This window comes from Oryza glaberrima, chromosome 10 (genome assembly GCF_000147395.1).
Source record: "Oryza glaberrima chromosome 10, OglaRS2, whole genome shotgun sequence".
NCBI classification, from domain to species: Eukaryota; Viridiplantae; Streptophyta; class Magnoliopsida; order Poales; family Poaceae; genus Oryza; species Oryza glaberrima.
The window spans coordinates 19,410,198-19,471,695 of record NC_068335.1 but is presented as its reverse complement, the minus strand read 5'-3'; the positions used below and the strand labels follow the sequence as shown (position 1 = coordinate 19,471,695).

At 43.1% G+C, this 61,498-nt stretch overlaps 7 protein-coding genes across 8 annotated transcripts; 4 read left to right on the top strand and 3 right to left on the bottom strand.

The window, feature by feature from the left end:
* The first annotated feature begins 2,758 nt into the window (after window positions 1–2,758).
* On the top strand, window positions 2,759–4,794 carry LOC127785713 (AAA-ATPase At2g46620-like). Its single transcript, XM_052313112.1, has one exon. It carries the CDS (start codon window positions 2,977–2,979, stop codon window positions 4,576–4,578), a length of 1,602 nt encoding a protein of 533 aa, XP_052169072.1. The 5' UTR covers window positions 2,759–2,976; the 3' UTR covers window positions 4,579–4,794.
* A 7,552-nt stretch (window positions 4,795–12,346) lies between these two features.
* On the top strand, window positions 12,347–15,855 carry LOC127786285 (DNA excision repair protein ERCC-1). The gene is made up of 9 exons (XM_052313628.1): window positions 12,347–12,744; window positions 12,822–12,885; window positions 12,998–13,101; window positions 13,450–13,549; window positions 13,655–13,731; window positions 14,100–14,199; window positions 14,423–14,494; window positions 14,648–14,716; window positions 14,929–15,855. Exons 1-9 carry the CDS (start codon window positions 12,347–12,349, stop codon window positions 15,235–15,237), a joined length of 1,293 nt encoding a protein of 430 aa, XP_052169588.1. The 3' UTR covers window positions 15,238–15,855.
* A 249-nt stretch (window positions 15,856–16,104) lies between these two features.
* Window positions 16,105–25,771, bottom strand: LOC127786284 (uncharacterized). Of its 2 annotated transcripts, none has more exons than XM_052313627.1 (22): window positions 25,304–25,771; window positions 23,973–24,227; window positions 23,766–23,890; window positions 23,629–23,673; window positions 22,787–22,868; window positions 22,319–22,387; window positions 22,040–22,210; window positions 21,891–21,956; window positions 21,010–21,078; window positions 20,848–20,916; window positions 20,245–20,303; window positions 19,728–20,009; window positions 19,064–19,197; window positions 18,502–18,596; window positions 18,356–18,400; window positions 18,174–18,233; window positions 17,899–18,000; window positions 17,580–17,631; window positions 17,449–17,498; window positions 17,281–17,345; window positions 16,853–16,904; window positions 16,105–16,703 (listed from the first exon to the last, which is right to left on the bottom strand). In XM_052313627.1, the coding sequence occupies exons 1-22, from the start codon at window positions 25,499–25,501 to the stop codon at window positions 16,626–16,628; spliced, it is 2,223 nt and encodes a 740-aa protein (XP_052169587.1). In that variant the 5' UTR covers window positions 25,502–25,771; the 3' UTR covers window positions 16,105–16,625. The 2 variants fall into 2 exon arrangements, with proteins under 2 accessions (XP_052169587.1, XP_052169586.1); XM_052313626.1 differs by having other exon boundaries at window positions 17,449–17,501; window positions 25,304–25,769.
* A 16,440-nt stretch (window positions 25,772–42,211) lies between these two features.
* On the bottom strand, window positions 42,212–47,834 carry LOC127753071 (protein HLB1-like). Its single transcript, XM_052278528.1, has 14 exons — window positions 47,410–47,834; window positions 46,709–46,831; window positions 46,530–46,599; window positions 46,303–46,413; window positions 45,952–46,035; window positions 45,003–45,053; window positions 44,385–44,414; window positions 44,193–44,255; window positions 44,028–44,093; window positions 43,772–43,888; window positions 43,644–43,679; window positions 43,200–43,319; window positions 42,899–43,069; window positions 42,212–42,679 (listed from the first exon to the last, which is right to left on the bottom strand). The coding sequence occupies exons 1-14, from the start codon at window positions 47,667–47,669 to the stop codon at window positions 42,569–42,571; spliced, it is 1,413 nt and encodes a 470-aa protein (XP_052134488.1). The 5' UTR covers window positions 47,670–47,834; the 3' UTR covers window positions 42,212–42,568.
* A 318-nt stretch (window positions 47,835–48,152) lies between these two features.
* Window positions 48,153–50,732, top strand: LOC127753073 (cytochrome b5). The gene is made up of 4 exons (XM_052278530.1): window positions 48,153–48,293; window positions 48,428–48,544; window positions 50,067–50,133; window positions 50,245–50,732. Exons 2-4 carry the CDS (start codon window positions 48,458–48,460, stop codon window positions 50,493–50,495), a joined length of 405 nt encoding a protein of 134 aa, XP_052134490.1. The 5' UTR covers window positions 48,153–48,293; window positions 48,428–48,457; the 3' UTR covers window positions 50,496–50,732.
* Window positions 50,733–51,259: 527 nt separating this feature from the next.
* Window positions 51,260–54,483, bottom strand: LOC127753070 (rab GTPase-activating protein 22-like). The gene is made up of 5 exons (XM_052278527.1): window positions 54,177–54,483; window positions 53,936–54,071; window positions 53,631–53,680; window positions 52,955–53,008; window positions 51,260–52,721 (listed from the first exon to the last, which is right to left on the bottom strand). Exons 1-5 carry the CDS (start codon window positions 54,329–54,331, stop codon window positions 51,356–51,358), a joined length of 1,761 nt encoding a protein of 586 aa, XP_052134487.1. The 5' UTR covers window positions 54,332–54,483; the 3' UTR covers window positions 51,260–51,355.
* Window positions 54,484–56,019: 1,536 nt separating this feature from the next.
* Window positions 56,020–56,868, top strand: LOC127753072 (uncharacterized). The gene has a single exon (XM_052278529.1). It carries the CDS (start codon window positions 56,118–56,120, stop codon window positions 56,676–56,678), a length of 561 nt encoding a protein of 186 aa, XP_052134489.1. The 5' UTR covers window positions 56,020–56,117; the 3' UTR covers window positions 56,679–56,868.
* Window positions 56,869–61,498: the final 4,630 nt, after the last annotated feature.

Here is a 61,498-nt window from a genome sequence, read left to right as displayed (position 1 = left end):
GGTGAATCACCGGATCGATCAGCCGTTCGCCCGCGGTCGCTTCCTCCTCTCCTCTGGGATTATTGCGTTGCGTCCGCGCCGCGGCTTCCGGCTTCCTCGCTCGCTCGCACGGCTTAGTTTAGGCGTTTCGTCATCTTCCCTTCCGAGAGGCGGCCGGTTGTCCCACGCATCGGCAAACCTGAGCACGCAACAGCGCGACACTGCTACGGCGCATCATCAATCGGATAAAATCTTAATCACATGGATAATCTGAGATTTAAAAACCTGAACTGACCCATCTAGCTAGCACCAACCTAACAAACGACCAGCCGACGCGTGACCACTTCAACGCCCAAGCTGCATCTGCATGTATGCAGAAGAAGTAACGCCATGTCTCAGTTCTCAGGAGGAGACACACGTCGGGCACAGTGCAAACGTTGTCCAATTCAGGCAGCAAATGAACGCCGGTTTCGTCAATAAGTGTCACTCTGACTCACAGCTGTTCGTAACATTCATACATGCGACTACTGTAGTGCTGTTAGGTAATCAAAAGTTCACCTACCGACCTTGGCCGTTCAGAACTCATTAAAACACTTGGTATAAACAACCGACTCATCGTCAAAGGAACGGTCTCTGCCTAAAAAAAAAAAAACCACGTGCTTTGCCACGTCTTCTCCTATTACTTTCCGAGATGCAGGTACGGTAATTCTACTTGCTTTCGGCTGACAAAAACGAGTCGAAAAATAGTACAATACACATTTTTCGCTAAAATTGCGTCAAAATCTTCGTAGCAGAGTCGACGACGCGACGGCAATTTCGATGTGTTCATTGGGCTGTCAAAAAAGTTGACATATGCTCTCGACTTCTAGACCGTCAACAGCTAATGAAACAAAATCAGTTTGCCGAGGCACACTTGATTTTCATTTTATATGTCTCTCTAATGCTGACATTATGCCCATTGTTTGATTAGGAGAACGACGTGATCATCACAAAGAAAACCATGCAGGGAAAGAAAATAACTAGTATAGCTGCTGACCAGGCAGACATGTTTGAAGCTTCGACATGTGCGTTCATTTTCGTTGTCAAGCATATGCTAGTGACACAGATTAATCTGACAAAAGAGTAATATGCTTTTCCGAAAAAAAAAAAGTGGAGTACCTCAAAGGATACAATCTTAACTATGTACTAGACATATTCTTATCCAGGTGCATGCATAAGCTATAAATTTTTACAGAGGTAGTAATGTATTTTGGCTAGAATTATTTGTTTTTTAAAAAAGATGAATTGCGTTTTGATTCACATTTTATTACCTAAGTTTCATTTTGGACCACTCTTATTTTTTTTAGAATAGACTAGGTAAAATTACCTTTATTGTACTATGTATCTCAAAAGTTTCTTCTTTAGATGTAATTACACTCTCATATAACAAATAAAAGTCTATGCGTTAGTCGAGATGATTGCTGGTATACAACTAGCGATGTGCTTAAAGTTATTGGTGTGCTTGAGAAAAGATTTATGTGTGGTAAGTGAAACTTGGATAATAAAAAATGATCCAAAAGCGCATTTCACTTGTGAAAAGGTTAACACAAACCAAATGGGAAAAGGGTCAAAATGGATAAAATGATCCACGCGATGAACATGCTTTCCATGCATGCACCGTTTGCAGTGAACAAGGACGCGGATCACATTAGCCACTTAAAAAGGTTAACAACGTGAATAAATTTTAATTGACAAGGCAGTGGATATACTCATATACTAATTGCCAATGGTAAGTGATCCCAGAATCAATTAGCCAAAAAAATTTAGATGAAGATTAATTAGCCAAAATAAACCACAGTAGATATACACTAGTGTCTCAGTCCAAATTAGGCGACAACCTAACGTTGAAACTAAACACGCTGTTAAGCTAAACTCAGACGCGGTGCGTACGCGGCCTAAATAATCGAAAAGAACATCCAGGACAGAGTATCGAACCTTCCGAGTTGGTTGTTGCTAGAATCCTATCATATCCAAATCGAGAGATTATATTGGCCATTAATTGCGACATCCTTGTCCACAGCAGAAACAAAGGCATATGGTTGATTTAGGTATTTACCTTATATAAATGGTACTCCCTCCGTCCCACTTATATCCCACAATATAAGGGATTTTGAGTTTTTGCTTGTAACGTTTAACCACTTATCTTATTTAATTTTTTTTACAAATATAAAAAATGAAAAATTGTGCGTAAAGTAAAATTTTGAATAAGACGAGCGATCAAACGTTACAAGTAAAAACTTAAAATCCCTTATATTATAGGACGGATGGAGTAAGATGTTATTTCAGGGATTTTGCATTGGGATCTTTCTACTACCTTATTCAACTGTTCGGTTGCCACTTCGATAGATACAGTTTTAACTCGTCCCCCCAAAAAATACAATTTCGTGATGTGTACAGGCCACACACCTCAATCTTCAAATTCGTACTACTACACAGCCAACCAAACGATAATAAACTTCTGGCACACCAACCAAATAACGAATGAATTTCAATTACATGGGCATGTAAATAATGCAGGAATTCGTCAACCACTTACCCATCCCGATCACCCTCCACCACATCAATACACAATCACCAGAGAAGTCCAAACAGTTTCAAACCACCACAAAAAGAAAGAAGATCAAAAGAGACGATACAAAACGAAAGAAATCCTTTTGTCCGGCTACGCCTTGCGTCGCGCCCGCGCGGCCATCTTTGACCCGCGCGGGGCGCGCCGCGCACCACACCACATCACACCGCACACCACACCGATCCCGACCAAATCCCCCGCACGCCGTCTCATCTCGTCTCGTCGCCCCCCCATAAAAACCTCGCGATTTCTCTCCCTCTCTCTCTCTCTCTCTCTCTCTCTCTCCCGTCTCGCGGAAGCGAACAAACCGACGCGACCGAATCAAAACGCACAACCGCACGAGTCCACACCCACCTAGGGGGGAGGGGAGAGGAGGGGAGAGGGGGGCGATGACGCCGCGGGAGGGCGGCGGCGGTGGCGGAGGCGGCGTGGTGGGGTTGGTAGCGTACGCGGCGCTGGCGGTGGTGGCGCTGCGGGTGGTGCTGTCGTACAAGTCGGTGGCGCACGCGGTGCGGAGGATGTGGCGGTGGGCGGACGAGTGGGCGCAGGCGTACCAGTACTACGAGGTGCCGCGGTTCGGCGGCGGCGGCGGCGAGGGGGTGGAGAATCCGCTGTTCAGGAAGGCGGCGGCGTACGTGGCGGCGCTGCCGTCGCTGGAGGACGCGGACGCGGCGTGCGTGCTGTCGTCGGCGTGCAAGACCAACGACTTCTCGCTGCAGCTCGGGCCGGGGCACACGGCGCACGACGCGTTCCTCGGCGCCCGCCTCGCGTGGACCAACGCCGGGCCGGCGGGCGACGGCGGCGGCGGCCGCGAGCGCCTGGTGTTGCGTGTGCGTCGACATGACAGGACGCGTGTGCTGCGCCCGTACCTGCAGCATGTCGAGTCGGTCGCCGACGAGATGGAGCTCCGCCGGCGCGAGCTGAGGCTGTACGCGAACACCGGCGGCGATGGCGCCCCCTCGCCGAAGTGGACGTCGGCGCCGTTCACCCACCCGGCCACGCTGGAGACGGTGGCCATGGACCCGGAGCTCAAGGCCCGCGTCCGCGCCGACCTGGAGAGCTTCCTCAAGGGCAGGGCGTACTACCATCGGCTCGGTCGCGCGTGGCGCCGGAGCTACCTGCTCTACGGCCCGTCCGGCACCGGGAAGTCCACGTTCGCCGCGGCGATGGCGAGGTTCTTGGGGTACGACGTCTACGACATCGACATGTCCCGCGGCGGCTGCGACGACCTCCGCGCGCTGCTCCTGGAGACCACCCCGCGGTCGCTCATCCTCGTGGAGGACCTGGACCGGTATCTCCGCGGCGGCGGCGATGGGGAGACGTCCGCCGCGAGGACGTCGAGGATGCTCAGCTTCATGGACGGGCTCTCGTCGTGCTGCGGCGAGGAGCGCGTCATGGTGTTCACCATGAGCGGCGACAAGGACGGCGTGGACCCGGCCATCCTGCGGCCGGGGAGGCTGGACGTGCACATCCACTTCACCATGTGCGACTTCGAGGGGTTCAAGACTCTGGCCAGCAACTACCTCGGCCTCAAGGACCACAAGCTGTACCCGCAGGTGGAGGAGGGCTTCCACGCCGCCGGCGCGCGCCTCAGCCCCGCCGAGCTCGGCGAGATCATGCTCGCCAACCGCGGGTCCCCGAGCCGCGCGCTCCGCACGGTCATCAACGCGCTGCAGCACGTGGCGCCGGCCCCGGCGCCGCCGCAGCAGCAGCCCCGGGCGAGCTCCGCGTCGCGGCCGCCGCCCAGGCTGACCGCGAGATGGTCCGGTCACCTCGACGAGGCAAGCGCGGCGGACGCAAGCGCGGCCAACCAATCGCCGGGCGGCGGCGGCGGCGGGGGATTCGGGAAGGACGCGCCGATGAGGGAGTTCAAGAAGCTCTACGGGCTGATCAAGATCAGGAGCCGCAAGGACGGCGGCGTCGTTCCCGTCGACGACACGGCGTCGGCGAACGGCCGGGGCAGTGACGTCAGCGCCGATAAGGACCGGTGATAAATTAAAGAAAAACATTTTGCACTTGCCCTCTTCTTCTTCTTGTGTATCTTCGCACTTGATCACGGTTGTTTTAAATTTGTTGTTCTTCTCATTTGTAATTTGGGGGCTGTACATTGTAGTGTAGTAGCCAATTGCGAAAGGATGGCTCAAACTCAAATTCAATGCACTTGGAGTGGCAAAAACAAATCAAAAACATTCGAAACTACTGCTTGCCTGCCTGTTCCGCATATGAAGTTAGAACACACAGATAGTCCACATGCGGAATTGCACGTTTGGCGTCCAAATTACACCTGAGTTTATGTTGACATTTGGCAGCATCGTAACAGTATATCTCAATTACTAGTCAATTAGTACTACTGTATGCTCGGTAGCTCACCAATCAGCATAGCCAGTGTTTGAACTATCTGTCAGGTGTCGAGCAATGCTCATGCTCTTACAGCGATCACTGATGAAAATGGAGTAGCGAGTGCTGTAGTACTGCTGGAGTGCTGGTCCTAGGATTGATCGTTAGCACGGTAGCTGCTGTCTAACCACGAAATGCACTATGTCCAGCGCAGTTTTGCACTATGCATCAGCATCAGTACCAACCATTTTTTTTTTGTCAGGTTTGCTGCTAATCTGGACCACCACCACTGGTCCCGGCCGTCGCCGGCCGGCCGGCGGCAACCCTCGAGACTTTCGCCGGCGATCGCGTTTGGGCAGGCTATGTGTGCCTCTGAATGTGGGCCATTCCGTTCGTGTTTTCCTTTGTTTCATCTAACTCCTATGATTGATTGATCCTACACAAAGGAAAGCAAGTACAGGCTCCAACTAATTGTCCATTGTGGTTGCAACTTTCCAATCAGTCTTGCTTTCAGGTGTTAAACTTGTGTTCGTTTGCAGCTTAATCTAAACCAAAAATAAAATTTATAGGATATCTGTTTTGAACAGGGGAATTTAAAATGAAGGGTTCGACAATATATTGCTCGCACTTTTCTTCAGAAATTCATGTGTACTAGAGGTTAAAGTTCAGTGCATTAACTGGAAAAGTTTGTGTTAGTGCATAGCTGGGAAGAGCTTGCAATTAGTGTTAAACAATGTGATCAAAGAATGATTCATCAGGCACTTCTGTTTAGCATCTAGTGATGATGATGATGATTAGCCGATTAGGGGTATAGTTTTATGCAACCTAATGATGGATTAAGCTCACTGCCGTTTGGGAACTAACCTAAGCTCCCGATCTGATGATTGAGTCGGGCGCGGCGGTGCTGCTTTTATTAACAAGTTTATTTTTAACAAAATTTGTCTAGTTGGATACATCAGCTAGTTTTTTTTTAACAACTTTATTGAGGAATTTATTTATGTCGTTCACAAGCTTGTGCACGGCACAGCTAGCGCCTGGTGTGTACATTGTGAGTTAGGACCAGCCAGCCACTGCACAGGTGTCCTTCTGTTGTTCCAGCCTTTTTTGCTGGTAAGGAATTTGTTTCATGTTTGATGAACTGTGTGGAGGTTGGAAAAGGGATGACAGGCTCACACGATGCATGCACAAAGACACACCATCCATCGGTGTATCCGTGAGATTTGGAATGTGCTAACTTTATGCCGGTTTTAAACTTCAGCATTGGTAGAGTTTAGCAGATTTAAAGGAGATTAAAAGGACAATATTTTACTAAAGTACGCTTTTATGTGATCTAGTATCCATTATCTTTCAAAATTGTGGTGTGACAAGTCCAAGGAGGACTAAAATTTACTTAACTCCGTTTATTTTATATTATAAGTTATTTTGATTTTTTTTCTAGCCAAACCCCTTTTAAGTTTAATCAAATTCATAAAAGAATATAACAATATTTTCAACACAAAACAAATATATTATCAAAATTTAATTTGTATTTACTAAAACTAATTTGACGTACTAGATGTTGCTAAATTTTTTTTATAAATTTGATCAAACATAAAAAGTTTGACTATGAAAACTTAAAACGACTTATAATATTACATGGTATATGAAACGGATGGAGTATTTACCAGGGTTTACGATTTAGACAATCCCTTCCATTTTGGGCACCGGCGGAATTCGGAATTTCATCCGGTGGAAAACTGGTAAATTTTGAACAAATTTCATAAACCAAAATTTGAATACAAATACCATGAGTTTACTGACAAGTTCTCGAAAACCGGTCGGTTTTGGTGAAATTCCTATCGAAATCATCGAAATTTCGATAAGTAAGTGTTTTCCTTTTTTTAATTCCGGTCGGTTTTGGCCCATGTAAGTGTTTTACTTTTTTTAATTCTTTATTCTTTTCTTTACTAATGTAAGTTTCAGTAAATACACACAATACATCATTTTTTTCGAAAATTTATATCCCAATAGATTCTATGAATATCATAGTATTTATAAGATTTTATTTGATTTTTTCTTTTTTATCAATTCAAATTTGAATTTGGATGAAACTTCTCGAAATCTCATATGGTTTCTACTTTCGAGCCTCGTCGAAACGTCGAAATTTCGCGAAATCCGGTCTGATTTTGTCGAAATCATAAACCCTGATATTTACACCCCAAATCGTAACCTCATACGCATGCCTTAAGGTTTTTTTAACATGGGTTTTTGTGCTGCTTTTTAAGGAAAAAAATGCTTCTTAAGAACTCATCGCTTCATTAGTTGTGTGCCTTATGGTAGAGGCAGGAAAGTAAAATATTTAAATTATCTAAAAGAATAAAAAATACAAGATTTCCCATAAAATTCTTTCATTATGAAACAGGTCTAATATTACTAATCGCAGCTGTGTCAAAGCCGTTTTTTTTTTTTGAGGGAATCAAAGCCGGTTTGTTGCCGTGAAACGCAAGAGTTGTTGGCGGAAGGGTTTTATCTTGAAGGAAGAAGAAAAGATCACTCAGCTCGTTGCTAGCCTTTCGGGGAACCTTTGCCATGATGAGCAAACAAAGTCTCCTGTCCTAACTCGAAGTCCGTGATTTGATGGCTACTTCTGCTTGCTAAAGATGCCAACAATGTGGCTTAGCGGCGGGACAGCGTGCTCCGGTTTGTGTCACGTTTTGTTAGGCTTTTGGTTTAAGCTCATCACTATCTTCTCCTCCCTGTTGCTTCGGTGTTCCCATGTCGGAGAAGGATTAATTTTGGGCTCGCTTGGAAAGTGAAAGGCAGATATTATGAGATTTTTCTATGTGATTCATGAAAGTATACGTGTTCTTGTTTTGATGAAATACTAAACCATCAAAGGTAGTAAATGAGAAAGTTTTTCCTATTTCGCACATAAATAGTCGAGACAATTATGTATAGTTGTTTTTTCCCTAATATACTACTACTACTAGAAATTTAGGCCTCATCATTTCGCTTATGTTTATACTTATTAGCTCAAATTTAAATTTTCAACTTTAAATGTAAAATTAATTTAGAGGTTTTTCAACGAAATTTATTTTTCAGTTTTTATTTTTAGATTGCTAAGAACATGTATATAAAGTTTTATTAACAAGTTATTTTTCATTTATAAATATACCGTTTGACTTATTCCATAAAAATACTAAAAGATGAGGCCGATAAATTGGTTGTTGTACGCTCTGCAATGCAGATGAGCGTATTTAAGCCTGGTCTTTGTTGACTCTGCTTACTTTCAAGATGTTCAATCTCTGTGCACGGTCCGCACTGTACTATTGACTGCAGAGATCAGCAATGTACGGGCGTGTGTACCTACAGTTCCCTCTGCTCTGGTCGCCGCAGCTTTGTTCGGAGATGAGATGATGGCTGTGAGCAGCAGGAGGCCACAGACACAGGGCCCCGGCTCGCATCATTGCATTCCTCGGCTGCCTCAAACTGCGTGGGCAGCCGGGCATTGCAAGTGCAACCCCCACTGGAGCGGTTGAAATTATAAGCACATAATAATTTAATTTATTCTATAAATAAATTATAACATTGCAGATGTAAACTAGATTGAACACATCATTAGATCTACACATGTAAACTAAGCAGTAAAATATGAACAGATCAAATATGCGCAACATGTCGAACACGTACCGAGGTGGCGGAAAGACCGGTTGCTCGACAAGAACTACTCACGGTTGCGAGCGTCGACGAAGGCGCGAAGCACGCGAGCGGAGAGGAAGGCGAGCCGTCGCGGACGAACAGGGAGCAATCGCGCGAAGCGCTTCTCAAAAACCTTATTGCCGCCTTCTCCCGGTGCAGGATGTCGAAGGCAGAGGTTCCGGAGACCTGCTCTCCCGATCGTCGGTGCACGCCGGCGAGCGGGATGGAGTAGTCTACGAGCGACGGCGCAGCACAGAGTAGGAGACAAACCCTAGATTGATTTCGCATGTGTTGCGTGAAGGCGACGGCTCAGTTTATATAGAGATAGGTCGCTTGATCAGGGCGCCCGCACGATCTCAACTCCGTGTAACTGAATCGGATAAGTCGCGCGTAACCTATCCGGACTCCATGCCGTTTTCACGCACCGGATTTTGCCGTTTTCACGCACCGGATTTTTCGGAATGTTTTCAAAACAAAACAAATCCGAATTTCCCGCAGCAAAACAAAACTGCAAAAGGAGGCTGCATCTGCGCAAGGGTGAGGAGCCTGCATCAGCCAATTTTGCGGACCATTCAACGTGTATGTCATGTGCACGGCAGCCAAAATTTTACGGACCATTCGAGCCAATTTTGCGAACCATTCGATGCGTACGTCGTGCACACGCGCCGCCTGCCAGGCAACGCGTGGTGAGCGCGCGTGTGTTTCCCCTCTTCTCTCCACCACACATGCTTCAAGTGGCTAGGAGGGCATCCTCCCTTTTAAGGAGGTTCTCCTCTCCTAGAATAAGTAAGTGGTACTAAACTCTACATGCATGCCATTCTCATGAGGTGGACTTTTATGATTTTTTAAAGAATTAATATTTAAATGGGCCTTAGCCCTTCTATTAATTCCAACCGGACCTGTGCACGCGTCACGCATCCTGAAACGAGGCGAACCAGGACGGCGCCTATCTCCCTCGGCACGGCGCGCGCGGGGATCCACCGGTGGATTCCACGGGAAATCGCACGCGACGTCCCCGTTTTTTTTTTCTCGCGATCCGGCGCCCGGGCGCGGGGCATGCGGTGCCAGGCCCTGATCGGTGGCGACGCGGCATGACGCGCGTCATGCGCGCTTCCCACAGTGACGACGACGTTGGGCTGCACCGTGCGCGCGGTATCATCGTCGCGGCTTGATTCCTTCCTTGGCGCTGCGCTGCTGTTGAGGTGTCACCACGCGCGCGGCACGGCGCTGCGGTCCACTCCACGCGATGACGGTGAGCGAGATGTTGCGGTACTGCGGTTACGTGGTCCAGGCCTGGACGATTTTATTCCCGTACTGTCGGGAGATATCGGGTCATGGGCGTACCATACGATACATTCAGGGCAGTAGGATGAAATGGTACTAGGGCATCGGAACAAGAACCGAATCAAGCAAACATAGAACAATAATCTTATAATCGAATCAAGCAAATGTACAGGTTGTTTGTTGATTTCATTTCATTTCATTTATTTACAGAGGATGGTACTGCACAAGGCAAGGGGATGATGGTTTTGTCGGTGTAAGTGCAGTGCAGCACAGGGCCCCGGGCTCACATCATTGCATTCCTTTGCTCTGGGAACCTGATGAAACTGAGAGCAAGTTTAATAGTAGTATAGCTAACTAATAGCTCAAATTCATCTATAGACAATCTAGTAGCTCATTCATACAATAGTTATATACTACACTATTAATACCTGGTCCCACCTGTCATACACACACTATGTCTTGGAGTCCGTGCTACAGCTGGTTACAAATCTATAGCCCGCTGCTCTTCTCTCACCTCATTTATCTCCTTAAAATATGTTTATAGCTGGCTATATTGTACTCCCTCTGTTCTAAAAAAAGATAAACCATGGGTTTCCGTGCTAATATTTAACTGTCCGTCTTATATGAAATTTTTTTATAATTAGTATTTTCATTGTTGTTAAATGATAAAACATGATTAATATTTTATGCGTGACTTATCTTTTTAATTTTTTTTATAATTTTTTTAAATAAAACGGACGGTCAAATGTTGGACACGAAAATCAGGTTTTGTCTTATTTTTGAGAGGGAGCACCTGCTCTAAGCGAGCTGGCCTGTATAGCTCACATCATATGCCCTTTCTTGGCGTCTTCCCTGGCCTGATGCGTCACGCCCTCACGCGTGCTGGCCTGAGGCCTGAGGCCCCAGGCTCGCGTCACGCCTGTATTTCTCCGGAAATTCGACACGAGACGTCCCCGTTTTTCTGACGATCCGCGCGGTCTGCGGCTCTGCGCCTCCGCCTACCGTTGGCGAGTGAGTGGCGATGCGCGTCATGGGACGTCGGGCTGCATCGTTGGCGCGCCGGTGCTCGGTCCTTCCAAAAAAAATATATTAATTTCTGTGAACGACCTTTGAACAAATGATTGTCCAAATTTGATTTCAGAAGTTTTTTTTGAACGGAGTATAGCTTGATGCAGCTGAGCTGATACTTTCCTTTAGGGCGGAGCTAGAATATACGAAGGATGCTCAGGAATCCGATAAAAAAATTATAGTTATAGGCTTATAGCTCATATCTATTTTTATCATGTGTGCATCTTTTTAATACAAACTTATAAGTTTAAACTCAATTTAAAATAAAATAAATTAAGTTACACCTTCTATATTTCATACTCCATTCCGTTTTAGCTTCGTCTTGGCGCCGTTGCAGACATGCAGTGCAGGTGTCACACCGCGCGGGTGCGGTCCACTCCAGCCGTGAGCTGAGTCGTTGCGGTGCCGTTTCGCACTACGTACGATACGTGGTGGTCCTTGATGATGGATGGTGACATGGTGTTGTTACGTGCGCGCGAGTGATTTTATTCCCATATTGTCGGGAGATATATATGCTATGCTTTTTTTTTATAACTAGATATGTATGCTATGCCATCGACAAGCTATGTTACTGCTAAAGCATCGGAGCAAGTCGGGAACAGGAAACAAATTAGGCAAATCGTATACGCAGGTGGTGGTTGATTCATTTCGTCTACAAAGAATAGTACTGTGTGCACGGATATACAGTACTCCTATATGGCATAACCTCATAAGTAGTGCGTGCTAGTACTACTAAGTACTCGGTGACACACGACACGACACAGCAACCCTCTGCTGGATGGTTTGGACTTTGGAGACACGAGGGCGGTGGGTGGTGATAAACAATGCTCCCAGACGTACGTACGCCGTCGACACTGATACGCGGCATATTCACCGGGAATATTTCCGGTACATTATCATGTTGTGTGTCCAACTGCCCAAGTGCACGCATGCGCTACGTAGTTGCGTACACTAGTTGTTGAACCATCCATCGCCCACACCAATCCTGAGTACCCCGTCGTCGCCGTCGACTACGTAGCTGGCCGCTGGCGTTAGAAGACTTGCCATTTGTTAACTCTCCAGGCTACCGGAAGACAGGATGCCTGGGGCTCGGCAGCTCACCTAACATACTTTCAAATCGGCTGTATCTTTTTTTTTTTTTAAAAAAAAACGGAGTAGTACTCTGTTGAAATCGAAAATCATTTCGCTCCAAGTAGTAGTAACAAACAAGGATACCCGTCAATTTTAATCATCAACACACAATCACTCTGCTTAAGGAGTGCATGTAATTCTGGCAATCCATTTTGGTGACCAAACGGTTGAGATCCAACCAGGTTTTGTGCTAATCTGGACTTCTGTTCTGGAGGGCCCAACTTGCATCCAACTACGAGAGGCCCGTGACGTTTCGGATCCATGGGCCTGAACAGGGCCCATCTAATTGGAATTCCAGTCCAGTCCAGTCCACGAAGGCTCCACCCCCTCCGAGTCCGCGGCTTGCGGGTCGTCGCGGCGGCAAAGCCGAGAGAGGGTGGCGGTGGCGCCATGGATGGGCAGCGGGAGGAGCCGCAGCACGCGGGGCGGCGGCGGCGGCAGCCGGAGCCCGGGAAGAACCTCATCAAGATCCCTTCCTACCAGGAGGTGTTCGGGAGTGGCGCCTCATCCTCCGCCGCGCCGCCCTCCTACAACCCTCCGCCCACCACCGCCGCCTCCTCCTCCTCCTCCTCCTCGTCGTTTTCGCAGGCCTTCTCCTTCCTCAAATCCACCGAGTTCTACTCCCCGCCACCGCCGCCACCACAGACGACCACCCCAAGGTACTCTCCTCTTATCTCCCTCGATTTCTTTCTGTGACGCCTCGCCTCCTGATTCTGAGTTCGGTTTCTTCCCGCAGACCGCCTCAGGCTAGCTCAGCTGCTCAGGCGCCAAAGAACGCCATTCTTGTGAGCCATAGGCAGGTAACCGTATGCGATTATTGCCATCGCACCTTGAATCGGCTCTCTTTTATTTTTCTTGTTTGGAGATTGATTTTCCCCACTTTCTGTGGGGAATTTCGTGCCTTTTGGGCAGAAAGGGAATCCCTTACTGAAGCACATCAGGAACGCGAGGTGGACGTACGCCGATATAGTGCCGGACTACGTGCTCGGGCAATCGTCATGCGCACTGTACATAAGGTTTTTAACTTACCCCCCTCTCTAGCTTTGCTCCTGTGAGTATATCTGTGTGGCAGTAATTCGAACAGAGAGTGACATTAGATTAGTATGTGTTTCTAAGGGAAGCATTTGTCGATTGCCTCTTTTGCTGCCAGGGAAGACGAGTAGATGAATGCGCGCAGCATAAACTTTGTTGAAAAAAAATATTCAATGTTGTAGCTCTAGACTCTAGTCTGTTGCACTGTGAACTGTAATCATAGCTACTCCTTAAACCTTCTCAGGGAAAGGAGCTATGCCGCACAATAATTATGCATGAGATCATGGCATTTCTTGATTCTTACTATGTGTTTTGTGCTGTGGTGGATTCAGTCTCCGGTACCATCTTCTACACCCTGACTACTTGTATTATCGGATAAGAGAGTTGCAGAAGAATTTCAAGCTCCGCGTCATTTTGTGCCATATTGATGTTGTAAGTTTCAATCACTTGACAATCTTGATTTATCCGTGGACATGCTTTTGGAGAAATGTGCAAAAGAAGTTTAGTGATCTTAACGTTTATGAATTTATTGCTTAGGAAGATGTCGTCAAACCTTTACATGAAGTTACAAGAACATCACTGCTACATGACTGCACCCTCTTGTGTGGATGGAGGTAATACTCTGTAACGTTTTTTTTTTTCTTGCTCTTTCGCTCAATTTGGAGTACTTATATACTGTTCTGTCAGTTCACTGTAATTTTGAATGATTTTCTAGATCACCATGTCTTGTTCATTGTTCTATATTGTCTCTGAAGAACCAGGATTTTGTATGACTCAATGGGACCGCTTGTCAAACATTTTATCTAGAAATTTTAAATTCAGGAATAGATGCGCACATGAGTTAGCTATTGAAAAATAGGCTCTAATGGCTCTTTCATCATGTGAATTGGAGAATTTTGTATTAACGAACTAACAATAATGTACTCATATGGATGCCAATGTTTATGAACATGTTATGTGATCACACTACTTTCTCCTATAGCCTGGAGGAGTGTGGTCGGTACTTGGAGACCATTAAAGTGTACGAAAACAAGTCAGCTGACAGCATTCGTGAACATATGGATAATGACTATTTATCAAGGGTATGCATGTACTCACTCAACTTCAAACTAGATACTATGGAGTACATCTGATTATCTCATTTTGAACAATTGGTGAAGCGTTGAGCTACTATGGATAAGTTATCAGAAAATTTTCCCCACAACTAACTCAATTGTTTGACTGTTCTGTTATGATTAATCTCTATATAGATGGTGATCATTTAATTGATACTGCTCATTTTAAGTTTTGGATATGGTTTTGCAGTTGACGCATGCTCTTACATCCATTCGGCATGTTAACAAGACAGATGTTGTGACGCTTGGCTCATCTTTTGGGGTAAGCTGGATGAAGATGCCCTAATATGGCATGCTTACATTGTATAGTATACTTGTTTGGTAGCAAGTTCTATTTTGCGAGACTGAAAAAATAGGGCTCCCCACAGAAGATGCACGATATAAGCTAAATGTGCCTTTGTTCTTATATTTACAGTCACTTTCACAAGTTATGAATGCTTCTATGGAAGAACTAGCTCGATGCCCAGGAATTGGTGAGCGGAAGGTACTACCTTTTAGATCTCAGTTTTCTGTTGTTATCATTCATTGGAAATATTTCTTTGTGACCTACATGTTGGTTATTCCTTTGGAGAGAAACTATGGAAGCACACTTCTTGTAGTCTTGTTTATATTGCTTCGCCGTTATCCTTCATTCAATGTTGGTGTCCTTTGTCATGTTTTGTTCAATTAATGTTAGACATTATTCAATTATTATAGGTAAAACGACTTCATGACACTTTCCACGAGCCATTCAAACGGGTTTCCAGCCGCCCAAACATTGTAGTGCCTGACACTCCTGACAGAGAGAAGGCGTCAGGTCAACCTTCATCGACAAATGATGGTGCACAGGATGCTGTGGAGAAGCCAGACGCATCCGTGAACAAGAAGAGTTCTAATGTAAGATCAGCCCTTACTGAAGCCTTTGCCAAGTATTCAGAAAAGATACGCAACCAGAATCGTGATTCAACAAATGTGGCTGGTGAAGGTACTAGCAAGTCAACTATGGGAGATGAAAAAGACCAATAATTAGATTAGGGGTAGCTTGGTAGGAGGTCCATGACAGTTGAGAACAAAAGGAGTAAGAAGAAACTAGCTGAGATTCAATTGACATATAAAGCAACCAGTTCAACTAAAGGAAGTAGCTTACGGACTTAAGGCTGCTAGGGACTCTGGGGCCAGAAGATGCTTTTCCCGCATTCCTGTTTATGCAGATCAGACGAGAAGGGCTATCTCTTTACTAGAATCCGATGTGATAGAAGGAGCAGCTCTAGCTTAAGCCTAAGTTGATCCTTACTGTTCAAGATGTCTACAACACAGTAAGGTAGGCGAAGCTACTAGTTTACTTGCTTGAAAAAGGCAACCTTAGCTGATTCACATTACCTCTTGTTATTTCAATCCTTCCATGTCCCCATCAAAGCAGCTACAATGAGTAAGGAAGTTAGCAGATGAAAAATACCAATAATTAGATTAGCGGTAACTTGGTAGGAGGTCCATGACAGTCCAAAATGCTGAGTTCAAATGTTATGTCCCCGGTTTGGTAATGGTTGTTGTAGCTGCAGCTTTTTCTGTATTTTTCCGTGTAATTTGCTCCAAAGAGAGACAGGAACACCGCCAATTTTATTAGCAAGGATGAGTTTCAAAACATGTTCACGTCCAGACCTTTTTACCTTGTAAGTTGTAATATAGAGACTATGAAGACCTTTTCCGAACATGGATCTCTTATGGTCCATGCTGCAGAACGAAAAAAATGGAAAATGTTCTCACCTCGTGACCAAACACTTGCAATTAGGTAACATATGATGTTTTTCCGAACACAATTGGTTCTTAAGAAACATCAGGATGTAAGACACATCGAAAGAATGAAAGAAAAACCCAGGAAAAAACTCCCAAATCTAAATCATTATTCATAAATACGATCCATTGATATGCAAACTGTTCTGGAGTTTTCAAGTCGCCATATTTGAAACAAGAATAAAAGAATAACCAGAGCAGGTAGAAAAAAAATACATTTTATTAGGCAGTCTTTTCTGCTATGAGAACCAACGGGTCGCCCTAGGATCTACATAATCACAGCTATTTCAATGATAGTTGTGGCCGAAGCTGTAAAATACACGGCACCATAATTTCATGACCACCAAAACACCATTGAAAAAATAAATGGAAAAGAAAGCTTAACAAAAAACTAATATACACACTGATGGCACCAGGCCAGGGCATGTCAACCTTCCCAGAACGAATTTTCTTAGAGCACCTGCATGAGCTGGCTTCTGCGAATTCTACCAATTTTATGATTCAGGAAGTGCAGGTTGATGAGGTTCTCTTGTTAAACTCATCTTCACTGGCAGTTAGCGAAGCAATCGATGCAAGCCAGGGCAGGCAACTCATATCAGTCGAATGTCTGGCGTTATGTTTCTTCATGTTTCTTCGTTGTCATCATCCCTAATGTCTTCTATTTCTTCTCGGCAGTACAATGCATTTAACTCTTGCTGCAACTGAAATGATGTGGAACAAAACACTATGAATAATTTGTCTAACTGCCGACATGAATTGTGGAAGAACTGGCCAAGAGGGCCCGTGATTGCAGCTGCTTAACAGCATGAATATAACGTAATCAACTATATAAGGAAATATCAACACTGACCTGTACATGCTTTAGCTTAGCTGCAATCAGTTCATCAGTCAAAGTAATCATTCTGCAGGAAAGGGGAAAAAAGGGTAAGTTTGATCATTCAGTAATCAAAGCCATACAGCTACAGCATACCTTGTAAGATAAAAACAATATTAAAAATATTAAAAGGCCATAAATGATATGTGCAGTCCATATGTATATTCAAAATAAAGATAACTTGTAGCATTATTGAAGAATCAAATTAAACAGACATGACAAGGAGGCAACTGATAAAACTGCAGCTCAAACAAGTTTAGCTACCCAACTGGAGTAGCCAAACTTGAACATGATTGTCACTATACTGGCAATATGTGGGTCGTGAACTTATAAATAGGAAATTGTAGCAGTGATTTGATGGTGGGATTATTGTAAAATAGCTGACAGATCCGCAGAAGGCCTACCTAGATTGCAATTCTGAAATTTTAACAAGTAACGACCGTTCTTTTTCAGAATTAACTGATCCAACCTGCCAAAGAACAAACAGACATTTTTAGTTATACAAGACTTTTAGAGGAAGTGCTGTAATTGGGAAAGGGCCAACTCGCATCAGTACTCAAAAACATGCTTACCATTGTGTCACTATCCGTATTTCGGAGTTGTGGGGATATTCCAGACAATACTCCTGACAAGAAGAAAGAATTATGGCTTTTAGCCAACAGAAATCAGGCAACTTCAATAACGATAGGGTAGAAATATTTACCATCAACTTTCTCATTCTGTTGCAAGCTACTTAACACATTCATTATCAGATCCTGAGGCAATGAAATAGTAAAAGTGTTACTTAGAAATCTATCAGATACTCCCTCCGTTTCACAATGTAAGTCATTCTAGCATTTTCCACATTCATATTAATGTTAATGAATCTAGACATATATATCTACCTAGATTCATTAACATCAATATGAATGTGGGAAATGCTAGAATGACTTACATTGTGAAACGGAAGAAGTAGATAATTTATCACTTTACCATAATGTCCTATACATTCTCAAACATAGTGTGGTAAGTTCCCTCCATACCTGCTGAAACATAGTTTGTTTCACAAGGTTCTCAAGGTGGGGAATTAAAATTGATGATGATACGGAGCTATTGCAGAGTTCCTTCACATGATGACTGTTAGACTGCAGCATATATGAATTTTAGAAAAATCAGGTCAGCTCTGACAAAAATGGCAAAAGAGTAAAAGTAGGTAGATTTGATCCAATGGTAATTCCCATTTCAGGAAGTAACATACTTTCCAGAAAGAAAATTATTTTCATGGGTTTTATACAATCATGTGATAAAAGATTTATACCATTGGCTTAGTGTTCACCAACCAATCACCAACGCTAGCAGATTTTTTTAGTGGTGAAGCCTGAAAAAACAAGTATAAATCAATTAGCGTGGGCTGTAATGAATGAAGTGTAATCAATTAACATGGGTTGTAACTATGTGCTAGATAAAAAATGACCGTAATATTAGTACTACAAATCTCACCTGTGGTGATTTGCGGGAGAGGCTACTCAATGGAACTTCCTGAACCTGGAAAGTAATAAATTATTCATTTTTGTCCACATGATGTAATTCTAATCTGTTTAGATTACTTTAATTTAATTAGAAATGCACCCAGCCATTGCACTCACCTTAGCAAGATCAACATTCTCAGATGTCACGGAAAACCGTCCTTTAATCTCCACCACGTTACGTTTAGACTTGTCGCCCAAAGAATCTACATATCCTACAATGATTGAAAGAATATCAACCAGATGTTCAAAGTCATATCTAAACAGGATAAAGAAAGAAAATCCTTTCCATATGTTGCTGTTCAACAGTAATGCTAGTGAAAACAATGGATGTTTGCCACAAGATAATACTCCCTCCATCCCAATTTGATCATCATGTAGGATTTTTGAGGTTTTCGCAAAATGATCATCATCTAACAAATTGTTTCTTTGTTTATTTGTGCAAAGAGTAAATGTGCATCATGCAATGCACTGCATGCATGCAGCCAACCAAGATTAGTTTCTATTCGTTCAACCCATGCAACATTTAAAGTGTGAAATAATTTCTGTTGGACGTGAAGGGGCAAAGCACTTTAATCGATGAGGATTAATTTTAGATGATGGATGTTTTGGTGTCCTTGGTTTTGGTGCTCTTTGTTTAGGGGATGATCAAATTGGGATAGAGGGAGTATACGACTTGTACCTCCTGAAGATCGAATAGGAGCTGACAGACTGTTTGCAGAAGCACGAGTTGGCAGTGACAATGGACCACTAAGATTTGTTGCTCTTCTCGTTTCAGTCCTAAGTTTATCAGATGCCAATTGAACAGTTGCATCCCTGTCATAACCAATATAATAATTAAATGAACCTTGGAAGAGCACAAGGAAATGCCAGCAAACAACTTATCATGTTGCAGCATTTTCAAGAAGAAAAGTCTAGTGAGGCCATAAACAAGTAATGATGAGCCAGATTAATAAAAAAAAGCGAAGAGAAAAAAGCTACTATCCCATGGTAAACAAATAATCAGAAGAATTAAGCAGTTGTGATTATTGAAAAGAGAAGGACAAGGTAAGACGTTCTTTGCTCTTTATTTGTTGTGAATTAATGAGAAACATGCCAAATTTGTAAAGCTATATAACTTGGATGATGGCTATGATCGCATACCAAAACTGACCCCCCCCCCCCCCCCCACAAAAAAAAAAGAGTGCAAAGTAAACAAGAAAAAGTTGAATGATTCCTCCAAAAACTGTAATTCCCATTCACTTGCTGAGCTACTGCCTAGATGAATCAAAATGAAAAAGGTACTCTTAATCAGTCACAATTCCGAACAATAGCATGCTGGAAAAATTGTTAAACAGATAACAGACCTTTCAACACCATGGCCCTTTTCAGTTGTTGAGCTATTAACCCCACCAGAATGGACAGCTGGAGTGCCAGAAGTTTGTTGTTTCTGTCCAGAAGTACTTCTCCAATATTTTGACTCTGGATCTTGCTTTGATGTAGAGGGTGATGAGCTATTCTCTGATCTAGCGTTTTCATACCCATTGGGCATAATTTTAGTATCAACGTTGTTTTCACCAAAATCAAAAGCTTCAAATGAAAAATCGCCTTTTCCATCCGAATTTGCTGCAGTGGTAGAGGTCCGTCCACTGAAATAACAGAAGGCTACATTTCACTACAGATGCTTTAACAAAAATAATAATAATAAAAATTACGTAAGTTTATAACAGCAGAAAGGCTAGAGAACTATTATATTTCTAATATCCCCATTAGTTCAAGAATTGGATCAGCACTCTGTAGTAATACACAGATTTGCAAATATGGAGATATAAAATGAGCAGCTCTAAATATATTTCACTAAGAGAGATAAAAGAATGGCTTAACCTGAAGAAATTTTCAATTGTACTCGACGACTTCCCCAAATGATTCCTAGAAAATGAATCCTGTGGTTTGAACAAAAAGTGACTGCAAATCAGAATTACCCAACACGTTTTTTTTTGTGTTAATTAAATTAACAACTTAAAGAAAGGAAATTATATGGCTCCATATAAGTGCGCTACAAAACTAATACAAGGTATACATTCCTCAGGTTCCCTGAGCACAAGATCAGTCTAGATTTGAACGAATTAATGTTACACAAGCCTTTTCACCCAGATGCATGTAGTAAGCCCACTGTGTGGTCATGCTAAACAGCTTCAGTTGGATAGCCTAGCTGATACTTATTCAAAACTGTAGTACCATGGCCCGTGGTGGAGCCAAGAAATTTTGAGCTGGCAAATCTAACTACGTTTAGTATTTGCTACGATAATTCTATTTTCAATCATTATAATAATATAAAAATTATACTGCCTATTTGCCAACAAGCCTGGGCTGCTGCCCAGGGTCGCCAAAGCGACTGTGGCTATATTCAGAACTTGGAAGCTTTGTAGCGCAGGCTGCCAACAAAATTTCCCATGAAAAACAAAGGTAAGCAAGAATATGTGCAACCTTTTCAACTTCAATGGTTCTTGCAGTATCATCGTCTTCTTTTATTTCAGGGGGTTCATCATCACGAATCTATAAAGTCAGTCAACTTAGGAATAAGTTACATGCAGATAAGGTAGAATGGAAAAATAAGCTGGCATAGAAAGAATAAGCATAGTAGCATACTAGTGATGCTTGGGCCTTGAGATCTTCAACATCGAAGTTCCATGCACTAACACCTCGTTGGTATTCACTCTGTTAGATAGTTCACTTGTTAAATGATAGAGAGTATATTTCATAAAGGTGCAACTATTTTGTTAAAAAAAAATCAGTTTGCTGCAGCTTTAGCCAGGTATTTCAGATGGCTGCAACAATAGTGTATGATTTTACCAGAAAGCTGCAACTTCATCTGAAAAGTTTGGTCCCACCTGCTATACACATATGCAATGCTCATAATGTTGCAAGTTGGGCCCATATGTCATCATATGTTGGAGGTAAAGTTGCAGTTTTATGATAAAATCGTTTGCTAATGTTGTAGTTTCATGAAATACCAGCTAAAGTTGCAGCAAAGTGATAGTTACAGCCAAATAAATGCAGCTTTGTGAAATTTACTGTAAATTATATTCTTCTCAAATGATTTATGCTTTTTTATTTCTAATATATCCTTGCAAAATTATCCATGGACAATTTTTAAAACAGAAGGTGACTAAAAAAATGCAGTTCCCACCAAAGTTGTCATGATTCATGAAAAAAGCACCTCTGTTGCAAAACATCTATAACAATTCTGTGTTGATTAATCCATTTATGCCTACTAGGTGCTTTTAACTAAATTATGATATCAAAGAACTCGTCCCCTCCTTTTTCAAAATACAATTGTACAGTTTTCTAGAGTTTCTTTCATAAGCATGCATTGCAGTCTGTACAATTAAAATAATGGGTGCTTTTAGGGCCACTTCTACAACCTAACATGTTCTAAACACACACAAATGACGGACTGTTTGAATGATCAAAATGAAAAGATATCTTAAGCATAAAACAACATAATCATTAAGTTGCATGTCACAAACCATGGAGAGTGCCTCCTGCTCAGAAGAAGGCATTTTCTTCAAGGCCAACTGTGCTGCATCTTTAAGCTGTAAATACACAGAGGCGTAAAGACATCTGCTATTTTAAAAATCAAGGGGAAAAAGGGGGACAACTTAGTATAGAAGTATACCTGGAGAGCCTTTACACGGTCCCATAGAGGAGGTAAATCAGTTAAGATACCCTTCATTGTCAATTCTGGAGGTTTTGCATTTTTGAAAAATGAATGCTTTAGCAACTTCTCAGCTGTTGGTCTCTTTGTTTGATCTTTTACCAAGCACATTGCAACCATCTCCTTAAATGACTGATCACAAAATATGCTTAATTAGAAAGGTAAATTCTATAATATAATTTGTAGTAGTTGAAAACAATAACAAACTTCATGGTCAATATTTAGATGAATGGATACTACCTTTGAGAATCTCCGGTCTCGATCATAGTCGAGACCAGGTGGAGCATTCTGGAGGGTCATGAGAAGAACCTGCAGCCAAAAGGAAGTAAAGTGAATAAATATGATGATTCCATAGACTCAATTATCTTGCCCAATACAGTGGCAAAACTATCAGAACCACCAGATGATCTCACATGCCATTGAGGATCATTGCGATTAACTAAACAAATTATGGGCTCAAATATATGAGAGGAAGACTACATAGGTAATAGTAAAAGATCATGGAAAGCATATTGACATAAGTTGGTGACTCCAATCTATGAAATATTTAGTTAGTTCACCAAATGAAAGAAGAGAGGGAAGAACAGAAAATATTATTATAACATTTACTGATTTACCAAATCTAGCCATAAATATGAGCAAACATCCATCAGAAAAATTTCACGTAGATAAATAACTACTTTTACTTGAACAACATTAAATCACTACCTTCATAGGGGGATACTTTGAAAACGGTGCATGGCCATGGGCAAGTTCAAGTGCAGTGATTCCAAATGACCATATGTCAGCTCTGCATAAATAGACTGATCGTAAGTCCATCTTTATTAGCACAAAGAGGAAGGTTGTAAGTCCAACTTTGTTAGCAACTGACGATATACACGGCAAAGAGAAAACATTGGAGTGCTGGCAATTCATCAAATGCAGTGCGAAAAATATAAATTATCAGAAGTTATCATCTTTTTAAGTGTCATGACATCATGTATTCTCTCACTGTGAGCAGATTGCATCCATTCAGCAAGTATAGATTTTGTCAAAAATTACTTTTCCAAAAGCAAGCATAGCATCATTGTGAAATATGTATATAGAAGATAAATGTGTGCCCAGGAATACATTAGCGAACTTAAATTAAGTGTGACATGATCTGACATCCGACACTATTGCCACCATATTATCCTCTTTCTATCCTGCATTGTATTCCTAATGGAAAAGAAAAGCTCCTGGCTTACCTAAAAATATGACAAAATGCAATGCAATCATGTAAACCAGGGTGGACATTACTGGTTCTATCATACTTTATTTTTTGTTCTAACATGCTGATGATGGTTAACAAGAACAATGAATGAAAAAAAAAACGCATACACGGAATAATACAAATGCAAGTATGCCATGTATAAAATCTATTCGTGGAAAATGTGATGGCTGTATTTTTTGCACCAAATCTAACAAAGAATATGCTTCATTTACATTCAGGATTGCATTGAGGCATGTACAATTGGATGTAAATATACACACACAAGTCATATGCCATGTATAATTCAATGTAAACATACTTGAAGTTATATCCAGTGCCTGGCTGGAGCACTTCTGGAGCCATCCTAAAAGCAAAATTAGAGCCACAAAACAAGTCAGCATTCTCAAGTTCCATAATGTTTATTTAATTTCATTAGAAGAAAAAAATGGTTCTTACCAACACGGTGTTCCCACAAACGTGTTCCTAGATCTTTGTCGATCACCTCTATCAAACATACAAGCAGACACGCCGAAGTCCCCAAGCTTCACTATACCAGCATTATCAACAAGGATATTGCCAGCCTGCCAAGTGTCACATTGAGCAAAGATAAATTGAAGTAAATAACATCAAATCAGATGATTACAATATTTGACAGAAGCTAACCTTGACATCACGATGGATTTGTCCTTGCCTGTGAAGGTACTCCAAAGCCTTAAGTGTTTCCTTTAGAATAGAGCCAATAACAGGTTCCTCGAAACCATCAGGATATGCAATCTTCATTAGGTGCAGACATGAACCCTCAGTCATAAATGGCATTACTACCCAAAGGCTGTGCTCAACAACAAATGAGCAGTAAGCCCTGATGACATTAGGATGCTCTATCAAGCTCATGATTTGAGCCTCCCGTTGGATTTCATCCTACAAATGGTGCACAACTATAAGAAATAAATTTATTTATAGCTTCAGGAAGGGGAAATGAGAAACAAAAGTCAGACATATCAACAGTGATGATAAATGCCACACTGTTTACTCCAAGAAAGGTTTTCGCATCTTTCTTTTAATAAAAAAGTGATAGGTAAATCCATCCTAACAAATGGCTAGAAGTAGAAGTCCATGGCATAAATATAAGAGGTATTGTTTGAAACTCGGTTGACCTGGTACTATAGTTGCTTTATTAGTCTGGTATAATATCAACTGCTTTACCGATACCGCAATACATGCTGGTATACTGATGATACCAACAGAATGCAGATGCCACCCCCCCCCCCTCCCCTCTCCCTCAAAGTCCCCAAGGATAAGGACCACACAAGGCAAACCTTATCTTGTGAACTTCCTAAGGTACATGTAGCACTAGGTGACGTCTTGTAGAATTCATTGTCCCCAATGTTATGCCCACCATCCACATACACAGAAATATATACACAAAGATGCTTGTGCAGATATGTACTGAAGTATCAGCATAAACTGCATCCCTGCCTATGCAGACCCGAACTGACACATGCAAAATCAACTCACCCCAACAACCCAGGTTTGTAGCCAGTGAGCCATGATGTCCCACAACATGCAACTCATCTCGTCCAGTTTATGACTAAAAAAGATTCTCCCCCTAAGTGATCGACTAAAATTTTCAACTCAAAATCTCACCAGCAATTTCACTTGCAAGAGTAACCGCGCCGAAATAATCTAGAAACACAAACATGCACAGGACAGCATTTGAGCTTAACCTGACTTAGCAGCATCTACTACCGCAGTACCAAATACAGTAAATGCTAAGTAGCTAACATCGTAATCCAAAAGCAAACACCGAAGCATCAGAGCCTGATAGGATGTCATTCGAACTAAAATTCCATCCTCATCTTCGAAACTACCAAATCAGTAGTAGATACTCCAATCTACCTACGGATCTCTCGCTAGATCAAACAGCAAACAATACCTACAATCCCGAAACCGTACAAAAGCAAGGAAGCACAGGGGGCGATGCAGCAGATGCTCACGATGTTGTTGTTGAGCTGATCGAGATCCAGGCACTTGACAGCCACGACGTCGTTCCTGGGGACGAACAGCGCGCGGTACACGACGGCGTGCGCCCCGTACCCGACCTCCTCCATGAGCTGGTAGTCGCGGGGATTCGCCGTGAACGCCGCCGCCGCCCCCGACGACGACGTACGCTTGACGCTCCCGTTCCTCCCCATGGCCCGCCCGCTCGAACTCGAAGCCGGCAGCGCACCAACCCGCCGCCTGCCCTCGCGATCGCCGGAGCTTCTACCTCCTCTCGCCGCCGCAGCCGCCGCCGCCGGCGACCGGCCCGTTGACCCGCGTCCACCTATGGGGCAGCGAGGAGAGAGAGAGAGAGAGAGAGGCAGCCGATGGCTAGAGAGAGAAACCAAGAGAGAGAAGGGGAGAGAAGCGGAGAAGAAGAGATAGCGAACGGAAGGACGCTTTAAGAAACGAGGTCGTAAAAGGGAGGAAAATAATAATTTCGGGGGCGAGGGGGTGACGTGGCAGGAAGCGGTGCGGGGGAGCGGCGATTGTGGGCTGTGGGGGAGGCTTTAACGTGGGAGGCGGGTCGGTGACACGTGGGGCCTGCTGTTAGGTGGGGCCCACCTGGCAGCGGGGGGAACGGCTCAAGGCGGTGACTGCGAGGGAGCGGCGTGGCGGGGTACAGCAGAGCTTGACCGCCTGATAGATCTCCGCCTCCCGATGCTGGGCCTTCGGCGCGGATCGTTTGTGCACATCACAGATGGGGAGTAGGAGTAGGTTTCCTGAATGTTTCTACACAGAATTCTTCTTTTCTTTTCTTTTTTTACACAAACAGAATTCTTCGATATCAAACTGCGGATATACTAGATCCAAATTGCAGAATTAAATCGAATCCAATACAGCAACTAAGATAAGATTTTTATACTGGTATTGTTGATGTAATGTTGCCGGTGGTATCGACAACCTATCTAAGAAGAACTCCCTTGTTACGAAAGGAACACCGAAGAAACCAATCGATGCCAGCTAGTACTAAAAAAACAGCCGTGCTTGAGAACTGGCAAATCCCATGGATTAGTACTAGTACAGTACTGTAAATTGTCGTGCCATGCATTAGCAGTCAGTTTCTGTACACATGCGGTAGTACGTACGGATGTACCACACGGAGGCCGGAAGAAACAAACAAAATGGGCTCGTCTTCTCTGGCAGAGAGGATCCCCCACCAAACAGTTCGCCCGGGCCAGCGGCCGCGTGTTGCGCCCCCGGCAGCGGCGCGCAACTTGCCAAGCGGCTTCTACTACTAGCGCTTCCCCAGGTTAAGCCGCCGCGGCCCCGGCCCGCCCGGTGGTACCACGGCCGAGGACGGACGGAGTACGTACGCTACGAAACCCCCCTCGCGCGGGCCAGGCCCACCTAGCCGAGAAGGCTAGGCTAGGCTCGCGCACGGCACGGCACACGCGACGCGCGATTTGCGCCGTGCGGATCCGTCCCACCGGCCACCGCCGCCAACGAGCCGTTTCCGCGAGAAACTCTTGTCAAACCCGGCGCGTTTCGTTCCCCGGGGCCCGGGCTACCCCGCGCCGTGACCGTGACTAAACCGTGCGACGCTCACTGTGCTGACAGCTGGTCGTATAAATGAGATGGGTGTACGATGGCTGTGTTAGTTCCACTGGGCGGATCCCACGGGACCCATAAATACCTCCCGAAACACCTCATTCAATTTTTTCACCATAAATGATAAACTAAAGGTCCGGCTGGAGGTTGAAGAAACTGTGTAGTTGAGTCTCCCCATTTTTTTTTTCTGGATCCGCCCTCCACGCTAAAATTGAAAGTTTGAACAAATTAGAACAATGTGATGTAAAAGTTATAAGTTTGTGTGTGTAGGAAAGTTCGATGGGACGGATAAGTTGAAAGTTTGAAGAAAAAAGTTGGAATCTAAACAAGGCCTATTTCCCGATCATCCACCTATCCCGCAGTTTATATTGACCAACCCAGAATAAAATTACAAGATTGTGTATCATAACATATATAATATTCTAATTCTGAAATATTAATGTAGTTAATTTAGACAAACAATTTAAAAATACCCATGTCCAAGACCCCGTGTATAATAACATGGGAACGCTCGGCCATCAAAATATAATGGGTCAGATCAAAGGGTGGCTCGTATATAAGTTTTTATGATTTTAGACAACATATCGAGCTTTAACCTTGAATGAAATTCTAATGTGATCCATGACTCGCGGTACCACCTAGCTAGCTCCGTATATGGCTCCTGACGGCTTACATTAAATATAAGGGAGAGAAAAATGAATATTCGATATTATATATGTATACATGTATGAAGCTATTCGCTAAAAGTATAAGATTGAATATGGTAAAAGTTTTTGTCTGTCCTGCCACTTATAAGCATGATTGATAGGGGGGGATCACCATTTATGGGTTTTCACATAGCATCTGCTTAACTTTTCCTCAATATTTATTGAATAGTTGATGGAAAAGTCATGACCGTGATTTTTGATCATGTGGAGGACTCTTCTCGCATCCACCTTCTGCCTTCGATCTTCTTGCTACAGATGTCGGGGTGCTTTCCTTTTTATGGCGCAGCAGCTTCCTCCCCCAGCTCTTTTCCTCCTCGTGGGACCATGGAGTTGCAATAGTGATGCCAAGCACAACATTCAGAGTGGTGTCTGCTTGCCGCCCCTGCACCGCGACGTTGAGAGTGGAGCCAGCGGTGCTGCTTGTTCCCACATCGCTCGAGCTCCTCTACGACATCGTTGAGACAGTTTCACCTTGAGCTATCGGTCGTGGATTATTCGAAATCATCGTCGTGATTGGCATCGATAGTGGTGGTGATTGAAGCAGGACAACGACGATGCCAACACAATAACATCTCTTGTTGTTGTTAGTTTTGTGTGTTGCGTGTTTGACCCCTATGTCTTGTCAGCGACAATGTGTAGTTCTCCATTCGTGATGAAAACAGGGATATTAATTTGCACTTCAGTTCCACCCAACCCTATATTCCGCTCTGACGTAACTACTTCCTCCGTCCAAGTAAATGTGTCGTTCTACTGATCTATCCATGTCCCAGTAAACATGTCGTTATGCTGCTTCTGCACTATTACTTCAAACCAATCTACAGAGGTGGGACCAATCTACAGAGGCACGTGGCACTGAGTTGTGGTTTCATTAGCAATCAGGAAACTTCTGGAAATGATAATCTGGGTGCATTAACAAATGCTGGAAATGATAGCTCAATCAAATCATGGCGGACAATTTGGTCATTTTACACCTCAGTTAATTTTGGTTTCTAACCTTAAAACGTCACGTTTACTGGGACGGAGGAACTATAATTGTCGGCACTGATATGTGCAAAGATCTAATCAATTGAATGATCGGGTGTTAATTTTGGTGAGTCTATTTTAAGACTTCAAGTTCAAATTTATAACTTGGGATGACGACATATCCTTTTTATTATTTTAACTTTAGAATCATGTTGTTTTAACTTTAAAATCCTACGACAAATGTTTGACAAGCGCAAGAACTATATGTGAATTTTGTTAATCATGAATAAAAATTTAAGATTTATAAGCTACGTTCTTTTAAAATGGTTGGTAATCCTTTTCCCCAAAACAGAGATACCGACCGTACTACTACCCGATTTTATCCTTACCGCCAACGAACCGTATTCTCATATCCCCGGCTTCCCCGCACCGTGATCGGGCTCGCCGCCTAGCGCCCTAGCCGTTTACGCCAAAAACTCTTCTCAAGCCGTTACTGGCTCCGCGCCGGCCCTGACTAAAACCGCGCAAAAGCGACGCGGATCCCCGCCGCCAACAAAGCCGTTTCCGCCAAAAACTCTCGTCAAACGCATCGTCCCCCAAGGCTCCCCGCGGGCCGCGGCCGTCACACCGTGTGACTAACCGCGCGGCGCGCACACGGGCGCGAACGCGCGCGCAGGGGGTGGTGTACGTGTGGCCCCGCGTGCGGTGGGCCGGTGGCGCCTCGCTCCTCCCCTACCTGCCTCCCGCGAGGGTGGCGCGGCCATGTGCGAGGGGGGGCGAGCTAGGCTATGCTTTTTTGCGTGGGTGGCGCGAGAATTATTGCCGTGTAGACTCGTTTCTTTTTTCTTTGGGTGTAGGTTTACGTGGGCTAGGTTGGTGGCGTGGGAACGGGATTGACGGGACGACCCAATTGACAACACTGGAGCTTAATGAAGCGTAACCCAAGCCAGCCAGCCTCTGATCGAATGGAAAAAAACAACAACAAACCGTGCCATTGTTCGTGCTGACGAATTGAATGGAATCAAATCCTGAACCAACGGAAGATTTTTTTTCCGATAACTACTCACGGTTCGTACGTTAAAGTTCACGTACTTTTCACTGTTCATTCTAGACGACACAACTTACTAAAGCGATCGGATTTTATCTACCAGAGGGCAAGCAATATAATGAGATCATATTGAGTAGTATAAAGTACAATTAACTGACATGTCGCGTCAATCGTATGATATGATGTCATTATATCGTTTTTCTCAACGTCCCTAGAAGACAACAAGTGATTAGCTGTTTATAGTATGTTGTCTAGGTGTTGATGACATAAAAAAGACTTTTAATCCTTGGAAGGCATATACTCCTATATCTCTCTGACTTTGTGTATGCAATTATGCGTGCGTTTATATATATTTAACAAGCTTGACACGTCTTTTTCCGTTTCTACGCACAAAGGAGATTAGCTGGTCAATGAACGCAGATGTCAGCAGTTTTCGCATTATTAACGTGACCAGCGGATATTGACCATATATAACTAACAGAGAAAATAGAACAAGCAATGCATATATGCTAGTACTATATATGACGGCATATTTTTCCTATGAGAAAACTTAGTACGTATACGTAGCAGAAATTTCAGCATGCCCCAGTCTTCTATGACTGCTTCCGAAAAAGTGGATATGTCTAGTCGTTTTCCTGAATATATTGATCATTATTGGTACTATGTCTTTTGATCAGGATTTTTCTTCCTTTCGTATGAAATCCAGGAGTCCATGAATTTCGTTCGTACGTTAATTCCACGCACGAGCTCATGCAAAAGACAGGGGGAAAAACAGTGTCGCACATACGAAACAAAGTGTTTCCCTACAAACAAAGACTTCTTTGATCCCGTCACTTTGAAGTCTATATACGGTGGCAAATGCAAACGCATGAACTGACGTGTTAGCAATTGGCAGTATCTCCAAAGTGAATTGGAGATCATACTTTTTCTTCTCTGTCTAATCGATCCGTGGCATCAAAAGCAGCCCCTTGACCGATTTGAGATACCACATCGCTCTCTCGTGATTAATATCCAATAAAATTATAATACTATGAGAAATATTTATAAAAGATTAGCTCATATACTGGTACTGCCTCTGTCTTTTAATATATTGATGTCATCAACTTTTTATATCATGTTTAACCATTTATTTTATTTAAAAAATCTAAGTAAATATTGTTTTCCCTTTTTTCTTGATTTACCACTAAAGAAACTTTAAGCATTATTTATAATTTTTTAAATAAGACGAATGGTCAAATATTATAACATAAGTCAATGACATCATATATTAAAAAAAGGAAGGAATATGATTTTATGTTTTCAAACTAAATATTTTAAAATTATTAATGGTATTCTTTTAAAAAATGATGAATAAAACCAACAACGTCATATATTTAATACTCCCTCCGTTTCAAGTTATAAGATATTTTAACTAAAGTCAAACTATTTCAAGTTTGACTAAGTTTATAGGCAAATATAGTAATATTTATAATACTAATTTCAATTAGTGTCATCAAATCAATAATTAAATATATTTTCATAATAAATTTATCTTGTGTTGAAAATATTACTATTTTTTTATAAACTTGATCAAATTTAAAGTAGTTTGATTTTAATCAAAGTCAAGCCGTTTTATAACCTGAAACGGATAGAGGGAAACGAGGGAGGGAGCACTACCGAGGGAGTACTAATTACATTGATTTCATCGCAACAGCAACTTTTAATTACAAAGCTCATAAGGATAAAAGAACAAATGGGACTAGCCAGGTAAGTAGTTCTACGACGTATAATAACGGCAGTGGAAAAAAAGCAAGCAGACATGCGCATGCATTTCGATTGCTCATTCAACGTTCAGAGAAGCATTCATCACTAGGGAGAAAATCTAACGAGAGTCGAAATGTGTTGTCTTTCGCACGCATCGTGCGAGACTTGATTGATACGCATTTGTACTGATCCATCGATCCAGGCATGATATCGGTGAGAAATTTTGTAGACAGAATCAATCACAGAGCTGATATCAACGTCGTCGTCTCCGCCGCGAGCTGTTTCATTGGCATTCTTGACACGCAAATTGGTGCCAATAGAATATTGTTGGAAGATCTTGTGCCGTCTTTCGTTGAAAAAGCAGATCCAATCGAAAGCTTTTGAAATTTTGGGTTCTTCCTCTTCCAACTTGCAAATAATGTCGGTCTCCATATAGCTTAGCTAGGTGGTACTAATTAATTGTATTATCTTGATTAATACGCCTATATAAAAACACATGTAATATTTCAACTTTCAGATAGCTACGGACCAGAAGATCCAGAAATGGAATCATGCATAGAGTTAGCCCTATAACTTCGTTGTATTAATTATTTCCATATTTTAATAGATGATGCCGTTTGTTTTAAAATAACATTTAATCATTAGTTTTATTTTATAAAATAGTGTAATGTATCCATGGTATCTACTTAAAAAACGGAGGGGGGGGGGGGGTTATTAGTTTGTTTTTATATTTACAATTGTAATGTACCGCCTACAGCGACTGGTCTACATGCGTAAATAATAGAGCGTGTCATTGCTTTACGTCATTATCAGGTGCCCATAATCTGACTGCATATTGGTGAAAGCTCATTCAAAGTTTTTTCTGCCTTTTGAAGTCGATGGCTACACGACGGAGGTATCTGATGGACATATCTATGACTTCGGGGCTCTCGCGGCATCGGATCTGAACGATCTCATGATTTACAAGTAATAAATGGTAAATTAAGATAATGAAAATGGCATCTCATGATTTTATTTGACAACGATTCTCTTATGCCGTTGGACCAGGCCGTGCATGTGTTACTGCATTGTACGAATGAATAAAGTCCATTCTACATCCCTCATGTTTTCGACAAGTTCAAATCGTTCCCTGCACTGCAATATATTGGATATCTTAACCATCCAAAACTAGCAACACCAGATTAAATTAGGTCCCATGGCGGTACGAGTGGTCGGTTTGGTTGACGTGACGAATTGATTACAATCAACCCGACTAAGACAACAAGGGATCCACGTGGGCCCACATGTTAGGCTTCTATATTCTTCCTCTAATCTCCCTCTCTCCTCTCTTCTCCACATGACCACATCTCTGGTCTTTCCACCTTTCCCTTCTCTTCCTCCTAGCGGCGGCCAGCGGGGAAGGAGCAAGTGGAGGTAGGGGTGTAAGTGGGTCAGCCGCGAACCCACTTATAGATCAAATAAGCGGGTTCGCGGTTTAATTTAGCATATAAGTGGGTTTTGCGGATTAGCCACTTACACCCCTAAGTGGAGGCCAAGGAAGGCTCGGGAGAAGGTAGGGGGAGCATGAGGCACCACTTTCTCCCGCGAGCTCGAGCTTTGTTGCCTCGTCAATGGTCAGCGACGCCGGGAGCCGTGGTAGTCGGCCGACGAGAAGGGGGGGGGATGGGTATACGTTATGAGATGGAGAACCGGCGGCGAAGCTCGCCAAGGAGGAGCGAGGTGGGCCAGGAGGCAGCGATGGCGGAGGGCGAATTAGAGCGACAATAGCCAAATCGAGCCCTCCTTGACGCCGTCAACTGGGGAGCCCCTTTGCGCGTCGACGCTGAAAGCGGCTTAGGGACGGAGAACCTCGACAATGCAACAACAGGAGCTCGGGAAGGCTATGGTGACGCAGGAGGACACATGAGCTTGACGAGGCAGCATTGCTGCCATGGAGCTTGGCCTCCATGCCATCAGCCACCGTGCTAGAGAGATTGGGAGCCATCGTGTTGCATTTTGCCCAAGCACCGCTGTCGATGCTGCACTATGTCCACCATTCCTTGGCAACTGAAGGGTTGCGTCGCTCCATTCCCTCTCCACCACGCGCGTCTCCTCCTTCGACCTCCCACGTGGATCTCGCCGGTGAGGATCTAAGTCACCGTCGCTGTTGTCTTGCTCCTCTCCCACCAGACACCACCCCTCTCTTGGTTGGCAAGCTCTTGCAAAAGAGAGGGATAGGTGGGGGAGAGGTGGAAGTTTACTTACATGTGGGTCTCATATGTTTTTCTTTTTTTTTTTGCCGACTAGGATGTTTTGTCAGCCAAAACATACATCCATATACCATGGACTTTATTTAATCTGGTTTTATAAGTTGGGGGTTAAGATTTCTCAGCAATGGAATTTAGGGATACGATTGAACGATAAAAAGATGAGAAACGTAAAATGGACTTATTCCTTCTAGAAATCGATTCTAAAGCCCAAACACGTATCATAGTTACCCAAACATAGAGCCCGCGGGCCTGCAATTGCAAGACGTGTCTTCATGTATGGAAGGAAACAGCGGATTCGCCAAGAAACTCATAGATTTTTCTCCGTGCATAGTTCTTAATCAAAAGGATTGCGATTCGATCACTACAAGATTGTACCTGCATTCACGTACGTAATCCGAAGTTGATCAGAGATGGCGGAGAGCGGATGGCAGTGGCTCCTGCCGGAGCTGCTCGAGGAGATCGCCGGCCGGCTGGTGACGGAGGCCGACCACGTCCACGTGCACCAGGTGTGCGCGCACTGGCGCGCCTCCACCGCTCTCCCGTCCGCCACCCGCCGGCCGTGGCTCGTCGCCGCCATCCGCCCGTGGCGGCGGATGTCGCCGGTGGGCGCCTACTCCGTGTGGCACCTCGACGGCGTCGGGCGCGTGGACCTGCGTGGCGCCTCGCCGCCCGCCGGCGTCCCGCGCTGCTGCGGCATGCCCCGTGGCTGGCTCGCGCTGAAGGACGACGACGAGCTGCCGACGCGCGCGGCTGGTGCTCTGGGATCCCACCTCCGGCGCGGAGGTCGAGCTCCCGCCGCTGCGCTCCGTCCTCCAGGTCTTCCTCTCCGGTGACCCGCTCTCCTCGCCGCCGCCGCAGCAGTGGATGGCGCTCGCGAGCCAGCAGAACGTGCCACGCGCCGACTCGCAGAAGACGTACTTCTGGCGTCCAGGGGACGCGTCGTGGAGCCTCATGACGCCGCCGAGGCCGAACTACTCCACCTCCAGGATAGAGAGCGTCGCCTTCCACGACGGGAAGCTGATCTTCGTCGACTGGCAGCAGCTCCTCGTCGTCTACGACCTCAACTCCATCGCCGCCGGGACGACGCCACCGGCGCCGCCGGCGTTCAGGTGCAATGGCTCCCGTCCTTCGCCGAGGTTTACAAGCCGCCGGCCGCCGAGTGGACGGCGCCGGCGGAGCGGTGGCAGCTGGAGTTTGGGGAGAAGGTGACGGACCTCGGCGGCTACTCGGTCTTCTTGGGGCGGGGAGAAGGGTTCGCCGTTCATGCACAAGACTTCCCTTTGATCAGAGGAAACTGTGTCTACTATGCAAGGAACGATATTTTGTACAGTCTGATGTCCTGCAGAGAATTCCATGTCCTCCGCAATATCATGAGGGGGAAGGAATTAGCAGCTGCTGGCCCTATTCTTGGTTGTGTCTCAAGAGGCCCTTCCTCCCTTCCTCAAGGAGTAGTTAGCAGTGATGAAGACTATTTTTTAAATAATTCTATTGCTTCAACAGTATTTACAGAAAAAAAGGAAAACTGAGCTTCACCAACTTCTCTCCTCTCAGATAAACTCATATGTGGGTACACTTGATTTTGTGTCGTGTGATACTAATCAGGCCAAATTCTGGATGATCGAAACATATTCAACATTCTTATTCGAAAAAAGAAACATACTCAGCATTAAATCGAGAAAGAGTAAGTTGGCATCTTGTAGTTGTAGAAATTAGTGGCATGTGCCCTTGGCCTTGGGTGTCCATTAACGTAAAAAAAAAAAAATGGAGGTCGTGTAGCAACTGGTAAGCTGAGGGATCGGAGTTGTTCCTGTGATATTTATCATTTCTGCAGTTCATTAGATAGTAAAGTCATAAAGGTAGGCAAAGCTGCTCCGGTGGAAGTCGAGATGGGCATGCATTCCCTTTGTCCAAATCCAAATAGATTAACCAGAAAAGGATATCACAAGTTTGCAACCTCAACAGTAGTGATTGTACCTTCACTTCATGATAGAAACAGTAGAGCATCAAACTGAAACCAGCGAAAGCAGGATCGAGATGCAACTTATTGTAGAACTAGATTATACTCCACGCGTTATTGCGCAATATCTTAATGTCAAATAGGTGTCGAATTTGTACTCATGTTGGGTTGAAAATTCTGCAACGAAATTTCGATTCTATTGATCCTGCTCATGTACCCCCTCTGTCCTAAAAAACCCAACCTAGGGTGTGTTCGGCGGACATAGCTATGGCTGTACAACCACAACACCTACAGCAAATGCAGTAAAATTTATATTGGCTTGTACTATACTGCAGGCAGCCACAGTCACAACTGGCTGCAATTTAGCTCAAGCGAACAACCCCCTAGTAATGGAGGGAGTACTAAGAAGAGGAAAATAGTAAAACTAAGATTGGCCATGCATGGAGTGAAGTTTGTAAAATAGAGACATCACTTGAGAAATCTCAGAATAATCATATTAACTGCGCGAAATAAAACAAAATGTATGCCCTCAATATTTTTTATAATGCACTATATAGATATGTTACTCAACTTTAAGAAAAAAATAGCTTACCCAATGCAATCCATCATGAAATACATCATGAAATAGATGATGTTGTAGACTTGCAACTGACCGTGTGCATTTTAACAGTAATTCTCGATGATAGTTCGACATTAGTAAATTGTACATTCTGCTTTTGTTAGTCAATTGGATTATGGTACTAACCTACAGGGCAGGATAAAATGATGTAATATTCTTAACAAATATAATGAGACACAAATACGCAAACTTGAAAGAAAAGAAAACATAGAGAGGCCGATGTAGTCATCTTTAACTACCACTATTGAAGGAACAATGGCTAAAACATGCTTAACCAAATCCTATGGCTATAAGAATAAAGCTGGCAATAATAATGATAAACGACAGATGATCTAGCTTACCGGTGATGCCAGTAGTTCTTCAAGTAGCTCCAGTGGCGATAACATCGAACTAAAACTGCAGCAGGACATACGGAAGCCTTGCTATGAACATCGATGATGGACGCCAGAGATGGGATTACCAAATGATCCCCAATGAATGAGAATGGAAAGAAAAAATCACATGCTCTCTTTGATTGCTCGCTTTCTTTTAAGTACTAGATGTTTTGCTGGTTATCACACTCGTTAATAAGGCTAAGCTCATTTCTCTAAAATGAGAAAAATATACTAGATTCATATATGACGAATACAAAACAAATTTTCTGACTGTCTTCCTAACCTAGATGTTTCAGTTAGGTTGAAAGAAGACAAGTTAGACATTGGTTAATGTTAGAGGCATGCCTTGAGAGCCTTTGACCAAGCCTGCCAAAATGCCATCAAAGAAGATCACCTGGCGGGCGAAGCACAAAGAGGCGAAGGCTGGACGCCGGTGATTGCCGAAAGAGGGTCGCCGGTTAGCGAAGCAAGCCGAAGGCAGGAGCCGAAGCAAATGCAATGACCTATACAACCAGGGGACGACTGATTAGCAACTGACCACCACGCGCCACCACCACACGCCTGTGGGCGCGCGGTCAAGCCAACCCCTTAGTCTCTCATATGTACTACTACAAGTATACTATCCTCCCTCTTTATTACTACTATACTATTTTATACTACTGCTATACTACTATGTGTACATATATATAAACCTTGTAGTACACTGTACAAAGTTTTTACGTATGTATATAATATATATATTTTTATACATATACATTTTTAATGTATAAAAATATATATACGTACAAAAAAAAGTTTGTATACACATATACATATTTAAAAACCGGAAAATAAACTAGACAAAAACCAAAAGAAAATCACATATACAAATTTTCTATACGCATGTATACAAACTTTGTATATGTTTGTACATATATAATTGTATATGTACATATTAAAAAAAAAGAAACAAATCATGAAAAAACAGAAAAAAGAAATAAAGAAAAATGAAAAATGAAAAAACACACACACACACCGCGCCGTTCCGTCGCCGCCCCCTCTCCGCGCGCGCCACGGCTATGCCGCGCGGGAGGAGAGGTGCACGACAGTTCGCTAATCAGCATTCGCTGCTAATGCGCTGGGCGTACGCCCAGCCTCCCGCGCGGCGCACCAGTACGTGCTACTACTATAGTACTAGTACTAGTACTACTTATTACCTCTACTACTAGTACTTAATGCTACACTGATACTACTACTATAAAACTTATATTTTTATATGTATAAAAAATATATACATGTATGCAAAATTTCTATATGTATGTATGTATGTATACACATATATAAATATAAAGTTTTCATACGTACGTATACAAACTTTGTATTCACGTATACAAACTTTATAAACCAAAAGAACCGAAGGAAAGAAACCAGAAAACCGCAAAAAACCAAAGGAAAAAATATAGAAAAACTAAACCGGGGACGTATCCGTACGTATAAAAAAAGAAACCCAAAGAAAACCGAAGGAAAGAAACCAGAAAGCTGCAAAAACCAAAGAAAAAAACCGAACTGGGACACGTGCCCCCTCCCCTGCATACGTCCTGCCGCCGCCCCCCTACGCGCGCGCACACGCCGCGCGGTGAGGGGCTGATCGCTGAATAGCCTCTTCAATTCAACCATGGAGGCCCACTGACGCCATGAAAAAGGGATAATTGGGCCCATGAGCTGCATAGTGCAATTAAAATATTATCATTACCCCTGTAAATATCCCTAACATAGGGGCATTCATGTAATATCAAAACCCTAGGATTGAAAATCCAGGGCTGTAAGCCTATAAATAGACCCCAAGAGGATGTAATGGAGGATCCAATTTTTAAGAAATAAATACAATTTCACCATTTCATTTTCCGCTTAACCAGTGAAGCCCGCCCTTTGGCGGACGTGTTTGTCGTACGACAACCGTTAACAAATCTAATTAGCCTTGAAATGTTAGAGAAGAGAGGATGATTTATCAATCATACTAACAATATCATAGTGTAAGATTTTGTAGGTAGATAGTGACAAGCTCAAACAAAAATGAGCCGTTAATGCTGATGTTTTTAAAATGGGTCTAATAGAGGGAATATTTGGTAGTTAGATTGTGGCAGTTGTTTACTCCCGTTGTTTTTTTTGGTGATAATGCTGAATAATTTGAACACCAAATACTTTATGCTTATTTCAACACTCCATGCACTCACACGAGGCTTGTGAGGCTTATACTCTACTGATTTAGCTAGAGAGTGAAGTGCAATGTGGATTACTTAGCTACATTAAAGATCTAATTTTATTGATCTAAATTCAAATTCAGAAAACATACAATCATATATTATTAGGATGAGTTTTACTTCATTGGTAATTCTAATCTTTTCGTGCCAAAAAAAATGTTTCCAAGATGTCATAATTAGAACTTGTATGCATACATACTCACAATGGTACAATCATTTATTCATATTATCAATAATATTTCTGTCTAACTAGGATTAATGCAAATTAATTTCCAACGGTAGAAAACTATTCTAGTAAGCACACGATATTTATCTATTAAAATTTACTCAAATAAATAAAACTATGTATCTATTAAACCGCTTAATCTTCAAAAACTGAAACAACTATACATTTATTTACTATGTTGAAGTTCGTGGAACTTCAGAACTATATTTTCAACAAAAAAAAATTATTGTAACACCGTGATATTAACTCAATCTACTATCAGACAAGGCTTAACAAGAAAAATAAACAGTAAAGATAAAAATAATCTATTTATGTAAGCAATCTCAGGGTAAAGGGTACAATATGTGCGTACTTATCAATGTCTAAGGCAAAAATCTGTACACATGTATAGTATCTTATAATTTAAAGCTTTTTTTTCTTTTTTTTATGGTGGATACGTATTCATATTTTGCAGTATGTTTAACACTTATGATTTTTGATAGTTTTCTAACTACACATATGTACAAATCCAAAATAACTGCATAATTCATAATGTTGAAAAGATTAAATAAATGAAAATAATCTACTTGTTTATATAGTGAACTACGTAAAGGGACAAACAAAAAATAGCATGATAAAACTAAAGTAACAGAAAAAATAAAATGGTTTCAATCAGTACCTTTCCTCCCATAATCACTTTATACACATAAATGAATACAAGATACTTAATAAACTCACTATGTACCATAACACCATAAAATAAATAAAATAAAAAATAATTGATGAAAATACTTATAAGGGCTTAGCTTTTGGCATATTTTTTATTATAAAGTTTCACAAATAATCTTAAGCAACTACAAATAAAAAATTACTTGAATAAGTTGTTTCATTATATAAACATTTATTTATTATAGAAAAAAAACTACAGCTAATTATGCAAGCATGTATTGTAACATCTTGGTTACAAATTTATAACCCAATTTTATTGATAGAAAACCATAATCCTTCACAAGCAATTTTTTCATCGGTCAATATTAATACAACAAATTACATTGTGCACACTGCACCCATGATGTGCCATCATCAATTCTTCTGGTCGACCATCGTATTGACCTACTCTGATAGCATAAATGACATGCGGGGCCTAATGTTCTCCTGTGCCATTATTTCACCTGGCTAGTTAAAGATGTGATGCTACTAAAATTAATGCTCAAAACACGCAATCCACATATCGTCGTCCCAATTCTCGAAATAGGCAGTGTTGCTCATTCTGCATGTAGAAACATTATTCGAGCGGCGAACCAAGGTTGATTGGCGCCAAGGTAAAGTGAGTAAGTACCAATACTATTTGCAAGAACAAAACGGATGGTGGTAGTGTTACCTCAATTGCTCTGAATAGCTTAACTATGATATCATCCCTTTCAGCTCCATGCAAGATGATACATAAGTACATCTCCTCATTACATATAAAGAGGTGCTGTCCTTTTGGTATCGAATAATGACTTCCTTGGGCAAATTCTGCTACCTTTGGCTGTTGGATAACAATACCATTAATGTTTGTCTCCACGACCGAATTTGGACCAATGGTATAGTTCCTTGGAATCTTAATTTGGACCGACTCGACAAAGCGTTGTAAACCCTCATTCACTAGCACAAATTTTCTCTCATGGAAATGATAAAGTAATGACGATGCCACAACATGAACTGCTTTGATAAGAATGTTACGGATCTAGAACATGAAGAGTCCATTAGGTGAATCTGGTAATGGTGGTAATCTCTCCTCTCCCTCACAGAGCAGACAAAAAATCCTGCAATCATGGTGGCCGTCCGAATCGACTATCCCAAGTACATCAAGAGATCCACCCCAACAGATTGAATTTGGGGGAAAATTTTTTGCAACTTGCATGGGAGAAAATGACCTAAAACTTGTGATTCCCCAACCAGTGGTTCTTCCAGCAAGTGTGTGGAGCATACCAGAAACGGTGGACCTGGGAATGCATCCCACCATGGCTTGCACACAAGCCTCAGCACGGCCGAATCCTTCAAGCAAAGAGCAATTGCGAACAACAAATCGTATGGAATGGTGCTCCATCACGATGATGACATAGCAGCTGAATGCATCCCCCTTCTCCACCCTGTGGCCGCTGCAGAACTCTCTGAGGAAGGGAAAGAGGGGGACTCACCCGATGCCATCGTGAGCTCCTCGAGGAGAACGTTCGCCCAGTGATGGCACAAGAACACCATTTGGTTGACGTCCTTGTCTGCAAGTCCACTGGCTGCTGTGATCCTCACGACTGCGCAAGCATGGAGCTCACCCCAGCCCGAATCCATAGGACCCTTGGAGAAGCGCTTCATCAATGGAGATGGAAGCATCAGAGCCGAAGACTTCTCCGAAGAAGGTGGAGCAGTGAACTCACCCCATGTCACAGTGCCCTCCGTGCGGAGAGCGCCCGCCTAGCGCTTGCACACGAGCGCCATGTGGGCGATGTCGTTGGTGGAGATTCCATGGGCTGCTGCTATCGTAGGCATGGCCCGATCAGGGAGCTCACTCTAGCTGGAGTCCTTGGGGCGCTCGCGCTTGGAGGAGAGTTCCATTGATGGAGGTTGAGGCGGACGCGGTGGAGTTGGAGTGGAGGAGGAGGAGGAGGAGGAGGTAGTGTTCTTTCTTGAGTTGGTGATCTGGGAGGAGGAGAAATTTCGAAATGTCTCTGAGAAATCTCAGGCGGGGGAATATTTCTCTTTTTCAGTTTTTTTCCCTTCAGCTTTACAGTAAGTGGTGGAATACTTGGAGGTGTCAATTCAGAGATTCATCTCTTGTCCAGCATCAAGCGACTGAGGGGCTCTTCAGATTGTAACCAAAATAAACCTTATTAAATTTTGGTAGGATTTATTATGTATTTACCAAAGATTGATAAGAAACTAAATATATGCACATCTTTGACAACTTTACCTAAAAAATAGTATGGTTTGAAATGACCTCAATCTGAACAGCACCGGATCCTGCGGCTGGATCCTGCGGCTCGAGATTGTATACACGCTTAGATTATGAAACTTCAAGGAGCAAATTGCATACACGCTTTGAGCCTTTGATATCAAGTACTGACATGCATGTCCAAATTATGTCTGAAAACAAATGTTCGCTAAGCCGAACTGTATACGTGTAACATTGTAAATAATATGTGGTTTTCCTTTTCGAGAAACAGAGATTTGAAGACTGAAAAACAGATAGGGGAAACATTTTATTCCTTCTTTGAGAGGGAGATAGGACAGCAGTTCACACAACCTACTCGCCTGCCACAAGCCGTTGCATCTTTATTCACAGGCTAGAGAGGATATTACGGTTTTTATTTCTTATATCACATCATATGTACCATGACGACACAACGCTACAGAGTACAAAGGAAAATTGGCCTATGACCTACCAGTCCATAAATGGGTTACAAATAACATCTGCTCTTACGCCTACTAAAACCATGAGTTCTATGATACTTCTATCTGATTCCGGGACATACTCCTACAGTCTCTTGGCCTATACTTGGCAGTTTTTCACTAGCAGCGAGCCATCAGCCAGTAATAATCCCAGCAAGGACATCACTCCTCCCTCTTGCAAATATGGTGTAGACTAGGCGTATAGCGTCTAGCCAACTGTCAATGGTCTCCCAGTTATCAGCAACCTGCCACAAGCACAACAAAACATTTGTTATGCACTCGAAACTATATACTCAGTTGTTTGTCACTAACTTGATAATGATAGCTGAGGACATTATAGGCATAGAGTTGTAGTTATCCATTTTACAAGGAAAGCAGAGAAAATAGTCCATTTGTAGATAAAGGAAAACATCTGTAATCCATTTCGATAGAACAAATGAACAATTGCAAATTGAAATGCATACCAAGAATCTAGGGCCATGAATAGTATCGATGCGAAGGCCAGCACCGGGTGGCAGGGTTAGATCAGCGCATGCTGACACAGAAACAATGTCTGCAACAACTATCCTGAAAAGCTTTCTGCCGCTGTCCACATGCCCAGGTGATTGTGATGGAGGCTGGTCAGAGGCATTGACCTACAATTTACAACACATAGCAGTTTGAGCAGGCACGATAATGACAAAGAACAATTACAGACAGCAGTAACTTCAAAATGGTCAATATTATCATCTAAAGCAAGTGCACAAAGAACAGTGGCAGAACTACCTGCTGGAGTTCTTCATGGTTCAAAACAAACCGTGACCTCTCCCATTCTTTGTGTGGTGCAATGGCACTATTTTCTGGAGGAGCAATCAAATATCCCACTTTGAGATATGGCAAAGGCAGCTGCATGACATAGAATGACAGCAAGAACAAGGTTACTTCTGCCATATCAAGAAATAAGATAAGAAGCCATGTACTGAAATAACAATGTATACTCAAAACTAAAGAACAGCAGAGTAAAAATTTGACAGGTTCAAAGTCCTATGTCTATTCGTCTTTTATCTTCCACATAAAAACGACTTAACAAAAAAAAAAGATAAGTGAATTCTAAGATAATAAATTAAGAAATAAACATATTCTAGCCATATCTTAACTACTGCTGGCTAACAACTGATAAAAATAAACAATAAATTAAGAGTTTGTCAAGAAATAAAATTAGTGTCTTACCATTGAACGAACTAATCGCAAAGCACTGCGGTAGATCTGAATTATACAAAAAGGGACATTGTCAGCTATAAAGTTTTTACGAAGAAGTCCCATACATAAATTAGAAAAAAAAAGACAAAAAGAAATACCGAGTAATTTGGCTTCAGTGCATGGGCAGCTGCAACATAGATAGCAGACTGACTGTAAAACTCGCTAGCGGACACACCTGGCTTCCCAGACCTCATTGTATCCTCAGCTAAACCGTACTGAGACATTTAATAAGACAAGAAGACAGATTCTTGTTATTATCATAAAACTTAATCAGCTAAGGTTTTCACAAGTCACTGCAGCTACATTAAAACAATAGATTATTGTTAGGTGAGTAATGGAAGTCAGGAATCATACCAAGACTGTCCCAAGATTGTATATTGCCCGATGGAAATCAAATTGCAGTTGAATTGCAGCTCGAAACTGCCAAGACATCAGAAGGGGGGCGTCAACAGCCCAATAGTTTATAGAAGATACAATCATCAAAAATGATTCTCGCACAGTAATAGAAATTGCATCTACCTTACTTATAGCTGTTTTTATGATGGTTTGCTTCTCACGAGCCGGAACAATTGCACTCAGTTCCTGCAATACAAATTCATACTCCTAGCTGAAAAAAAAATACAGCATAGCAAGTATAGCTCAAGAGCAAAGAGCTAAGGAATATCCCAGATTGAGAAGGCTACAATAACAAGAAGTCAAATGTGGGATTACCTGTAGTCCAAGACCCCAATTATTAAGAGCCTGTAATCAAAGATATAACTAATATAAGCAACAATGGCATGGGTTCTCAAGTGAGAACTGAAAATAGGGGGAGTGTGTGGAAAGAAAATCCAAGTTAATATGATCTGTCACTGTTCAACTCATAGCTTTGCCCAAAATGAAAAATGAAGAGAATGGTTAAAAGGAAGTGACATGAATTGTACAGTATTACGATTGAGGTATATCAAGTTTTGGTTTCTCAGTGGATGTAATTTTAAAATTTCTTCTTTTGGACCATTTGATGGAAGAATGAACATTCAGTGAGGCCTTTTTTCCTTAAAGGGCATATTAGGATTTAGATTAAAAAAATATATTCTAAATGTAAAGGTAAGGCCTCTACAAACGGTTCTCTACATTCTACAACCCATATGATAGCATTTTTATGGTATGGCACAACTCCATATTTTTTTGAACCTTCCCATTTCATTAATTGCATTGACGTGAATTTCTTCCACTTAAATCAAATAAGAATGTTTCTTCTTCACAAAAAGGCAAAATTTCATATCTTCTCTTTTTTTTTCCTTATGTCGTAAAGTCCTGAAGATAAGGAAAAAGGATCTAGGTTCTGACCTGCGGACTATTCCAATTTAGCTGGACAGCCTTCTCATAATTCAGTATTGCCTGCAATGGAATAAAACCATACATAACACGTGGCATCAAACTTCATTATAAACTTTAAACAGTATGACAGTGTATTCCTTGTAAAGAAAAAGATCACCTTATGTCTCAGTAAAACCTAGTAGAAAAAAATAGGTATCATTTGTTATAGATGAGTGATGGCAAAAGTTAGTCTATGCAAAACTAGAAGTGTGATTCCGGTTTCCATTTACAAGCACATAACCGAAAAAAAAACAAGTCTCAGGGTAGCATATATGCTTCAACAAAGTGATGAATCATTAGAACAACCCATTCCAAGACTATCTGGACAAGGTAGATTTGGAAAATCACCATCAAAATTTGCAGTAGGAATCAATACCTATTTCCACCAATACAGTTTGTTTCGTTAGAATATGTTCGAAACCAAACAGCGGTATTAAGAGATACGCAGAGAATTTTTTTAAGAATATGCTAGGTTGATTTTGCCCCAAATATCAAAGGCAAACTGGCTAAGGTGAGTATAGAAAAAGACAGATAAAAATAAGCCTCAAATATGATGATCACATTGTGTCAGCATAGCTTACAGTAAACCGCAAGAATTAATGTCATCACGAAGTGCCATTATGAGTTTTATGCCGCTTACTACCCAATTGGCTATTGAGAAAGTTGTGGCTTACACTGCCATCGAGATATATGAAGGAAGCAACCAACTTATTAGTATAACTAAAAAATATTATCATATAGAATTTTAACTTGATAACTGAAAGGAAAATTGCACAATGTTGATCATTTAAATAATGCAAATTGCAATCAATGGAATTTCACTAGATGAATAAACATTATACTGATAACAGGGAGCAACAAGATATATAGCATAAACATTTTAACAAAGCATGTACATGTGTGAGGCTTGTAAGTAAACCTGCTTCCAGAGCTCTTCAGCTTCTTTAGTACGACCTCGCATTTTAGCCCGATCAGCAATAGCAATAGCCCAGTTATAATATGCCTAAAAGGGGAAATGGGTGCTTGAAATAAGTACAAAATAGTCAAATATGGACATCTAATATACAGCAAATGAGAGCACTTTTTATCCACCAGAACCATAGATTACATTCTGCGGGATGATCTAAAATTCTAAATGCTTTTGATAGAGTATTGGTGGTAAAATATGGCCATGTCTCTTCTCATCTTTTCTTGGACAAGACCAACTCAGAAAATTCTCTTATCAATTCAAATTCTTCAAATCAAACAAATGTGAGGAACAAAAACTTACATCATAAAGAGTTGGGCAAAGACGGGTAGCTTCAGCATACTTTTTGCAAGCCTCCTCAAGCAATGCATCTTTGGACGAACTAGAATTTGGATCTACATTGTCTGCACTCTCCTGAATCAATATTTTGAGAAAATATTATCAATCATACATTGGTCACAGTTAAGTATTAACAACAGTACAACACAATAACTGGCACATCACATAACTTAAGAAGAATGCAGATGTACCTGGAGAACTAGGGCCCAATTATAATATGCATCAGGGTCATCATGATTTCTTTCTATTGCGCTTATGTATCTGCATGAAAGATTTTATAAGACTTGACAGAACAAGTAATTACAGATGAAGGACATTTAAAGTGTAAGATAATAGCAAGAGAAAGGATATTCAGGAAAGATAACACAACCTTTTGGCAGCAAAAGAAAGAATCCTCTGGCGAGAACGGCCTTCCTCGTCAACTCCAGTGACACTATTTATTAAGTCCATTGCAACATCATGATGGGATGAAAACTGCTGCATACTCTCTTGGCTGAAATAAATTCGAGACAGTCTCATCAATGTGTACGGAGAATGGGATAGACATGCACTATATGTTGTACATAACGCAATATTTTACCCATGATGTTTAAGAATGGAATTACAAGTGAAACATTCCATAATGTTTAAGAATTACCCATGATATTGCAAAGCAATGTACAGTGGCACGAAAAGTGGCTTTTATATATCCTTATCTAGCAGTAAAACTAACCTAAAAGAAGGTCGACTAGGTGAGAGGTCTGCTAGATTTGCTAGGGCGGTAATTTTGCTTTGCTCAACTATGACCACTGATACTTGACAAACAATTCTCATCAAAACAAAGAATTATGGTTGCAGGCTTGCATGTTGCAGCTAATCATTCCAATGCATCAATTATCATAAGTATCAGCATCACAATTCACATTGATGAGATTAACTCAACTATGGTGGTGGAATTCTAACTAAAGCAATAGTTAAACATCGAATAAAACTCTGCAGGCAACAGAGCAATTAACACTCAACGCAAACACGACTAAATCGAACTGATACGGTACATGTCGTGAGATCTGAATGGACTGCATCTCCACGAACCTGTACGACGAACCCTCGGCATCCGCCGATCCGACCCCGTTCCTCTCCCCAGACGCCGCCTTCACGCCGCTCCCGGCCGCGACCTCGTGGTCCTCCTTGAGCTCCCGCATGGCGAACGGGCGGGACCCCTCCGCCCCGAGCACCGACTTCGCCTCCTCCTGCTTCACCGTCGCCGATCGCGGCGGCTCCTCCTCCTCCTCCACCTCCACCCCCTCCGCCGCGCCGCCCCGCGCCGTCCTCACCTCCGCGGGCTCTTTCATCGCACGGACGGATCAGGGCACGGCAACCGCGCTGCGCTACCGCGGCGAGATCTCCGAGCGCGCGCGCGCCGCGGCGGCGGTGGTCTCCACTCCTCCTCTCGCCTCGCCTCGCCTCGGCTCGCGCGACGTTGGACTTGGCAAAAAAATCAAATGGCGAAGCAAAAAGCGGAGGAGACGACTGACTCCGAGGTAGGGGAAGCCGCCGCCTACGTGTCAACGGTTACGTCACCACGAGGCGAGCCGATGGGCCGGGCCCAACGGAAGGCCCACATAAGAAGCAGCCATGCTGAGGAAGGGAAGGGTATTTGGGTAAAACCACTTGTCGAGTAGTACGGTACACTGGTGCAGAGCGAGGAAGAGACCACGAGTCATGATAATGGGCCGGACCCAAAGCAGCCGTGCGTTGCGTAGTAGGCAGAGAACGAAGGGTATTTCGGTAAAACCACATGGGCAAGCAAGTAAACGGTGGACTCGGGTCGGGGTGCGCAGCGTCTCAAATACCGCGGGGTTTCCGGCGCCGCCGAGAGAGCGGAGCGTGTCCAGATCGCGTGACTCCACCACGCTCCGCTCCCCCCGCGGCCACGCGCTCCTCGTCGGCTTCCGCTTCCTCCCACCACCTCGCAGGTGAGCCAGCCGCGCGCCTCTTTGCGTGGCGGAGTTCTCTCCTTTCTTCTCGGGTGCGCGAAGAAGGGGGGCTGATTGTTTGTTTCTCTGGTGTTTTGGGGGGGGGGGGGGGGGGGGGGGAATTCTCTTTGCAGCGTTGCAGGGCGTGGGCGTGGGCGGCGGACATGGCCGGCGAGAAGAAGGTGTTCGGGTTCGAGGAGGTGGCCGGCCACAACGTCACCAAGGATTGCTGGCTCATCATCGCCGGGAAGGTTTTTTTTTTCTTTCTTTATCCTCTTTCTCTGCGATTAGTGTTTGTTTCGTGGTCACCAATTCTCACCAAGAAGGTATAATAAATCACTCGCAACCCATACTATTCATAGGAATGAGTCCAAATTATCAGCATCTGAGATGACATGACTTCAGACTTGACATGACCCCCTAACCCCTAGCTGGGATATGACCTTTTTTTAGGAAAAAATAAAAGGTAGTAGTCCTCCCAACCCCTAAGCAAACACCAAGCTCACATCATTATCCTGCTCTGGGCATAGGTTCCACACCAGCAAACCTCGTTTTGGATGTTGGGTTACTACATCCCTGGAATAAAGAATCTGCTTCAGTGTAAGAGCAAGCAAACATAAGAAAACACAGCAAAATAAAATGCTGACCATGACAAAGCTTGTGGGCACTGTGCAGAATGTTGTTGTTGGTGACTAATCGACTCGTTTCCCCTCTATCATTTAGGATAAATAAATGCGCTATCTGCCAGATGGTTAGATACTTGAAGCCAGAGGACAATACACGATAGATTGTTTACTTGAAGGGTAGAATTAATTCATTTGGGCTTGCATTACATATGGCTATCAACATATTACAGTATGTGGTGGTTGTGTAACTTGTATTTGCAAAGTTCCTCGATCAGATTCTTTTGTGGACTCATGATTGGTATGTCTGCAAGGTGTCTGTGGAGTCTCGAACAAATATGTGTTTTTAAGATGGAAAGTACCCACCATTAATCTAATGGTTACAAGGTAGAATCTATCTACCTTTTTACGTAAAAAAAAAAGAGATGGAAAGTAGGCATAATTCTATCAGTGGGTATGTCCATTGCAGGTCGAGTGACTTTCATTTAGTGTTCAGTGTGCTTAGGTACTGCATGCACCTCAAATAATGATATGGCTTACATTCAACCCACTTGAATTAGAGAGAGAGAGAGTAGTCGTGCATGGTGGAATTAAAGGAGTTATTAGTGCATTTGATTCATACGACCCTCTAAAACATTATGCATTTGTACTCCGTGTGGTCAATAGTTTTGGTTCTCTCCCCTTCACAATTATGATATTTGGAAAGTGTATGGACTAGTATGGCCTGTGTACAACGAACCATGTGCTACTACAGCCTATGCATAACAGTAGGTTTTCTCTGCAGTGAAAAAGAGATGTACCATTAAATTGTCTAGTTCCTTGGGTTAAGTAATTATGATTGGTATAGACATGCATATTCATCTCTTCCATAAGATTAGGATTGTACTCTCCCTGTCCCAAAATAAATAAACCTAGGATGAAACATTATCTAGTGTCTAGATTCATGGTACTAGGTAATGTCCCATCTCATTCTAGACGTGTTTATTTTGGGGCGGAGGGAGTATGAAGTAAAACATGGTGAAAACATTAAAAACTTATGTTTGGCCCATATTTAATGTCATCTGCCGTATGTTGCTTGCCGATACGAAATTGTGCTAATATGGAGATTTATGCACTTGACCATAACATCTCATCCTTGTTAACATCTCAGGTATATGATGTTACTTCTTTTATGGATGAGCACCCTGGTGGCGATGAAGTATTGCTAGCAGTAACTGGTGAGATATATTTTCTTTCATTTCATAATTAATGATGAAACTGACTGTCAACATTATTAAACCATTGCCATCTCAATATCAAAGCTGACCCCTCCTCTCCAATGCACGTAGGCAAAGACGCAACCAATGATTTTGAAGACATTGGCCACAGTGAATCAGCAAGGGAGATGATGGAGAAGTATCTCATTGGGGAGATTGATGCTTCAACCATCCCAGTAAAGCGTACTCATGTAACTCCCCAGCAAGCGCCCGGCAACCCAGACAAGGGCGATGACATGCTCATTAAGATCTTGCAGTTTCTTGTCCCCATCTTGATCTTGGGGCTTGCATTTGCTATCCGGCAGTACACCAAATCTGAGTAGATCTGTTATTACAATGTTGATAATCAATATGGTCCATGAAGCTATATTAGGTGAAATGATTTGGATCAAAAGAACTAAATAATGATATTTGTTGAGGGGAGCGGTATGTTGTATTGTTATATTATGGAGTATTATGTATCCCGAACATCCGTGTTACATATTTGTGCCCAAATATTGTTCATTTGGAACGGCTGGGATATGAAATAACATAACAAATGACTTTCGTAGAGTAGAACACTTCGGAGAATTCGACACAAAGAGAAGTGAAATTATTCTTCTTTGATGTAACTTCTGATATTTGTGTTCTGTTTGTTGAAGTCCTCACGAAGCAAACATCTATGCTTATGTACACAGACAAGAAACACTGGGGGTAGCCATTGATTTGTTTCTATTTTAGGTACTGGTTTGCCGGTTCCAACCGCATGTCCACTACTACCTCCGTCCACGTTAGAAAGTCTTATAACCTAAAACGAAGGTCCATATGTATATAGGCAACGCTAGAAAGTCTTATAACCTAAAACGGAGGAAGTAGAATTTGCCTCTTGCACATTGGTATGATGCTATCACACATGGATTTGCAGGATACTGATAGCGACCACAGCAAGAAAGAAATCCACACGCATAGATGGTCCAGTTACACCACTATGATCAAGAAAAGATAATGGCCTAATCCTGAGAGGCAGCTAGACTGGGACACCATGCAACTGAGCCTGTGGTACTGTAGGTCTGTAGTCCCAAACTAACACATATCCATGGAGGGAGTATTAGTGAAAAAGAGATGAAATATGACGTAAGGATGAAAATGTGTAAAGTACTACAACAAGCCGTGTACAAAATGAGTAGAGTGTATCAGTATATCACTACTCAATCCTACCGTGAAGGGTCGTTACTAGATCGTGCGCATCATCCAGGAGCTTCCAAATGTCCAGCTGCCCAGCCATGCTGTTACACTCCCTTATGATCTCATCCATGCTGCTATAGCTCTCTATTATCAGTTTCCTCTTCTGCAGCACGCTGGCCGCAATTGCATATAGTAGCAAGTCATCAGTTGGAGGGGCTCCTAACCGCAGTTTCCCCAACGATGATTTTGCAATTCCAGCACGGTTTGCTGCCTGATCGGCCCACATAACCTCCCATAGACAGAGGGTCTGCTCAAAGGTCAGCTCCCTTCGGAACATGACCACCACCATTCTGTAAACAAAGAAGCAGTCCTCAGCTTGGAGCATCTCCAAATGTCTGTAAAGATGGAAGTCCTTGTATTTGATTATCCTGGCTACCATGTTCAGTTGCCTGCGAATGCCCACTTCATCAAGCCTGAAATTATGACGGGCTTTCCTCATAAAACCAGCAAAGCACCAGAAGGCTTCAATGTCATCTTCCAGTACGGCAAGTAGAGGTGCAAGAAGGTCGCTCATGCCCTGGCAATATCCAATTTCTGGGTCATAGATGGCATAAGCCTCAAGAATTGGAACAAGGCGTGCTGCATGACGGATCCTATGTGGTTCCAAATGTTCGTAATCTTTCAGACAAACAGCTTTAGCAGATTCAATTGCCTTCTCCCTGGAAACTACAGCTTGAGATGGGGAGTAAGAAACCCATTCATCATTAGCACGAACTGCATCCAAGCGGATAATTCGTTGCCAAGTCTCAAAATCCTCAATTGTGCGTACAGATTTCACAGGACGAGCAGCCTTAGATAACTCGCTATCATTTTCCATGTTTCCTCCTGTGTTGGAATATCTCGGGATACTTTCTTGTTCATCCTCAGTTAAAGATTGCTGAACTGAGGCGACAACCATATGAGATGTTTCTACATGAGTCAGGCCACTTGATTCACTTTCTTCCTCACTAGATGAACTAGATGAAGAATGATTTCCATCTGTCAGCTTCTCAGGGCTTGTTTTAGATGTGTCATCCTGCACTTCTTCTCCTGGATTGGCAGATGGATTTTCCTCCTCACTAACAAGATGATCTTCGACAAAAGATTTTTCAGCCACTTCTTCAGATACAACGGGACCAACAGTGTCATCGCCAACAAGATGCTCTTCTACACTAGATTTATCAGGTACTTCTTCAGATCCAGCTGGATTGACAGTGTCTCCGCCTTTTTCAGAACTAACACACTCCACATGTTTGGCTCCAGCGGCTTCATTTGATTGTTTGTTCTCTTCATTGATGTAGACAGATTTTCGCAGGCAATGGTTCCTCAATAACAGATAACCTTTCCTACAAAATTCATCCACCATTACAAAGTCAACTTCAGATAACCCAGAAAAAAGAACACAAGAGGCACTAGTCAAATTTCAAAATAAAGAGTAGCAGATATAACATGTTAACTCTATCAGGAAAGGTTCTCAAGTGGATTTGGTTTGATTGGTCAGCTTTGGGCAGGTATATGAGGATGCGATAAAGCAGGAAGAACAGAGAGACATACAAAATGTGCATGCAGAAGAATGTACCTGTTCTGTGCCTTAACCGCGTCTCTTTCAGATTCTGAACTACCAAGACTGTAACTGCATAAGAATGAAAAATTCAGATCACATGGAAGCTATCTTCAAGACACAACCAACACACATATATATATGCTACAATATGCAACCACACAATATTCCTCACTGTAGCAATACATTCTTCTGACATTCTGCTGGTTGAAAGAAAAAAAAACACTTTATAAGTTGTACTTGGCACACAAAAGGAGGCGAGCCATTAGCGCATAATTAATTGAGTATTAAGTATTACAAACTTGAAAAATGAATTTATTTGTTTTTTTATAAGAAACTTCTATATATAAAATATTTGCAAAAAACACACCAGTTAGCGGTTCGGGAAACATGCTCATAATAAACGAGGGAGTAGACAATCAGATAAGCTCTTTAGAACGCACCCTTAGTAACTACTCAGCATGTGTGTACAACTGGTATGATCAGAAGTTCTGTTATGCTCCTGCACACTTAGCCTATGTTCAGAAGTTGAGATGCTAGCCTAGAAGTCTTTCCTCAAATCCAGGAGGCAAAATCAATTGTCATTTGCTCAAAGTACAAGATGATCATAGCATGTTGCCGATATAATTATTCATCTGAACACGTAAGTCCTTGACTATAGCCGTCTCGAAATTAAGTTTTCCAGAGTACTTACACTCCCAGAAGGAATGGCCAGACCTGTGCTCTGATACTTGGCTCAATCCCCTGTCACAGAAGCACATAGAACAAAATCATATAACTCCTTAACCTACACCGAATCATGGAAACATAATAGTAGAATACTTCATCCGTTTCACAATGTAAGACTTTCTAGCATTGCCCATATTCATTTAGATGTTAATGAATCTAGACATATGTATGTATTTAGATTCATTAACATCTATATGTATGTAGGCAATGCTAGAAAATCTTACATTGTGAAACGGAGGGAGTATAAACGAACAAGCAAAACTCTCTTACTCCGCTTCGAACTTTCTTCAGAAGCTTCACTCCGCCGTCCTTAAGCTTCCCCTCCGGCGTGAACAAGCTGACCCATTCATGGGGCTTAAGCGCGGCCTTCCTCCGCCGCCGCCACCACGGCGATTTGAGCCCACCTCTGCAATCAAAGCACCCGCTAGCAACTCAGCGAAAGGAAGCCAGGAAGGGAACACCACACCAGGCCTCCTAGAGGATGGGGAGTGAGGGTTGGGAGGCGACGAACCTGCGGGAGGAGACAACGATCACGACGAGCACGAGGCCGGCGGCGGCCGTGACACCGACGGCGACGGCGGTGTTCCATCGGCCGCCGCCGTGGGCTCCGCCGAGGGGGCCGAGGAGGCCCGCGGCGGCGCGCTCGACGAGGCCCCACGCCCACATCGGGCGCCGATGCCCGACGGATCGCTCCACGGCTCCCGTTCCGGTGCTTCCCCCTTCGCCGCAGCTGCCGCCGCCGCCGCGATCCCCTCCCTATGCTCTCGCGATGGATGGATTCCGGCCACCTGATTTCCTTTTTCCTTTTTTTTTTTTTTTACAATTTCCGAGCGGTTTCGAGGAAGGGGTGCGTGTAACACGTCACACGTCATGTGTCGGTTTGGTGCCTAGCAAACCAGGCCACTAGGGCACCATCAACATTAACGGCCCAACAATAGCCCACCACCTACAACGGGCTGTTCACACCAGCTACCTAGGAAAAGAATAAGTTCATTTTAGGTTCCTCCTTCTCGACGTCGAATTTCAGAAACATCATACCATATCCTTTAACTTACAAAATCAGGTTAAAGGGGGTTCTAAGCCAGTATAGCTCCTGGTTTCGTTTGACGCTTGAGCCAAAACGACACGTCGGAGGAAACCTATGCTACCTTGGGACCCTATCTCTACTATTATAGAAATTGAAGATGTTTTTACCGGTATTTTGGTACATTATCCGTGTATGAGTTGGTTTTTAAGTTTGTTTACTTTTGGAATTACATATCCGTATTTGAGTCGGTTTTTAAGATCGTTCACTTTTGGTAATACAGAAGGAATCATATAAGAAATCTGTTAAAAAAAACTCGCACGCTAACTTGAGACGATCGGACTCCTAATTGCAGCTCATGATTTTCTAAAAATATATATATATCCAAGTGAACTCCCACCGTGAATTTCATTTTAACTAAATTAAATAACAATAATAAGATTAAAATAGACTTCACCCGTTGCAACTCACGGGCATTTTTTTCAGTTAAACCAATTTTGCAAGTTAAAGGACACGCTATATATGTTATTGCGGTTTAAGAACGTTTCTGAAACTCTATGTCAAAGGAGCAAAAGTGAACTTATTTCACCTAGGGACATTAATGGCACATCCACCTCAATAGGCCCACTACAATAACAGCCCATTAAATTCAACTCCCACCAACATCACGCATAACAAGAGGCAAGGAGCACGTGAAGAGATTGTGTGGCGTAGCATGATATCCTTGCGTACGTACGTTAGATATTGCATCTTGGTAAACCCATTCGACACACCAAACGACCGAACCCAACATTTTTTACAGCGACAGGAAGCTGTCGAAATGATGCTATGGCCTAGCCACAAGCACCCATAAGCTAGGAACAGCTACAGAACGAAAAAAAATGGAAGAGAAGTTTTTATGAGCTACTACTCGCGAAATAGCCGGCTTCTTTCCAGATCATAATCTCTTCCTTAATAGCCTCTGCAAGCTGGTCTGGTCTGCTGACTCGCTGATCGAATACTCTAGCATTGCGTTCTTTCCAAATTTGCCAACAGATGAGCATGCAAGCGCTGTCGAAATTGTCCCTGTAGCCCTTCTGAAAACAGAGTCTTGCCTGCAACCACCAATCTGCCAGGTGAAGCTGTTCTGATCCCGGGATCGGGAAGGGAGTGCTGATCCATTTGCCGCATGCTGGTGAGCTAACGTGACCGAACCCAACATTATGTTCCTCCCTCCTCCCAGGTCGCTTGGTGAGCTAATGTGACCAAATCCCTCAAAATTTTGCTCCATTTACCGTTAGCTCAACGACCACTCACCTACTGATCACTCCCCCCTATAAAACCCCTCACTCGCACACCACCGCATCACGCAACACACAACCCAACTCTCATCTCATCACAACCGCGCGAGCGAGCAGTCACCTGCAGCGCGCGGCGATCGATCGATCGATGGCGTCCGTGACGACGACGGTGACGACGGGCACGGCGGCGGCGGCGGCGGCGGAGGTTGGGAAGGAGAGGGAGGGGGCGGAGGTGGTGAGCGGGGCGGTGGAGTGCTTCAAGCAGTCGATGGAGCTGATGAGGGCGCTGGGTTTCCCGGAGGGGATGATGCCGCTGCGGGGGCTGGAGGAGTGCGGGCTGGTGCGGGAGACGGGGTTCGTGTGGATGCGGCAGAAGGCGCCGTACGAGCACTACTTCCGCGGCACGGGGACGCGGGTGCGGTACGACGTCGAGGTGACGGCGTTCGTGGAGGAAGGGAGGATGAAGCGGATGACCGGCGTGCGGAGCAAGCAGCTCATGCTCTGGGTCCCCATCGTCGAGATGAGCCTCGACGGCGCCGACCGCGTCTACTTCAAGTCCAACGTCGGCATCGGCCGCTCCTTCCCGGCCTCCGCCTTCGCCGACGAGACCGCCGCCGCCGCCGCCTTCCTCAAGGAAGCCGACGCCGCTGCCGCCGCCGCCGAGAAAGAAGCCGCCGCCACAGCCACCGCCGTCACGGCCAACGAGTGATCGATGACGACCGATCATGGTGCTTTGAGAATTGTGATCGAGTTGTGACGCGCAAGAAGTCGTGAGTGGTTACGTGCATGTATCTTTTCTTCTTTTGTTTTGTTTTTTCGGTTTATGATCGGGTCTGCATATATATGTAATCACGATTAATTTCTGCATGAATAAAATCAAACAAAATATTGCGGACGAATTTTTAGTCTCTCGAGAGAAGACATCACCACCTTGTGCGCTTTTACTCACCAAACACAATATATTCATGTATAATGGAGTATATTGTTATAGGAGTATACCAAACCACTATGTATACTGAAATTCAATTACAAAACTCAATATACGCAGTAGAAAAAAAATGGATAATTTGGCTGTAAATAGTGCATTCTAGTTTAAGGTATAGTAGAAATGGTTTACATCGCCTTCATATGCCAATAAATACATAATAAGTTCTGTTGTTGGGAAAAAGAATACCAAGTGATGCCAAGAAGTCCTCAAGAAAAGATAGCTAGCTTTTTTTTCGAAACATAATATAACATAGACGCCCATATGCGCACGCGCTATCCATATGAACATACGCATGCATGCCTTATACATACACCCCACCTTTATAAGCACCTCAAAAGATTAAACGGCATATCTTGAGATTATGAAGTGTCCACCTTTACATAGTTTATCATTGAAAAAATAATTAGCTATAAATGAGAACACTTATGTCAAATCTAGAGTTGAAACATCACTGGTGGAGAAGTGCTTTTTACTCCCGGTTCGTAACCCCCCTATAGTCCCGGTTTTCCAATCAGGACTACAAATCCGGGACTAAAAATCGTTATCTTTAGTCCCGGTTCAAATAACTGGGATTAAAGATGGATCTTACCAACCGGGACTAAAAATCCCTCTTTTTAGGGGAGTAAAGAGAGAATACAGCAGTTCCAGATGGTACCGTTTCTTTTTTTTTATTTTCTCCCAAATCAAGTAGGAAGCATATCCCCAAATCAAAGTAACATCCCAAACCCACATCACAAATAAAGTAACATCACAAATCATAAAGTTACATATACACATAAATCAAATACATCACAAATTCTAAAAAATTACACACAAATCAAATACATCACAGGTCATCTCAGATCCATCCAATAAATCACAAAATTATACATGTGAATCACAAATTAAAAAAAAAAGAGAAAACAACTCCGTTGCTGCCGCCCGCCATGGCCGCCGGCCCGCCGCCGCCTGCCACGGCCGCCGGCCCGCCACTGGGCACGGCCCCGGTGGCCGCCGGCCGGCTGGGAAGGGGAGGATGGGCAGGAAAGGGGAGAGGAGGAGGTGGAGGAGAGGGGAGAGGATCGGATGAGGAAGGGGAGGAGGTGGAGGGGATGGATCGGGATGAGGATGTAGGAAGCGGAGGAGGAAGGGAAAGAAGGGGAGAGATTCGATATGTGTAGGAGAGGATAAGGGATAGGGATTATATACTACGCTTCGAATTTTAGTTCCGGTTGGTGTTCCCAACCGGGACTAAAGATCAAACCGATCTTTAGTTCCCAACCAACACCAACCGGACTAAAGATCCTCGGCCCCCGGACATCAATCTGACAGGGGATGAACCGGGACTAAAGATGATTTTTAGTCCCGGTTAGAATGCCTCTGGGGTTTTCAATCGGGACTAAAGATCATTCTTAATTCCGGTTCTTTTTGGAACCGGGATTATTGTGGTTTTGGGTCGACCCAGCAAAGTCATTTCTCCACCAGTGTATAGTGGACATATTACATCTCTAGGAGTCAAACCAATTAAGTTGCACCCAATTCATAGATAACCAGTTGAATTAAAAGCACGTCCTTTTATTTCCGATTGCATAGGTCAAGTTTATAATTGAGAGTTTTTTCAGAATGGGTTATACATATTCCGTTGTTATTTTATAACTGGAGTATTTGTATCATTTTTTGGCATAATATCGATTAATTGATCAGTGTACATCAGTCAATGGGTTTAAAAGGGATGGCGGGCAACGCGGCATCCGCGTGGGTTGGAAATTGAGTGGTTGAGCAGCCAAATTTGTGCTTAATTGTTTCAACACCCCAGCCGCGCACTGCACGCAATCAGTCACGCACAGTGAACCGATCGGGAAATGCAACAACTTCAAGACTATACAATGCAAAAGCCTTCCCCAACAAACACATTTCCAGTTATAATGAAAATGCATAATAGCTAGTCCTAATCGTTAATTAATCCAGTGAATAACTGACAACATTTTTCCTTTGTTTTTTTTTTTGTCTTCATGTGAGTTGCATCAATTTATTAGAAAGGAGTTATAATGACAAGCATTAATTAAGCGTCATCCAAAAAAAAAACATACTCAATCTATTCGTATTAGAAAGGAGTACAGTACATGTTCGGTATGGTTTGACGGCCAAAAATAGTTAGTAGTTGAGCTGCTACCAAATTAGAACTATTTTTCTTGTTTTCTCAATCTACTCGTTTTATTGCACGCAATTATACAGGGGAGGCTAATATTTACTTCTACTGACTATTGTGGTGAAACTAATTAAGACTGCGTTCGGGAGCCTTATATGAAAACAGAGTAGCGATTAGCGGATCATTAATTAAGTATTTGCTATCTTTTTTTTAAAAAAAAGATTAATATGATTTTTAAAGCAACTTTTGTCTAGAATTTTTTTTTAAAAAAAATACACTATTTAGCAGTTTGACATGCGCGTAAAAAACAAGAGAGGGAAGTTGGAACGGGAGGTAACTAACGCAGCCTAAAAAACGTGATGCAGTGACGAATTGCTAATCTTTTTCCTAAAGCAAAGGCACGTGACATTAGCAAGGGCGCAATATTAATTTTGTTGTAAAGTACTTAGAGTGGGCTTGTTCAGCTGTCATATGCCTGCAACCTTGCGTTGTGCGGCTACAGCTGTGTTGCCGTGCGGCTAGGAAAAATGGCAGCCGAACAGCCCCAGTGTCATTCCTCCGCGTCCGCGCGGACGATCCAGGAGCGAACCCGTGTTCTATAGGACGGGCGGCGACAACAATCTTAACGTCGTTTTCTATTTAGAGGCATCGTTTAGAAGATCTATTTGTGAGGATGTTGTGTGTTTGTTTTGTTTTTTTAGTATGATAAAATGTAGACGAATGGTTTGTTTGTCCTTTTCTTTTCTCTGACTATAGCTTATGAGGACTATAGACTTGTATTTTTTTTCTGCTATATCAATAGAAATATCATACTATCTAATGAGAGTGTTTCAAAAAGATATTAATTTGTGGTACATACATGCTATTCTTATGGTTTTATTTTTTTTAATTTTTTAATAAAAGGATTTGCTACACATCTGCTGATCAGTTCACATTTAAGGACTTCCATAATGCGTTAGTGTTTAGTAACGCAAACCTCAGCGCAAACTTGGCCCAAGGACAGGGCCAGAAAATGGCATCCGTGGCTTCCATAGCCCAATCCAAACTTGGCCTGTTTCTAGGAAATGCATGTATACATATGGAAGAAGGGGATTTATATAGTTTAATAACATACGAATTATATATTATGAAAGTATTTTTATTGTAATATAATATAAAAACATAAATATTTATGATTTATGTAATGAAAGCATATAACTTATTAGATATTTATGATCAAAGACATAAGCGTTTAACTTAGTAAAAAAGCTAAATTGGCAAGTAATTTGAAAAGAAAGAGTACTTCATTGTTCTGAATTTCTGGTTAGGCCATCCCCCTAGTGGGTGGTTTCTTTTTTATGCTTCCAATAGTGCTACAGAAACAACAAAATATTTAATTGATGGTTAAAATAGTTCATAGAATACATTGTTTTATTTTTTTTGTTTCGTAGACGAGTATTTTTCCCATCTTTGAGAAGGTACCTCGAGGTACCATAAGGTACGAGGTACCAATCTAATCTAACCGTTGGTTTAGCAGGGTATGATCGGGCTACCAAAAATGAGGTCTCTCTCTTTCATCTGCCGCCGTCAAATCGAGGCTGTCGAGCCGCCGTCGCTCATCAAGGCCGTCGCGCCGCCGTCGCGCATCGAGGCTGTTGCCGCCGTTGTGCATCGAGCCTGCCGCGCCGCCGCCGTCGCGCATCGAGCTTGCCGCTGCTGTCGTGCATCGAGGCCGTCGCGCCGCTGCCGTCGTGCATCGAGCCTGCCTTGCTCGGAGGCAACCAATTTGAGTTTGCTGCTTTAATCTGAACAGAGAAATACCAGGAGGAGATGCTCAATTTGAGTTTGCAACTTTAATCTGTAGAGGAAGGATTTAGGAGGAAAAACAATGCGTAACTCAAAGTACACGAGACTTTCTCATGAATCGATATTATTTACAGCAGATCCAATTTCTGAACCTTGTTTTTTTATTCATCAATACGAAACTTGCAATTCAAGAGTAAGCTGGTAATCAACCATTTAGCCATTTACATTTGGTTCAGCAAATCCAACAACAAAATTCACAGCAGAAAGGAGGAAGAGACAGGCCGTCGTTGCCACCGCCGTCAACAAAATTCATAGCAGAAAGGAGGAAAAGAGAGGCCGCCGCTGCCGCTGCCGTCGCGCATCGAGGCCGCCATGCCGCTGCCGTCGCACATCGAGGCGCATCCAGGCCGCCGCACCGCCGCCGTCGCACATCGAGGCCGTCGCCCGTCGAGCCCGCCGCGCCGCTGCCGTCGCACATCGAGGTCCTCGCCGTCCTGCAATCTCTCGCTGCCCCTGCCTCTTGCCGCCATCTCTCGCTGCTCTTCCCCAGAGATGTTTTCCTCTCGTGAAAAGGGAAGGAAGCGAACGCGAAAGAAAGAGATACCCACGCGAAAGTACAGACATATCC

Excerpts from the sequence above, each read along its gene's own strand:
- LOC127753071 (XM_052278528.1), bottom strand. The coding sequence starts at position 47,669 with ATGAAAGAGCCCGCGGAGGTGAGGACGGCGCGGGGCGGCGCGGCGGAG. Across the intron at positions 46,036-46,302 it reads TTTGCCCAACTCTTTATGAT|GCATATTATAACTGGGCTAT; the intron begins GTAAGTTTTTGT and ends TTCCCCTTTTAG. Across the intron at positions 44,415-45,002 it reads TAAATTGGAATAGTCCGCAG|GCTCTTAATAATTGGGGTCT; the intron begins GTCAGAACCTAG and ends CTTTGATTACAG.
- LOC127786285 (XM_052313628.1), top strand. The coding sequence starts at position 12,347 with ATGGGCCTGAACAGGGCCCATCTAATTGGAATTCCAGTCCAGTCCAGT. Across the intron at positions 13,550-13,654 it reads TTTTGTGCCATATTGATGTT|GAAGATGTCGTCAAACCTTT; the intron begins GTAAGTTTCAAT and ends TTTATTGCTTAG. Across the intron at positions 13,732-14,099 it reads ACCCTCTTGTGTGGATGGAG|CCTGGAGGAGTGTGGTCGGT; the intron begins GTAATACTCTGT and ends TTTCTCCTATAG.
- LOC127753070 (XM_052278527.1), bottom strand. The coding sequence starts at position 54,331 with ATGTGGGCGTGGGGCCTCGTCGAGCGCGCCGCCGCGGGCCTCCTCGGC. Across the intron at positions 53,681-53,935 it reads TGAAGAAAGTTCGAAGCGGA|GGGATTGAGCCAAGTATCAG; the intron begins GTAAGAGAGTTT and ends CTTCTGTGACAG. Across the intron at positions 53,009-53,630 it reads TGGCCATTCCTTCTGGGAGT|TTACAGTCTTGGTAGTTCAG; the intron begins GTAAGTACTCTG and ends ATTCTTATGCAG.
- LOC127785713 (XM_052313112.1), top strand. The coding sequence starts at position 2,977 with ATGACGCCGCGGGAGGGCGGCGGCGGTGGCGGAGGCGGCGTGGTGGGG.
- LOC127753073 (XM_052278530.1), top strand. The coding sequence starts at position 48,458 with ATGGCCGGCGAGAAGAAGGTGTTCGGGTTCGAGGAGGTGGCCGGCCAC. Across the intron at positions 48,545-50,066 it reads GGCTCATCATCGCCGGGAAG|GTATATGATGTTACTTCTTT; the intron begins GTTTTTTTTTTC and ends TTAACATCTCAG. Across the intron at positions 50,134-50,244 it reads AGTATTGCTAGCAGTAACTG|GCAAAGACGCAACCAATGAT; the intron begins GTGAGATATATT and ends CAATGCACGTAG.
- LOC127786284 (XM_052313626.1), bottom strand. The coding sequence starts at position 25,501 with ATGGGGAGGAACGGGAGCGTCAAGCGTACGTCGTCGTCGGGGGCGGCG. Across the intron at positions 21,079-21,890 it reads AGCAGGAGGCACTCTCCATG|AGTGAATACCAACGAGGTGT; the intron begins GTTTGTGACATG and ends ACTATCTAACAG. Across the intron at positions 16,905-17,280 it reads ATTTCAGAATTGCAATCTAG|AATGATTACTTTGACTGATG; the intron begins GTAGGCCTTCTG and ends CCTTTCCTGCAG.
- LOC127753072 (XM_052278529.1), top strand. The coding sequence starts at position 56,118 with ATGGCGTCCGTGACGACGACGGTGACGACGGGCACGGCGGCGGCGGCG.